This window comes from Vanellus vanellus (genome assembly GCF_965231255.1).
Source record: "Vanellus vanellus genome assembly, chromosome: 2".
NCBI classification, from domain to species: Eukaryota; Metazoa; Chordata; class Aves; order Charadriiformes; family Charadriidae; genus Vanellus; species Vanellus vanellus.
Window position 1 is genome coordinate 156,921,312 of NC_138906.1, and position 72,089 is coordinate 156,993,400.

Here is a 72,089-nt window from a genome sequence, read left to right on the forward strand (position 1 = left end):
AGGTTACAGTGCAAGAATAATAAAGGCAAAATGAATGTGTTGCAGTCATCCATGTACAGTCCTCAGACAGCATTTGGAGTAAAACTTTACTTGGGACTCCCACATCTCAAGAGCCTCAAGACACAAATTTGCTGGTAGCTTTTTGAAATCTCCAGTACTTCTCTGCAGGAACATTTTTGGGCTTTTTCTTTTTCTTTTCTTTTTTTTTTTCTTTTTCTTTTTCTTTTTCTTTTTCTTTTTCTTTTTCTTTTTCTTTTTCTTTTTCTTTTTCTTTTTCTTTTTCTTTTTCTTTTTCTTTTTCTTTTTCTTTTTCTTTTTCTTTTTCTTTTTCTTTTTCTTTTTCAAAAAAACGATTCTGATGACAATTTCCATTAGAAAACGCTCCTTCATTGAAAATTATTCTTCACAAAACCTCCCAGCTTTCATTAACTTACTACAAAAATACATTTCACTGAACCAAAAAGTTTCTTATTTGGAAGACTGTGTTTGTTTTATTCTGAGTTCTATTTTATTATGATGTGGGGGATGTATTTTGTTGTTGCTGTTGAGATATCAACTTTTCATTTCAAATTAGTTTTTATTTTGCTTTCTTTTCTATTTTTATTCTAGTCACATTATTGCTGGCAGCATGTACCTCATGCAGAGAAAATGCTCATCCACTGAAATGTATGTCAAGACTAAAATTTGATGAGTACATTTAGCTTGCAGTTCTCAAAACCAAACTCTGCTCACTTTTTACCACCAAAAATCAACTTTTGTGCTTCCAGCTACCACTAGGAGATGTATGTGTATGAATCTAAGTGTCTTTTATAAAAGTTTCCTTTAGCAATTCAGAAAGCAGCTGTGCATAAAGGGTTCCAGTCATTCTGTATTTAAGTGCCACATTCAGTATGCCTTTACTATGAAGAAGGTAGGTTTACAGCATAAAACATCACCATACAGACTTCCTGCAACACTGGAGGCTGACCCAAGCATCACATTTCAGAGCTGAGGGCTAAAGGATTTCATTCATTCTCAGAAGACCATTGCTCCTTCTAACTGGAGGGCAGCAAAGTTTATATGACTTTCTCAAGTTGAAAGGCACGAGACGTCACAAGTGTCGGTCTGCATCTGACAACTACTGACATAACCAAAAGCCCTCTTGAAAGCAAATCAAACAAATGATGGTTATTTGGAAAAGTGATTTAACTTAATCTTGCTCCACTGTAAAAACTGGATTATGTCCAAGTTGCCGGGGCTATGGTGGGTTCCACAATCCCTCTTTCATGGGGCACAATCAACTTATCAAAAATGATCCTGACTAATTGTTTATAATACTGGTTTTCAGATGGTGTTGGTTTTCCCTGGATTTGAAACCCAGCCAACACCTATATTGCTTCCGTCTACCACCAAGCTTCCTCTGCAGAGGGGATTTCATACACTTTTGAATGGAGGAGGCGAAACAGCTTCTCATGAACTCAGGAAAGGCCAGTGTGTTTTTAGAACATCAGTCTGCTCCACTTTAAACATTTCATCCAAGAAAATTTAAAGTCTGTCATGAAATTTATGATGTCCTGCTGGACAAATGTTTTCCTGTACTTCATAAGGCACCGGCTACTGTAATATAACAAAGTGGAAATTGCTTTCCAGAGAAACATGTAGAGATTTATCAGAGATACCTCATTTAATCACATTCCAGCGAGCCAGGGTCAGTCACTCATCTTTGGTGGAGGGAAGGGTGGGGGTTAAATTGTAACTTAATCCATTATAAAGGCTGTTGTTAAAGACATTTTGACAACGCAGTACCTGCATCATACCACTAACGGGAAATTATGAAAATATTTATATCAGCTCTACGTGTACCTTGTAAACATCAGAGCGATTGAAAAATTCGGTGACAACAAAGTGCTGAACAGGTACAACTCTTTCTGGTTCCCAAGGAGCATGCACAACTGGGAACTGCTGAACTTCAGCTGTAAAAATCTCTTTTTTTTCTGTTACACAAGCAGTCCCATGACCCGACAAATAACCATAGAGATTAAGAAATTCAGGGACCCTGTGTAACCTCAAGCGACAAAGCTCTTCGCTGCAGAGGAGATCCTCGCACTGACTCACCAGGCAGACAGCTGAGGGACAGTACACACTAACTGTCCAGTCTTTGCACGTGCTGGCAGGTTGCAGAATGATCAAATGCTGAGATGTCCATGTTAGCTGAGATAACACTGCCAGGAAGGGCATGGGAGGGAAGGACAGGGGCCATTGCCCTTGAGTGTAAAGGCGGCAGCACTAATTGGGCATGAGGCTGGGAAAAGCAGAGAGGGGAACAGGGTTTTGGTAGGGAAGTAGTCATGCTTGTTATTGAGTTCAAATCTTTAATAGCCCACTAATTCATTTGAGGCTGCAGCCTGCTTTGTAATTGCTTTCGAAATCTCCATGTTCCTCTGCCTATTAGAGCAAGACCAATCTGCCAGAGCCACTCTTCCCAGTGCACAAGCAAGGTCAGCAGTTTCATCACTTCCCTCTGTAACACTGAATTAAAAAAAGAGCGACTGGCTCTGAGGACAAGGAGCAGAGCTCGACTTGCCTCTACAATGGGAAATTCTCCCTTCCAAAAACAGCTCAGCCTCATCCCTTGTTACAGAGAGCATCTGGCTGTGGCGCTGCCTCCACCCTGCCCAGGCGTTGCTTGGATGATGCCACCAGGCACAAGCCAAAGCTCTTCTGGACAGCATGCAGGCAAGCGGAAAGGATGGTCCCATACAGAGCTCAAACACCAGTTTAGGAGAGACACACAGATGTGCCCCCCGGGGGTTCCCAGCATAAGGAATAAGCCTGGGCAGATATTGCTCCACACGTCTGCAGCTAAACTTCTCTCAGCTCCCAGCCAGCCCAGATGTGTCTGCACCAACACAACGAGCAATGCCAGCACCCTTTGGGTGGTACTGAGGGGGCTCGGCACAGCCCGGGACATACGTTAGAGCGTCTGGAGTGCCACCTTCTGGTATGGTGCCCCTGCACATAGCCAGCATGAGCACAAAAGCAGCCAGGACTGGGGTGCAGATGGGGGGCCACCAGCCCCACCAGCATCCCCACCAGGCTCTTGCATCTGTGCCGGCCCTTTCTGGGTTCAAAGTCACTCTCCAGCCCAAAGACACCCTGATGCCTGCATACAGAAATGACATGGAGAACAAACCTCAGATGCATAAAATGCTCCCCTTGTCTGTTCAGGGTCACATCCTTGATGTAAGCATGAAAGCAAGCAACTTTGCAGTAAACTGCAGAAATTTTCCCACAAAAGAAAGTCAAACAGGACTCAAACCTCAAAGGTATTAAAAAGAGAGAACAACCATTCAAAATAGTCGAGCTCTTCCCTGGATTTCATAGAAAAGTGGCACAATTCCATCTCTTTCCCAGTCACCTTAAGTGCAAGGCAATACATGCTCTGTGTGGATAATCCATTTGTGGAAATAAGCCTGTGATACACAGCTTTGTGCTCTGTGTGAACTCCTCAGCCACATATTATGAGGAGCATTGACAGCTACCCACAATATGTAATTATCTCCCTAACAACACTTCATCCAGCTACGTTCCTAGCTATCTATAGTTAATGTAATGTAATGTGAATGGTATGTACCACACACAGCTCCTGAAAGAATGGGAAAAAATGCACCACAGAGAAAGATGAGCAACGGTGAACAAAATGTCCTCATGGACATTTCCTGGAACACTCCCTTCATCTTCCCACCTCTGATCTGGGGAACAAGCCAGGTGCAAAGTGGCATGTACAATTTCAATTGCCTGATCTGAAACAATTTTGTGCCAACACCAAGATCTCTAACATGATAATTTTTTCTCTGCTTGTAGTGTACAAATTGATTATCTTTGTAGTGATGTGTCATTCCCCTCTTTCCCCTTCTCTGAAGCTGTGTGTACAGACTGGACCCTGAGGTCCTGGACTTTCCTGCCACATTCTGGGAGTTCAGATCTGTGGCATAACTTGCTGAGGTTCACAGGAACCTGGTATTGCTGCTTCCTGCTGCAACTGATGTACAGAAAGGATGTCAAACACAGCAGAGGATAGTTGCTGGTTTTGTTCCTAAAGGCATTCAGCTCAGGTCTCAACTCTCCCACAACTGTGTTAAGCTGGGCAAGTCACTGAGGGTGGCATTTGTCTCATCTCTTGTAGATGAGATGATTTGTCTCATCTCTTGTAGTCACATACCTTCCCGGTAGGCTCAGTGCTGAAATGGTGACCCTCATGGTGACCTATTAGGTGGACCTGCCTCTTCTCACCACTGGCTGCTGGGAAGAGCCACACAACAAGGTCATGGTAGACCACCCCACTTGCAGGTATCTACAAAAACATGAAGTGACTATCACCTTAGGTATGCATTTCCCTTCTATTTTGGGGGAAGAATCATCCCTTCTTTTATCTTTTCTAGTTGATTATAAACTTAGTGGCAGCAGGAGGGTCTACAAGCACACACATGGATATAGAGGCATCCACACAGGTAGAGTGGACACCTCCCACTGTCAGAAAACAAATAACCAAGGGCTTATTCTTAACTTGCAAGCTTTACTTGCAGCCTTCATTGCAATTAGTAAGTCTGAGTAAACTTACAAGTGTCATGTAAGATTTTGGGTTTGACAAAGCCTGAGCTTTGTATTTGTTAACTTGTAGAAACTAAACGTCCTCCATTAGTTCACAGGAACTGATAAGAACACCCAGGAACATCTGACAAAGCCTGTAAAATATTGTACATCTTAGCTCTCCTTTTAAGAAAACAAGAACACTGTTATCTCTGCCCTGGCAGACTGTCCTCCTTCCAGACTTCCTCTAGAAAAGGCATGCTTATAAAGATATTCCCTCATCGGGTCCGCATCATATCTTGCCTGTGTGAAAACACAGGAACCTTCACTAAAGGCCCAAACTGGCCAAATGCTGAAAGTATCTCACTGACAGCAGGTCATACTCTGGGAAATGGCTAAAACCACCAGAGACACTGTGAATTACCCCCTGCTGCCTCTTCCTTTGCGTCTTTTCAACACCTGCATCTTTATTCAGCCTTTGCCAACCTTCCATTGCTCCCAGCTCCAGTAACAATCTTATCCATCTCTCCCTCAGGTAAACAATTTTCTACGGGCTGTGTCAACCTTTAGGAGAGAGCCCTTAAAAATTTAATGGGCAGCTACAGATGTGCTTTGGATGGCCTTGTCAGCAAAATGAAGTGTACCCCGGGGGCTTTGTCCAGTTGCATCAGCTGGTCTAGTATCAGATATTGCCTGTCCTTGCAGATGGAGGAGAGAGCTATTCATGTTAAAATAGTATTAACATTAATAATTGGCTCGACAGTGTTACCCCAAATTTCTTACCCAGTAATAAAATCTTACGAGATATTAGCAGCACCTCTATATACCAGCAATGTAAAGAACAGCTTTCTCTTACCAGTTTGAGCCCCTGCCTCTATGTTTTTATGCTGCAAGCAACTATGCAAACACCAGCCCACCCTAGAGAAATTTGGGGAATATTGGAAACCTCAGAGCTTTTCACAGCAGTTCAACACAATGCTATTTCACTCAGCCCTTTCTGTCATTTGATACAGGGTAAATATTCAGTGTTCAGTGGCCTCCACACACACATTTCCACCTGTGTGGCAGGCCGGTGTTCGCCTGCTGGTTTGTAACGTAAAACATGTGGGAATACTGAAAATCTCAAGAGGTCTGTCTTACACTTACTGATCTTTATTTACCTTGCTGTGTTCAGTTTGTTTTTCCATTTATATTTAGCACAGATAAAAGCAGGGCAACTAAGCTCATATGTCTCAGTGAAATAATGGGGAGAGCTGGATACCAAAGCCATCAAAAGGCAGGATGAGGCACCTCCACCCCCCCAAATAAAGGACAAAACTTTAAGCCAGTTTTGAACTGTAATGCATACAATCAAGTGCTTTTTTCCAAGCCTCCATAAGCAGGTGAAAATCTCTCCCGCATTCACTCCTTACAGGTTGAATAGGTTTGTTATTTTTAGTCAAAGTGTCGGGGAACAGCATGATTAGAAGATCGCTTTGATCACACCATGCAAAATCCTGCTCTTGGGGATGGGCAATTACAGGGTCCCCCTTGCAGAGGACACAAGGCAAAGCTACCTGCATGCCCCTCATCGGTTCATTCAGAGCCGGGATCAGGTAGAGCTCCAGTTGGATGTGTCCAAAAGGAGTTTGACGGGACTATTAAAAGGCCTTTGTCTGTGTTTGCCTAATCCGGGTGCTCATTACTTCACAGCTCTATCCACATGTAAAGCCATGCGCCTTCCACCATGCTCTGTCTCCTCCGCCCCACAAACACCAGCCCCAGATGGTGAACAGACTTGGGATGAAAATGCCAGAGGTTTTGAAAAGAAGCACAGCAGAAGGTTGGACCTGTACGTTCAAAAATCGCCTCGAGTTAGCATAGTTCCTGTTACAAGTCAACTGAACACACGCACCAGACTCAGAGACACTTGTAAATATCATAAGTATCTAAAACTCTAAAATATGGAGGGTACAATAGAAAAAAAAAAAAAAAAGCAAACAAAACCAAACCACAACTCAGCTAATTCTTTAGAAAATCTAAAAATACTGGAATGGCATTAAAAAAATAGAGCAAGGGAGTAGAAGGAAAGGCATTTCTCAACTCAAGAATGTAATGGTTAGAGATACCACCTTAATGGTCCCAGCCACTGTCCAAGAAACAAACTAAACAAGACAATGTTTGATTTAATTCCACTGTTGCAACAATGAAGCTTTGGAACCATGTGTTCATCATCCCAAAATAAGCTCAGTGGTCTGGCAGCACTTCAATTCTGCAATCATAAATGTCAATGTAAACACATATTTGTGTAAGGATGATAGATAAGAGACACTTATTCTGGGGACCTAACGTGTGAGTATCCATCAGGAGTTGATACCATCTTTTGATACTGCAGGTCTCTCCCGCGATTATAAATTATCCTGCAACAGCTCAGCCAACCCACCCAGGGGACAAGCAAAACTGGGCTGTCAGTGAGACTGCAGATTGCATCAAAACCTGGGGTTGCCACAAGCCCCTGGTTTATAGTACTCCATCCTAACCATCTCCTGGGTACATGCAGGAGTGGGTGTAATCATGAAGGGGATGGATCCAAGATGTCATCATATGGCAGAGAAACCACAACAGGGGCTGCTGATCGGAAAGGGGGACAGCACCCCCCACAGTGATGTTTACTCTGGTGTACACCATCTTGTGATGTACTTCTACCATAAAAAAAAATCAACTGTACTTTTTTAGAGTGCAGTTTTGTGCATTGGCTACAGGCCATAATCATCTCATGAACAACTTCTTTGTATCTTGTTACTATTTCTTTACATAAAAGCAGGAGTATGAGGCTCCTTAACTAAGAGAGAGGCTTTGTTAGACAAGGCACAGGGTGGACACAGAGTGAAGGACTACCATGACAAACTTATACCCAAACGTGGGACAGTATGGGGTGTGACAAACCCAGGCAGCAACAATGGAGACAAGGAACTACAATGCCCAGAATTAACTATGCACACAGCACAGTGACTTTCCTTCACCTCTCTATCCTTTTCAAAGGAAATGACATAGACAGTGGGATTGAGAGCACCCTCAGCAAGTTTGTAGATGACAGCAAACTGAGTGGTGCAGTTAACACACCTGAGGGATAGGTTGTCATCCAAAGGGACTTGAATAAGCTCAAGAAATAGGCCTGTGTGAACCTCATGAGGTTCAAAAAGGCCAAGTGCAGGGTCCTGCACCTGGGTCAGGGCAACCCCCAGAATCAATAGAGACTGGGGGATGAAGGGGTTGCAAGCAGCCCTGCCAAGAAGGACTTGGGGGTACTGGCAGATGAAAAGCTGGACATGAGCTGCCAATGTGCACTCACAGCACAGAAAGCCAACCATATCCTGGGCTGCATCAAAAGAATTGTGGCCAGCAGGTCGAGGGAGGTGATTCTGCCCCTCTACTCCACTCTAGTGAGACGCCACCTGGAGTACTGTGTCCAGCTCTGGAGTTCCCAACACAAGAAGGACATGGACCTGTTGGAGCAGGTCCAGAGGAGGGCCACAAAGATGATCAGGGGGCTGGAACACATCTCCTATGAAGACAGGCTGAAAGAGTTGGAGTTGTTCAGCCTGGAGAAGAGAAGGCTCCAGGGAGACCTTACTGAAGCCTTTCGATACTTAAAGGGGGCCTATGGGAAAGATGGGGACAAACTTTTTAGCACGGCCTGTTGCAATAGGACAAGGGGTAATGGCTTTAAACTAAAAGAGGGAAGATTTTGATTAGATATAAGGATGAATTTTTTACAATGAGGGTGGTGAAACACTGGCACAGGTTACACAGAGAATTGGTAGATGGCCCGTCCCTGGACACATTCAAGGTCAGGTTGGACGGGGCTCTGAGCAACCTGATCTAGTTGAAGATGTCCCTGCTCATTGCAGGGGAGGTTGGACTATATGACCTTTAAAGGTCCCTTCAAACCCAAACTATTCTATGATTTTATGATTCTATTGCAGTTTCTACCCATTGGGGCCTGTGCATCCATGGGCAGATTTGACCATTAACTTCAGTTTCACTTTGAGCTTTTTTGTCAAGATATTCAGCACTTCTGCTTTTAGTGACAGTCACACCAAAAGACACCACCCACCTATGGTGAGCTGGAAGGTTTTTTGACAGGGTATTTAGTCTGAGGTCATTCCCATTCCTGCTGTCACCAAAAATAGTTTTATGATGTTTCACAAACAGAGTAGAACTGGGATTTTTACAAGGTGAAGTGCAGTCAACAGCTTTCTGTTCTTGATGGGCAGAGACCCTACAGCTCTCAGCTCTATCAGTACTGTTGCCCTCTTCCCTGAGGCACAGTGCACCAAACACTTGCAGCGGCATAGGAAAGCAGGCATTTGGGAGGTTTGATCCCTGCTCCTCTCCTCACCTTCTAAGGGAAGGGGCAACTCAACATGACTCTTCCAGGTCGGCCACATTACTTCTTGCTGTGCCCCAGCAAATATGCAGCAAGCCACCATCAAGTATGGCCATGCAGTAGGAGTCAATAGATGATGTGGTGAGGATTGATAGTGCCTACTGGCAATACATGTGGCAAGATCCGTATATGCAGGGTCTGATTTCTAGGAACAATAGTCTAACTCCAGGAAACCAAGTTCATCTGGCAGCAACCATTGGGCTGGGATAGGATTTCACTCCTGGGCTCCTACGTGTTTGCTATGAGATGGATTCATGATTGCAGAGGTCACCAGAGAAAATGCTTTGTATGTCACCAACAGAAATGTTTTTCAGGAATGTGTTGTCTCCTACCCATCGTGCCCCAGCATGAACACACAGCAATGAGTAATTCTGCTCGTGCTGCGGGTCCCTGCTTGCGAACCAGGGCTGGCACAGTGACTGCTCAGGGGAGCTTCATAAAGTGAAGTGGAGGACGAGGCTGTGGGGATTTGCTTTGAACCCCTGAGTCACGCTACACTTGGCTCAAGTCAATGACTCACTCCAGTGGATGCTAAAGTCATTCATGATTTCTTTTTCTTAAACAATAAAAGTAACATTTTATGTGTCCATAAAGTGTAATAAAAAGGTAATGGACACTCTGTGAGCCTAAATCAAACCCAGTGAAGGCAATAGAAGGAGCTCTGTGGCTTCCACACGCTTTCGATCATGTCTCTCTTACTTCAGTTTTTCTTCAAGGGACCTTTCCATTTAGCAAGGAGGAAAGATCTTTCTTTTTTAGCACTAATCTCCACCTCTCCTTGAAGCAGTCTCATTTGCCACGTTGCTCTTTAGAACAAGAGAAAAAAAAAGATTAATTCCTTCTTTTCCTTTTTATGTAAAATGCAGTAATATCTTAAGTCTGGTCATCAAATACAGGACTGACATCACTAAGGGATTTTAGGAAAAAAATCAGATCTAAACCTGTGGGAAGTAAGGATTACCCTAGGCCTGGAGGGAGGGGGAAAATTCTTTATCTTAAAGTCAAAAGGCTACTCTAATCGGTGATGTTTACATGATATTAAGCATAGGATATTTTTACCTTCTTTTGGGATGCCATATACAAAAAAAAAAAAAAAAACAAAAAAAACCACAGAATTAAGAAAAAAGGAACATGAAAGGCTCATGTGTATAGTCAGGTCTGAATGAGTTATCCAATTAATTGCTATTTATACCCTTTGTTAAGGCTATTAGTAAGCGCTTCGGGCCAAGGTCTGCTCTACTGTAAATAGGAAAGTTCTGCAGTAGTTCGAGATGCCCCTGACTAGAACATATGTGCCAGATATGCCTCAGCCAAGCTTCTTGCATACATGACTATAACATTTTGGCCAACCTATCCATTCAAAAGAAAAAGGGAAATGTCTTTTTATGAAAACCACTCCATATTTAGCTGTTGATGTCTAAAAGAAATAAGGTACGTAAATGTCAAAAAAAAGTACAGCTTTGAGTCTTATGCCCTTCAATTTGGAGTGGAGCTGCTAAATTCATAATTGAGCAGTACTGGAAGTTACCAGCACGCCCCTCTATTCAGTCTCATCTTGCTGCAACCCAGGTATTTTCAAGCAGGGCTGGAATTTCACAGAGACTTCTGCAAGGGTGTGAAGTGGTCATTAATATTTAACAAATTGCAATGAGGGGGAGGGGCATGCAGCCTGCTTCAGAAGAGCTTCTTGGCCAACAGGATAGAGTCAAGGATCCACTTCCAAAATGTGGCTCTGTCAGGACCACGGTCATTTGCACACCCACTGCAGAATTTCTCTTACACACAAGTTGTGCACAAGTTACAGCTTTCCCCTTCAGTTCTGAGAAAACATAGTGTTGGTTAGCTATTTGTAACTTATTAACTACTCTTTGTACTATATTTCTTATTCATCTAGTTCAAGGCAATCTTGGGTTAACAAGTTTATAATTAAAATGTAACATCGGTATCCATAATTAGGATCAACCCAAGCATCTGACCCAGCCTTGAATCCACGACTCTGGCTGGGAGCCTTCGAAAGCATTATTCCCTTTTCTTCAGGAGATCTCTCGTTTTTTTTTCTTTAAAGCTGGGTTTTAGCGGGGCAGCTTTCCCGTCTGTGTGGCTTCCCTTCCAGACCTTTCTCAAAACAGCCCTTTAGTTCCTTGCTCTGTGGTTTCTTTCACATTCGAGACAAGCGCTGTTCTAAAACCCGCATGTTAGAATCTGGGATTAAAAATAGCCACCGCAGACTGGTTAGCATGAAGCAGCCATTCATAGCGCACAATAGCCGCCGCCACAGCCCGTGCCAAGTTCCCAGCCCGCGCCGAGCGGCGCAGCCCCATCGACGGGCACGGTGCTGTGCCGGGGCCTGTCCCAGACAGTCTCAGCCCTTTTGTCTCTCCCTATCCGACAGCCTTGCAAAGCTCACGGAGTACGGCTGCTCTTCCAGAGGAGCGCCAGAGCACTCTCGGAAACCTCACCGAGTCTTGTGTTCAATAACTGCTAGCAAATTTCTAGGTTAAGCTCCTCGAGCCAGCATTAAACGCTGGCTTGCAATAGGCATAATCTGATACCACAGTGTATTTCACAAGATCCCTGTGAAACTCTGCAACATACCATTACATATGAATAGTTCCAGCAAATTTAGAGAAACATTATAATTACTAAGAGCTGATATACAAAAGAACAAAATTCTTTCTTCCAGATTGGCCATAAATATTATTTTGAGGCTGCAAAGCCTTTAACACACCTTAGACCCTTCAATTTTCCTCACAGGATTGTTTCAGAGCAATCACTTCCCTATTTATGCCCCGTGCACATCCTCATCTGTATGCTTCTTACCCCTTGCCCTGGCCAGGGCTCCCCCGCTTCACTTCACTACCTCTTCCACCTTACCCTGCCTTGTCCCTCTACTCCAAAAACCATTAACTCTTCAGTAGACCTCAATCTGAGACTCTGTTGCCATGATTTGTGGAGATTAAAATAGGCATATCACTCTGCCCAACCACAATCAAATAATTTTAGAGTCATTTTACACGTGGGCCAAAGCAACAGCAAGAAGTCCAGTTGAGCTAAAAGGTGAAGCTGGAAAAGCCTCCAATCCTTTGGTTGGTAGGGCCTTACCACTGGCTTCAGTAACTGCAAGATCAAATCCCAGGTTTTAAGTAGGTCACTAATCCACCTTTCCTGTCAAAGCACAGTTATCGATAATGCTAAGCCAGGTGCGCTACGGCTTCAAAATCTCCAAGGACGATGAATCCCGGGGTCTCTGCTCCACTGCTGCACTGCCCTCCTGGTGAGGAAATTTTTGCTCATACCCACTGGAACTTCCCCAAAGGCAGTTTTGGGCATTGCCCACCATTATTCCTTCTGCTGTATTGGAGAGAAGCTTGGGTCTGTCGTCGCTGTAACTCCCTGTTCAGCAGCTGCGGGCTGCTAGCTGGTCACCCTGAAGGCACTTCTTCACCTGAGCAAACAACTCCAGCTCTCACGGGTCCCAGCACCTCCTCAAGGCCTCTGACCACCTTGGGAGCTCTGCTGTAGATCCTCTCCAGTTCTTCCGTAACTGTCTTGAACTGGGGAGCCCACAGCTGGGTGTCCAGTGCTAAACAAAGGGGAGCATAGAATCCCCTTGATCTGCTGGTCACTTTACCTCTGCTGGAGCCCAGTGAGCAGTTTGCCTTGTTTTCTGTAGAAGTCCATTTTTAGCTAATATATTCTGCCTAGTGCCCGTTAGAGCCCCAGGTCCTTTATCACAGGGTGACTTTTTAGCCAGTCAGGTAAGATGGTGCAGGGGGTTATCCTGCTCCATGCGCAGGCCCTCTGTTGAACTTCATGAGGTTTCTGACAAGCCAATCCTCAAAATCCTTCACATTCCTTTTGAATCAAATCTTTTCAATTTAGCACATCAATCCCTCCCTTTACTTTAGTGTTATGTCCATATTTGCTAAGAGTGTGCTCCATCTCCTTATGCAGAGCTGAAAATATGACCAGTGTTGGGGTCAGTATGAGTCCCTAAGCTACTAGTGTCAGCCCCCGAGATACTTGACTTCTTACTCACCAAAAGGACTTTGAGCCGTTGATTAACACCCTTTGAGCCTGATGTTTTTAAGCCATCTGGCAACCCAGTTTTCCAGCTGGAAACAGGTAGACCCTGTTTTCCCTTAGCTTCATTCTCCCTGCAGCTCTTCTTCCAGGCAGAGTGAAAGAGGCTTTTCAGTAACTTGATGCTATGCATTTTAATCAAAATTTCTAGTTCCCATAATCCCAGAATTGAAGAATTTTAAAGATAAGAGCATGGTGAAAACTGATGCTTTTGTCACTACATTAAGTTGCATCCACTGAGGTCGTCTTGGAAGCATTGACTAAAGCTAGGAAACATCTTTTACATCTTACATAAAGGAGGGAGTTGGCAACGCAGAGACTAAGAAGAGCCAATCCTTCTGGCCCCACAAGCTACACAGCAACATGGCTAGGAGCCATCACGCACAAACCACCATACACAGCCCCGCAGAAGTCAAATCTCTGGGAGGAGGTCATAGGCAGGAGGCACCAGGACCCCGTCAGAGACCCACCGCTCCGTTACAGAGCAGAACTGGCTTCCAGCTGGCTCCCAGGGAGAGTTGGCAGCATCCCCCTTCAGTTAAGCAATTTTCTGATTTCGTTGTTGAAATCTTTGTGCCTTATTTTTAACTAATAGCTCCGTTCACTCAGCTTCACTTTTACAATGGGATAATAAACTTCTGGGGGAAAAGCCATGCATTTCAGTCTCTACTGCACTAAACACAAAGATAAAATAACAGTGCGTGACTGTTCTTTAGTGGCTTTTAAATTCTCAGGAAATGAGCTCTCTGCGAGCAGGTAAGGTGGGGGGTTTTGATGACAACTTATGAATCAGACGACACACAAGGGAAGCAAAGGGAAAGAGAGAAAAATATCCTCCTAATCTGTTCTCAAACAGATTGTCAAAATGTGCTCTTGCTGAAGCCAAGTATTTTAAAATTTAAATGACTGGGCACAAATCTGGTTCCAGTGTGAACTGACAGCATGTGAACCCCTGCAAGCTGAAACACAGAGGACAGTACAAGAAATCAGAACCGTATTTCTCGTATTTCTCACAATCACTGTCCAGGTGAGAACAAATGAGTCAGCAGGATGAGTCTTTGTACCTTCTTCTACTCAAACAAACAAGCTTCCAAAAAGCAAATTCCAAAAATGCAGTTAGTCATAGAAGACATTGGTTGCCAAAGAATAAATTATCAAATTCGGGATATTTGTCTTTCTCCGCAGTGAATAGGGACATAGACCGCATGCCATGGTTGGAATGGTGCTCTGAAGGTGGCCTTGACAGACAGTAGATGCTAAAAAGATTATATTAATATCCAGGTATTATAAAAGAATTGGCCAAAATCAAACAACTCATTTAAGGGTCTGTTTGTTAATCCTCCACATGAAAAAGAGAAATTTCCCATGGGCAACACCGCTTCCCACAAGACTTGTGGACCCTGCAAGTGACTTCATTGACCTGGGGTACCAGGGAGGGAGAAAACCTCACCCTTTTGCAGTCAGTGGCTATGGCTCTCCTGAGCTCACGTGGACATGACTCCCAAAGGCAGCAGCTGTGGAGGGGCACAGGCCCATCCCAGGGTGCCTCAAGGCATCTCCGACCCCAATCCTGTGTCTCCCCAAGCATCTTCCACCCCATGCTGGGCGCTCATGAGGTCCACAGGCTTCACCTCCTTGTAAAATAAAACCTGAACCAGTAAATGACACCACAGTAGCTTGTGACCTGCAGGTTGCAGCTCATCCAGGCTGTCTTTATCGGTCAGCACCGCAATGCACTCATCTGTGTAGAGCAGTAGCTCACTGCTGTGAGATGTTAAAACTAAGAAAACATTCTCTGCATGATTTCTCCTCGGATAAAAAACCTAGGTACAACTGAAATGCATTCGGGGCCTGATCCCACACCGGTCTCTCAGACTACCAGAAGTCACTGAGAATTTTCCCTGAATAAAGCTCACAAGGACAGCTTTTTAATTTCCCCCCCTCCTCTGGTATGTAACAACAGTCTGGGTTTTTTGTAAGCGCTCATTCATTTGATTTTCATTCCTGCCCATCTATGAGCACAAAGATGCAGAGAATGGTTCATGAGAAGCCACAAATGCTAAAATCAGACTCAGTTCCTTTGGTGTGGCTTCAGATGTGAAAAGTCAAAGCCTCCCTTTGGGAAATTTTCATGGTGATTATTTTTATAATAAACTATTAAGTGATGGAGTGGTTACTTGATAATTATGGAGACAGAATCCATCTGTCAGATTGCCTGTTAAAGTACTGGACTTTTTTCAAATATTACTATGTCTTCATGGGCACTGAGCTTCTAACATCCCTGAGGTGCAATAACCACATGATTTATGGCAGCACAGAGCTGCTTGCTGGGTAGACTTTGTTAATATTTGAGATCAGCTGTGCAAAGAAAAGTTCTTCTAACATAAACTGAAATTAGTGTTAAAAAGAGCTGCCAAAATTAACAGAATGTACATTTCTTAAAATCCTACCTGGTCTTCCACTGTGTAAATGGAAACTTAATGATTATGACAGAAATTTTCATGAGATAAATAATTCCATTTGTTCTGTAAGTCAGCTTACTTGATTCATAATCCCTCAGACGAGGGACCTCCCAGAGGCAGCGCTGTGCTTTTGTTTGCCCTGCCGTTTGGACCGACAGCCTGGCTGAGAGTTAGTGCTAAAATGGTAACGAGAAGATCTTATTTCCTCTCTAATGGAAAAGTATTTCACCATGTGATAAGAATAAAATAATAGAAATATCATAGACTTCTTAAACCATCTGTAGAAAGGCCTACTTTTAAAAATTATTTTGTAATTCCCTTAAACCCTTCTGCAATCCTGTAGTAGAGATACAATTATCTTTTAATCTTCCCAGGGACTGAAACCCTCCAGAAGAAAATCACAGCCTGTTACACTCAAATCAGCTCTCCTTTTTCCTTACACCATTGACTTGTGTTTGGACATTGTTCTGCTGTTCCCTGAAGAGGAGGGCACCACGAGGACAACATACAGCTGATGATGTTTTTATTGGCGCACTCAGCACAAAATGAAAATCAGAGAGTTTACCCTCTTGATGGTTGATACTGGTATGAAAAATGACTTTTTGCTTTTTCAATTAAATTAATTTGGCATCCGTCATCCAGTGCCAAGTCTGATAATATAGCATGGGAAATAGCCTTCCCCAGCTGCTGCCAACGTGCTGCAGCTCTGCCTGAGAGGTGGCCCGGTCACTCCTGGCTGTTTCTTGTAGTGTCAGTCACGACAAATTTCTCTGGGACTGTGCAAGAAACTATGCAAGACTGAAAGAAATATCACATTGTCACAGCTGAACTAGATCTCCAAAAGGAGCCCAATAGCAATCTTTTCTTCTTTTGGTTTTTATCAGTATTGAAGATAGGCAGGTAATTGGCTTAAACTGCCCAGAAAACATGATGAGATCCACCAGGAAGAGAAGCAGCATCAATTCCTTTTAAGTGACAATTAGAAACACCTTAGATTCAGAATACTGCATCCAGTTGCTGCTGCCTCTGGGCTATTTGCAGCCAGCTTTCGACCTGTATTACCCATATTGTAGCACATGATATCCCACCAGCTGCCTTCCCAAGAGCCACTGGTTATCTCACACAAGAGCCACTTGAGACCACCACCTGTGGTGAGATAAAATAAAGGTTACACCGACTTCAGACCCACATTGCTGCCTGGAAATGCTGTAATAAATGGAGAGGATTAAATCTACTCCAGGGAGTACAGAAGATGCTCCAGGGTTGCTCGTTCACCCTTTTCCTCTAAGTAGTGTTGGCCAAATTCTTCATACAATTGCATTGTGTTTGCCTCTGATGGACACCTGGCTCTTGCCTCTGATGGACACCTGGCTCTTGCCAGCCCCAAGTGAGCTCACCCATTCCCAGTGAAGGGGAGCCAGCAGAACCACTCATATTTCTGGATTGCTGAATATCAGCCAGGTCTCATTTTAGCCTTTAAGCATGAAAAAAACACCTGCCCGGGTCTCACCTAAATTTTCCTTCCAACTATTTGTAAGACTTATTAATTATCCTGAGAGGTCAGTGTTGAAACAAGACATTTTAAAAGCTACACTTTGTTTAAAAGGTAGGGTTTTACTGTGTATTCACCAATAATAACTTCCTTACCTGAATATTTTACAGGGAGGACTAATGACCCCATATTGCTTGAAGCTTTTCCTGGTTTTATGCTGCCGGGTGTTGCATCTCTCACAAGCAGACAGACAGATCTACTGTTGTGAGCTGTGTCAACAGTTTGCAGAAACAATCGCTGCGTGGGCTGTTCACTATTATCTGGTTGCCACAGCAAAGCCATGCAAAGGTCTTCCCAGAGGGAGCTCCGAAAATCATACTGTGTGCAGCATGATTTGGGGCTGTTATTGGGAGTTTCTTAAATTTTTATAACAGAACAAAACCACATTGTGAAACGTGGAGCCTTTCTTACTGAACCCCAACAAAGCCTTCTTTTTGGATCTGCTCCCAAAACTATCTCATCAGATCTAGAAAGCAAAAGAAACAATCATTAAACATAACAATCCAGAACTGCACAGCTCTGAACTCCTTCCTACAAGCTGGATTTTCCAAGCACGTCATGAAACTGCAGGTGGACGTGATGAGACCTTGATGAACTGCTAATCTGGATGCCATTAACACAGGCCATTCTGGGAGCCCCTCTCTGCTGTGGGCTCCGTAAGGTGCCAGCACACCCGGCCATTCTCCATTCACTCCGATCTTAGCCTTTCTGTTACAATTGCCTGCAAAGAAAAAATGGGGACAGAGGTAAAATAATCTTTCCTGGCATAGAAAAATTACTGCAAATTCATTTGGGAGATAAAAATAAGTAAAAATTTATCTGAGAGACTCAGCAACTTGCAGCAAAAGAGAACAGAATGAAGTGTCTGAATTTCAAATAATTTTGTGTGGAAACTCCTATTCCAACAAGAGTTTTTGAGGAGTAGCAGGCAGATTATTAGGATAAAAATATCAGGAAGAAAGCTTATACCACTGAGCTACAGCAAAGAAACCTGAACTGCAAATGACAGACATTTGGCTTTTTTTTTTTCTTTAATGAGGGACCAATATACTAATAGTTTATTCAATTTTGAAGAATTTGGGTATTTTAGACAAATTTTTATTCTCTACTGTTACTGAGGAAAGAATCCTACCTCTAATTTATCATATAACTGTCTCAGATTGAGTTACTCAATTGATGGGACAAAATTGGGTACTGAATCTGAACCCCATCTGACTTAAAAATGCACATGTACTCACACTTTTAGGTGAAAAACAAAATGAATGAAAAAAGTATCGACATGCCTTCAGAAGCAGAAGTTCTTCAGGCAACTGAAATGTTGTTCTGCAGATTTGCTACCTACTTAAACAAGATTTCCCATAATTTGTAGTTTCCAAAAAGTGCTAATCTGTCTGTTACCTGTAGGAACATGACATACCACATCTTCTAAATACTCTGTATAGCCTTAACAAGTGCGATATTCCCTGCTAGTACTTGTACTTCCTTTTCTGACTATGCTTACTGCAAATATTGTGTTCATAATGTCTAGGTCCCTTTAAAGCCAGAGAAAAAGAACACTTTTTTCCCTTCTTTGCCTCCTGTGATGTGATTTGCTTACAGCTTTTCCTTCTCCGCAAGGTTTAACGTGGATTCCTCCCTTTTGAATTGATAGAACACAGCTGGTCATACTGTCCAACCGCAAATATCAATGCATGCCGGCTAATGGGTGAACTTTAAACTGAAAAAGGAAGAAATTCAGAGAAACGTGCATTTCAAAATGTGGATTATACCTGAACGTTCTCGTCATATTCTTGGTTCAGAACCTCAGCTTTTATGTTTTTGTTCATTCCTATCTCCAGTGAGCATAAACACACAGAAATTCTGTCTTTGGGCAGCATATAGAAATACATATGCTTACTATTTCCATTATTACGTTATCTCCTTTGGGGACTATTCTCTTGTGTCTGCTGTTCCTTTCACCTTGTCATATGCTTTCTTCTATGCGTTTTCTCCCACATCTAAGGGAGTTGCGTAACCTTTTCTACTGCTGCCCTGAATCTCTCCTCTTCCCTCTTCTGTCCAGCCATCCTGGCTCTGCTCTTTCTTCAAAACTAAATCTCTTTTCCCTCATGCAAAATCATACTGTACCTGGCTCTTCTTTTGACAATTTGTGTTTTTTCATCATCTGCTCTTGGCCAACGTTATCTCCAGGAATCTGGTCTTCCTAATGGCTCTCTTCTACTCCCCCTTCAAACACTATCTCACAAGCAATCAGGAACCAGAAACGGCTGATCTTGCCATACTCTGTTTGTACCATTTCTTCCTTCATTTTTCTCTCTGGTCCCACTTTTTCTTCCTAACTCTCACCCTGAGACATTCCCTGCATTCTCATCTGTGGTTTCACTAGGACAAAAAATGAGTCATTCAGGGAGCATATTACTGACCGCAAAGATGACGTTATTGACAAAATTAATTGCACTTTCAATGTCTCACCTGACTTCAGAGGTCTAAAAGGTAGCTGTCTTTTCTAAAGTGAGGTGAATCCCACCCTAGCTGTGAAAAAATGTACCAGTAAGAGGAAAATTGTTCACAGCATTATGTTCCTTGCTCTCTTGTACAGGATAGCTATAACTCGGGTCATAAGGTTTATGTCATTTAAAGGTGTATTAATGCACCTCTCCCAGAAAGTCTTGAAAAACTCTCCATGGTCCACAGCAGCTCTTGGTACAACTCAGGAGATGTAATTGTTTAATGGGCTGTCCATACTGTGAAATAAACTCCACAAACACAGAAGACCATCACATCCCTCACCAGACTATACTCCAAGCATAAGATTCCCTGACTTTGCTTTTCTTGTATATAGAAGGAAAACATGCATTTGAAAAACAAACAAAACATTAAAATCTATCAAATTAATTATAAAATTATGTCGCTCCCTTTTGCATTCTTTTTCCGTGAGGAGCAGAACCTAGTAAACAACACTGCAATGGGTGTGTAGCACTCTCATACACTCATGGTGAGGGCACTCTGTAAGAGCCAGAAGCAAAATGAAAAGAAATCCTATGTTGGCAGGGTGTGTACAAGATGACATTTCATGTCAATGAATAATTAAGCATGAGTAGAGATTTATTGCTAGTAATGATGTCCAGCAGCATTGCACCATATCGTGTCTTTTATTTCTGGAAAAAGGAAATGTTATCCATCATTCTTTCCTTGCATCATACAGTTTTAGTTATTAAATACACACTTTTCAACTAAATTAGGCATAACTGTTGACATTGGCTTCAGAAACACCTCGAATTTATGGGAAAAAATACAGGAATTAATTGTATTCACTATCATTCTGATTGATTTGGCAGCTTTCATAGTTATAAAAAGCAGCAAGCGTGTACAAGATGCTCTCATCTTCTCTTATATTTGGATTTTCAACTAACAAATACCTCTGAGTCCTTTAGCAATTCCTTTGCTATTATACGTAGCAGTATCATATAAGCCATTTCAGAAACTTCCAGCTCCATTTTAAAATTTCGTTTTTCAATGATTTTTCAGAGCTAAGCAACACTTGAGTTTAGGAATTTGTTGCCATTTTCCAGGAAAAAAGTACTCATCATATTCACTTGACCCCCATTTACATGCCTTTAACTTTAACAGAAAGTGTGGGGGGGGGGGTTCTCTCTCCTTTACATATCATGAATTGTCCTCTCCCAAGCTTTCAATGTTTTAGACTAAGCAGGACAATTTCTTTTAGCTGTTTTACATAAGAGACCCCTTTTCTCAATTATTTTTAGCAGCCCTCCTCTACAGCTCGTCTCTGAATGTCCATGGCCAGAGGTGACCATAGTATCCCATCTTAGCTCTCTCCAGCGTCTTCTGCTGTGATTCTAATACATAATAAGTCAGTTGGAAATACTTCCTCTAATGCCTTTTAGGAAAGCTTTACCTTTATTTTTTTTCCTTGGATCTGGAAGATTAACAGTACGTGAGCATCCTGTGATTGATATATATGAACCCACACAAGCAGAAAACAATCCCATCTTATAAGCAAAAGTTTTAACTAGTCTGCAAGAACAGAGGTTTGCATTTTGTCCAGTTGAGTTTCGTTTCTTCTGTAACTTTTGTCTGCCAGAGCACCCAGCTCTTCCTGGAAGAGAATGTCATGTCCTCTCAGCTTCAAGCCACTACAAATATCATCAGCACACACTTATTTTCTGCCCTGTGGTCATTAACGTAAACACATTGCACAGTGTCACTGCCCAGACACTGCCTTTTCCATGAGCGCTCCCTCCTGCCTTGCCTGAGCAAGCAAGCTCACCCACCCTGGAAACCCTCTGTTCTTCCTCACATCCTGCAGCAGGAAACGGAGTTTCCCCCACAGTTCAGTAAGAAACCTGAAGCCCGGGACATATTGCATGTCTTTTGTTTTAAATAGGAGCCTGTCTATTTACACAGCCACTACACACCTTCGCCAAACCCATTCTGCATTTTCTCCCATCCTCAATTTATCAGAGCTGTAGCATATTAATAGTAAAACTTCTCTTGTTTTCTTTCCTATCGGCTGTTATGACGTTACCTCATAGTCAGTACCATAGTTGCTACTGAAAACTGAATCCAAGTATTAATTTTATTTTGGTGTCACATTTTATTGTCCTTAACACTTATAAAATTCTCACTGCATAGCAGACTCATTTCTCTTCCTATATGACTTTCTGTTATTTGTTTTAATATCCTTTGCTAGGTCTTCCTCGGCTTGGCATTTGGCAATTTACACTTCATTCCACCCCATTTTGACCTCTATGACTGCTGATGGCCCTTTTTCCACTCTTTGAAATATCTTTGTCTTCTAATCCCCTTCTTAAGGCAGTTATTTATCTTACTGAACCTGGAGAGTTTCTCTGTAAGATTTTCCTCATGGCTGGAATACAGAATTCTGTCACTTCAACAAAGAAATTTGTGACTGCTCACACACTGAAATACCTGGACTCTGCTGTCATCAGTACCACTTGTCCTCCAGCCTACACCAGACAAGTTAGGGTATCTCACAGCACTTAACACAGTCTCCAGTAGTCTGCATTGCCTTAACACTGTCATGGTATCTACCCATACCTGTTGCTATCTCTGACACCCTTCTCTCACCCACTATCCCAAGAATTTATTTGAATTTATTTGGTTGTGATTAGAAGACGTTGTGCATTATTCTGTCCTTATCTTTATTTCTGGTTTTGTTGGACATTTTGTTCTCTTTAATATCAAGCCAGGAATGCTATTCTAATTTAGAATCACAGAGTAGAATCATAGAATCATTTCAGTTGTAAAAGACCCTTAAGGTCATCAAGTCCAACCGTTAACCTAACACTACCAAAACTACCACTAAACCATGTCCCTAAGCACCACATCTACATGTCTTTTAAATACCTCCAGGGATGGCAATTCCACCACTTCCCTGGGCAGCCTGTTCCAATGTTTGACAACCCTTTCTGGGAAGAAATTTTTCCTAATATCCAAACTAAACCTCGCCTGGCATAACTTGAACCCATTTCCTCTTGTCCTATCACTTGTTATTAGCAAGAAGAGACCGACCCCCACCTTTCTACAGCCTCCTTTCAGGTAGCTGTAGAGAGCAATAAGGTGTCCCCTCAGCCTCCTTTTCTCCAGGCTAAACAACCCCGGTTCCTTCAGCTGCTCCTCATAAGACTTGTACTCTAAACCCTTCACCAGCTTCATTGCCCTTCTCTGGACACACTCCAGCACCTCTATGTCTTTCTTGTAGTGAGGGGCCCAAAACTGAACGCAGTACTCGAGGTTGGAACTCACCAGTGCCGAGTACAGGGAACAATCACTTCCCTACTCCTGCTCACCACACTATTCCTGATACAGGCCAGGATGCTATTTGCCACCTTGGCCACCTGGGCACACTGCTGCTAGCAATAAGTGCATCAACTATTCAAGTATTGTGTCTTCAATGTTAATGTCATCCCTTTGCAGCCAATTTCTTTATCAATTGCATAACCTTGTTCACCTGACAATCTTCCTTCTCTTTCTGTATCCTTCCCAGGAAGAGACATCGAAATTACACAAGTGTTCCCTAATCTAGATAGCTTCCACAATCATGGCTGCCTCATTGGTAAAGGGAGGCCATGTCCTGGATACTCAGGTAGACTCCATCCTTTGGAAAAAGTCAGTGACTGCATCTCAGTAGCAGAACAGCCCCATAACTGAACCATAGAAAGGTCCGCATTACTTTGATATGCAAAGGCTTCCTGGGGCTTGGCAGAATTTTGGTAAAGAGCTGTCATTGCTTAAAGCTCCCCACCCGTCTGACTATGGCATCTTAGCTCCTCTCCAGCACAGCCTTGCTGTGTTACTTGTTCCCCCTTCCCTCAGCAGCTTTCTTTTTGTTTTTCCTTTTTTTTCCTGGTCCCCACAGGATCCTTTTTAAACTTGCATCCACATGTTATAGCTTCACTCCAGGCACATACACACCTCTGGATCTGCTGACAGGGTCATTGATTTTTTTGCAGTGAGGCCTTCCCATTCCCATAGTTCTCCCTCTTCCTTGTGTTAGTATGAATTTGAAGGACTCTTTGTTCACTCCTATGTGACCACACCCCCTTTTGTGCTAAGGAAAAGGAAGGTTAGATTAGGTAAAATAGTAGAACTGAACTGGAAATCTGCTTTGTGGTCATAAACAGTCAAAAGAAGCGTATGCTCGAAAAGAGGCTTGGGTACTGATCATCCAGTATCCAGGAGATCGGACTTGATATCCATTTTACCTATGAGATTCCCATTGAAAAATTATGAATTGCTGTTTCGGGGTAAGGCTAATAAGAGATTGCTGTTAATCACAATTGGCATTTAGGAACCCTAAAGGCAAACTCCCTCCAAAGGCAGGATTTGTTCTTTATTTACCTTCACTTCAGCTTAATCACACTTGCTGAAGTGCATCCCTCCTCTGATGCTTTTCTTTTCCTATGCTGTCTATATTTTCTATATTGCCTCTGCTGCTGTGTCAGTTCTTTTCCCTATAGCTTTTCAGGTGCTACTATAGCCTATGAAACTTAATAACATTTAACTTTTCTATAATGCTCAACACACCTATTCACATGTGCAGAATCCTATCAGGAAGCACAGACTTTATTTTAAATGACTGCATGCCGGGTGGTGCCATCATTTTTCCAGTCCATGACATCATCCAAAGAAACAGTAAGACAGTATTTTAATTCTGTAACAAAGCAAACATAAAACATGGTTCTTTCTCTGGGAAAACCAAAAAACCTTGACACTACAGAACACAAGCACAAAACTGATATGAGAAATGCAATTTCTGTAATATACCAACAACTCTTCTCACAAACAAGAAACCCTCCTCCCCTACATGACCTGCCGTCATATTTTTACAAAACTCTCAACAGAGCAGCCTGATTCCAAAGTTATTTCAAATAGTGCTGTCGGAGCAATTTTGATAAGAACAATGGTTTCATTTTTAGTTGCCCTGTAACTGTGACTGAGCAAATAAAGAATAAAAAATTTTAGAATAAAAAGAAAAAAAAAAGAAAACTTTTGAGAATTACATCATATTTTTAAATAGACAGCAATAATCTCAATCATATTCCCTGGATAAAATAACACATAATAAGAATATCCCCTCCTTCTTTCATTTATCTTCACTTGACACCTCCTCAGGATGCTGATTTCACCATCTGGCTGTGATTTTTTTAATCATGTCTTATGTTTACTAAAAAATGCAAAGTAAAAATGTGCAGGGAATGGGAGACACCAGTATAAAGATCTCAAAGGGATTTCTCAAACAACTACACCTTACCTTTTCCTGGGCTTCTTTTGTTTTTCCCTATGGGAAAGATTCCTTATTTATACTTTAATATTTTCCATACCCACACAGCTAACCCAGAAGTTAGAAGCACCTTTTGAAGTGTGCCCATTTCTCCAGAAGCTGCCTGTGCCTACAGACACTGTGGTCTCTGCTGCTGGGCCCCCTCCTACCTCTCACGCAGATTTGTTCAGGCAGGAGTGAACTCCTACACCAACGACATGCAAGCCCTGCCCTTTACATCCCCAAGGAGATGTTTCTCTGGTCAAGAAGTAACAACTCCTCAGCCTGCCTGGGTTTTCCTCCTCTTCCTTGTGTTCCTCTGTAGAGCAAAAGTAAGTGACCTTCATCTCCTCCAAGCCTAGAAGCAATTTTAAGCAAGACCAGAAGGCAAATTCAAAGGAAGTGCATGGAAAGAATAAAGTACGGCTACTTTGATTCCTCTGAAAAGAATGAAAATAGTTGTGAAGGTATTATTCTTACCTCTGGGGTAACAGCTCCAAGAATGGAGCTGGAAAACTGGCGGAAGAGTTGAAAAAACAATCTTCAGACACTTCTTGTGTCCTAACACAGACCTGAGTAAGAGAGAAAGCTCACACAGCTCCCTGTTCCCAGGCAGCTTTGCTTTGCATGAGCACCATGAGCTCAGCCAAAGACTGATTTTTTTTGGCTGGCTTTTCCCAATCAGTGATTCCCAAAACTTTGGACTTCCAGGTGCCTCAGAAAGACCAATGGCCATTTTTCAGGATGGTCTTGAGATCTGAGTAGAGCTTGGTCAAGGCCTGTATGTTTAAGGAATTTAGCAGGACTTACTTACACCTTTACAGGCAGCTATGACACCAGTGCAGAGGTTCACTCCTGTTAGCTCCCTTGCCCTTCTATATATGCTGCAACTGCTCTAACTGCCAAAACCAGCAGGAATAAAAGCAGCCACAATATGTTCCCATTTCTGCAAGCTCTTCTGGTTACAAGCGTCTTACGAAATCAATGAAAACATCTTAAAAAGCATGTAATGAGCATACGAGTTTAAAAAAAAATAAAACAGGAGATGGGTGGAACAAGCCTTTGGTGAATATCATCTAAGCAACACAGGAAACTTGCACCATATAACCATATATCTAATGACAGAAAATGTGTACATAGACTGAGACATCTACCCTGAGAAGGCGCAATTTTGAAGGGGTCCTGGGATCATGCAGGATAGAGTTTCAACTGTTCAGCTCATCAAAGTGATGAATTAATTGGGTTAGTAACTACCTCCGTGGGGAATAAAAGCAACTGATGGAAAGCTCCACAGATATTTAATGAAGTTCTAATAGCTCAAAGTCTAATAGACAAGTTAGAAAATAAATACACAGATTTTTCACCAGAAAGGCGAGTAGTTATTGAAAAACTAAACCCAGAGTTTACAGCCTTTTTTTTTTTTCTGGGAACATTTCCATCATGACTTTTCTTTCCCAAGAGAAAGTTTCAAATGACAATGAATTCAGGGAAGTCCTGCGACATGGATTACGTAGGACATTGGTCTAGATTAGCACTATTGTCCCTTCCAACCTTATAACCTATGAATCTCAAGGAAAAAAGTAAAAAGGAAAAAATAACTCTCAACAGTCACTCTGACGTTCTGACGAACATAATTGTCAACATTTCCAAACAAATAGAGCCAGTTGCTCTTTTCTGTCCTGGAAAAGCTCATAAAGCTGTTATTTGTTTGTGCAATGAATAGCCCTAGTGACCTGAAGAACTAAGTTATTTTGTTTTGCTGCATGGAGGTCCAGTGGAGATATCAGCTGTAGGAATGCCCCTCTTTTACCAATGCCAGAGAAAATAGGATAGGAAAAATACTGAGCTCATATGTTCTCCCAAGGTCCTGGTTAACTTACATCATGGGTGCTGTGTATCAAGGTGACTACAGTGCAGATGTGACAGGGAAAAGATGAGAGAATGAACCTGGTGACCTAACTCCAGAAGTCTCTTCCTCCAAATTTTCTACTTACAAAAACTTTTACAATCTTCCCCTTCCCATTTCAATATCTGCTTTTTATCTGGGACCTATTATGGAGAAATATTTTATGATACTTTCTATATGTGGCGGCACTTTACTACTGACCAAAGTGACAGGGCTGCAACTTAGACAACCTAGGAAGTTACACACACAGAAAAAAAAGGAGATTGATAGAATAAGTTAGGTTGGAAGGGACGTCCAGAGATCATTTAGTCCGAATCCCTGCTCAAGGCAGGCCTAACTTCAAATTTGAACTCAGAGCCCTCTCCAGTCAAGTTCTGAATATCTCCAGAGGATGGAAAACCCACAATCTCTCTAGGCAGCCTACCTCTTCCAAAGCCATCACATATTTGCAGTCACCTCTCCTTCAGGATGTGCACATTTCCATCTGACATACCACTCCTTGAGAATCCCTGTGTTTGGCTCAGCATCGTGCTTGTGATCCTCATTAAAATAGCTCCTCAGCCCTTGACCATTTGGCTCACACAGCTGTCGGAGTTATTGGAAATGAAGAAGAAAAGCTGAAATCAGGAAGAAAATCTGGATCCAGAATGAGTAGTTTCTGCCTTCAGGCAGGAGGTAATCACATGTTACTGGTTGGGCCATAGGTTTTGCAAGTCTTCCATGGAAAACTCATGGCACAGCAGAATGTTGTGGCATCTTAGAATCTCAGCCTTTCTGAATCAATGTTCTAGCTTTCGTCTATCAAATATTTTCTAAGAAAATCTTATTTAAAACATTTTGATACAGTTTCAAAAACTGTACCACATGCATCATATTTGCACAACGCACCATGGCACAACTCCTTCTAGCTATAACAAAACCCCTGTTAGCTCTGTCCATGAAGCAATCGCAGCAGCTCATAAAGTCTTGGGTAGATTTGGGTTGTCTGCTGAGCGGAATAAAACAGGTTTCTTGTTTGTACTGCAGTCAGACTGAATTCTTTTCACCCTGATGAAAACCTGTTACAATAATAGTTACAGGAAAATGCGCAGCACTTGGGCAGCTAAAAGAAGTTATGGAAAACTGAGCAGAAAGCTGGAGCTCTGAAAGCAACAATGATTTCCTGATTTCCTTGTTGGAACAGGACTGGAATGAATCACCTCTAGGCCAAGATTTTAGCACGATCTTAGCATCAGACTCGTGACACTGGCATCGAACCTCCCAACTGGAATGTGACTACCTATTAGACTGTGTGAAATAAAACCCTGTTATGGCCAGGATTTTAAATAAACATTCAGCACAGACCTCTGCCTTCAGATCTATGAGTGTAGGTAAACCAGCCTCTTTTTCTTAAGAACTAGGCCCTCGAAACCATCAACCCCAAACACAGCTGCTGGGAGCCATTCAGCATTTTTTCATACCTATTTATTTATTGGCCTAAATAAAAATGTCAGAGCCTAATATTAATCTCCTGATTATGGAAACTCTTGGCTTGTGCCTGTTTCATTTCATTTCTATCCCAACAAAGAAATAAATCAGTCTGACAATTCAGGTCTTTCTGATTATTTCGTAACTGGGAGACGATCCGACAACAGGGGAAAACAGTTTGAAAGGCAACTCGCACACAGGATGACATGTAGGAGACCCCTGTCATCTCCAGAAGAGGTGAAGTCTGTGGGTGTTCAGGTAGGGGGGAATACAGCAGTGTTTTTATTTTCAAAGTGCGGGCAGTGAGGAATGGGAGACTCCTTCCAAACTTCCACAAAACTTTGAAAAATATTTTGTGTGTTTGCAGGAGTCAGCTGAAGTGCAACTGTTGTCAAAGGGAACCAGCTTTGAAAATCAGTAACGGCTTAATGCCTTACTCATGTGTAACAGAGCTCGAGCAGAGAATCAGACAGGAAAGCGAATGACAACTGGAAGCAGGAACCCATCCAAAACATTGCTGGAATTCATTCACTGATCGTTACAGCCCCGGCACCTCCTCCACACTGCCAAGTGTTCATTGTCTGAAAGACTGCACAAGTCATTAGATGATGTTGGTTTTATAATATCTTCTTGGAAAAATCAGAAGCTCTGTACCAGATGCAGGAAGATATTTATCCTATTATAGAAGAGAAGGTAGCGTATAACACGTGGAAAGGAGAAAATAAAGAGAGAAGAGTTAGTTGTTCTCCTTATTTTATCTTTCCATCATCATTCTACACCTATTTTTAGTAAAAATGGCCTTAAGGTACTTAATTTCACCTACTTATATTTACTGACATGCTAAGGAGCTTACTGCCTGTATTTCCACCCTAAATCTCAACTTCATGTCCTTTTCTTCTGCAACACCTCTTCAGGCAGAAACAGCCTCTGCTGTGGGTGCTCTGAGGCTTCCCAGTCCATACATGCCACTTTGCTACCCGGGTGCAGCCAAGCAGAAAAGACCATGACTGAGCTCTCTCTTGATGCAGATAATATCTGGATCAAATCAGCTCATGGCTTCAAGAATTACAGACACAGACACTGTAATTACACAGCCTTTTCCTCTTTGGAAAGCAAGTTAACAACTGACATGGAAGACTTAAAAAAAAAAAACAAAAACAAACAAACAAACAAACAAACAAAAAAAAACTAAAAATCACCTAAGATCTCAAAAAAGCTTCTGGGATCATCAGACACCTTGTAGCTAACTCCCTCTCTGGAAGAAGAAGACGCAAGGACCTGACATAAAGATGACTGCACACTGGACCTACAAAGATTTGGGTGATTCAGGAAGTTTTCTGTAAGGTGGCCTGGTGTGAGGAGGTTTTGGGATGCTGTACCCAAAAGGCTGCCATAAGAGCCTTAACAGTGATCCCCCGTGAAGAGAAGTGTAGAGTCTCCTTCTTTGAGGTGCCTACAAGGTACTGGTTAGAGGTAGTCCTGCTTAAGTGCTGAACCCTATAAAAAAAACTACTGGCAGCACTGTTCTAGTGGATGGTACATTCACCCCATAAAGCCAGATATACCTGACTGGGAGCATCTACCAGAGTACTTCTCTCTCCATCCCTCCCATGTTTGCAACCGTGCCCCCCTCCAGCAGGGTTTGGCACACGAAAGGCTGAAAGGCCCAAACTCAAATCCTTAAGCGGGGGCCAGAAGGAACAATTTTCTTCCCTTTGCAGGGTTACCCAAGCAGCAAGTAAAACAACCTGGCCCTGTTCCAGTTCCTGCTCTTGGACAGGTCTCCGGGCTCTCTTTTCCTACTCCTTTCATGTGCACACAGTAGCCGGAATTTGTCACCTTGCAGGCATGTAATAGTTACCCATTCTCACAACACCTTCCTGTGAATGTTTTTTATTTGTCCTTCTGCAATCCGATAGATCTATAAAATATGGTCAAAACCAGGGGGTTCTTCAGAGGTTTTCTCTGAAAAATGAAAAAAAAAAATAAATCAAGTGATGAGTTACGGTTATTAAAATAAGATGTAGTGCTGCCTTGCAGACAGTCTCTGGCTTTGTTATTTCAGGCACTCAGCCAATGGAGAGGCAAAGCAATGAGCAAAACTGCAGAGTGCAAAGTCTAATTTGAAGAATAATTATTATCATTATATTGCAAGACCACGTTCCCTCACTGGGACCTGTATGAGAAGTTTCAGTCTCCGACTAACATTTGGCAGCACGTTCGGAAGATAGAGATCTGCAAGACTCTTGCAAAAGTTACTAATTGCAAAAGAGACAGAGCAGTAGGAGGAAGATCTCTGGGTTTCGATAGTGTGTGCAGGACACCAAGGGCCACCCTGTCTCTAAGGAGTGGTCAGCATGAAAAATGAGATCTGCCATGGGAACAGGGCAAAGGTGGAGGGTGTTTACGGAGATCATGATAGTCCATATGCCACCTCCAGGTGAGTCTGGCAAAATCCTCATTAGCATCAGTGTAAACCTGCAGCCTCATCCTGCTAAACCTCCCTCTGCTTTTCTGTTTGTAAAGGGGAAGGTCTTCAAAGCCACTTCTGCACCACTTCTGCAAGGGGTCCTGGGTCCAGGCTGGGCAAATAGCCACATGCCACCACCCTCCATCCTGGGCAACACCACACTGTCAGAGGACAATCCCCAGAGTGATAGCCAAAACCAAGGCTGAGCACTTAGGCAGCTCCTCTGGGGCTGGGGGATATCTAAGCACGTCAAAGGGCACCTTCAGAAGCATGAACACTTAGCAGTGGAGAGAGCTGCCTGAAGTTAACTGATAGGAGGTATTAAGTATAGGGCGATGCGTGAATCCCTCTCTCCCACCCCTGTGAGGAGCAGTTAGGGCCTTAAGCAATGTGGGTCTGATTTCCAAAGCTGTGTTATAAGCAGTAGAAGTCAATTGTGGGGTACATTTGGAAATCCTCTTTGTTGTAGGCACTCTGTTTGAAAATGCAGCCCGGAGTGACGGAGACTTTTAGGTGAGTCTGACGCTTGCAGCCAGAGTGTTTGCAGAGTGCACTGAACCCCCTTGTCCACATCACAGGACATTTACTTTGTATTTACCACCCTCAAAATAGGAATACCAGCCCTTGTGCACAGAGGGCTCCTGACATTTTAAAGTCTGACAAAAGTAACACCTAAAGAAAACAAGAGGGCAACCACACAGCACAATGCAGTATATCTCTGTACTGCGAAAGTAAGCGACTTCTCTGTACCAACAGCTGATAGGAAAAAAAGATAATGTTGGCCATGGACATTTGAAGTTACCTGGAGCCAGAATGAAAGCACAATAATGGCAATCATTAGCTGTTAATAATAATGACTACGATAATACTAATAATAATTTTTAAAATGGTATCTTTTAAATGACAAGAGCCACAGAAAGAGTACAGTAAAAGTCACATTTAAAACCAATCAGAAAAGATCCGTGTTTTAAATAAAAGCACTTCAGCGAGCCTCGTCAGAGCTGCCCCACTGATCCCAACTCAGACACGCCGAAGGGAAGTGCCCGGTGAGTGGGTTGCTTTGGGAAGGCTTGAGCTTTGTAGAAGTGTCCATGAGCTTTGACATATCCTTGACACATGTCTACACATCCTCAAAGCACCTGGGCAGAGACAAACATATGGCTCTGAAATCTCCCCGTGACCTCATTATCCGAGGGTCACTGGCTGGGGCGGCTCTAGCAGCTCCCGTCTACCCAGGGAGGTTTTAACCCATGACTGCTCACGTGGTCCGAAATGTTGAAGACAAAGGATTCCTCTCAGGCGTTTAATTGAAAGCAGTCAAAGGCAGAAGCTTTGAGATTTTCGCTTGTTCTGAATGAAGTAGTATGAATGGGTGAAGCTAAAAGATTTGCAATATAGCTGTTCCACCACAAACGGTGGGAGAGCAAAACTTGCCACACCACTGCCCAAGCAGTAAGCCAGTGGGACTCCTGCTTTTCAGTCCTTATGGACATTTAATCTATGGCCTTAAATAACCCAAAGCCATCCGCTATCAGTGACTAAGAGAGGACAGAGGAGCAGGCTGATGAGAAACCACAAAATACAGCTGGTCCTGGAAAACTGTGTTTTGTGAGGCCAGCTCCCTTCCAAAGTCGAAGAGGCAATGGTTCACCTTGGGGAGCCAACAGCCGATAAGCAGCAGGCGGGGAGGGAGGAGAGAAACCCCCCCATGCCCAACACTTCTGCTGAGAACTGCTGGCAGAGCTCATGGAGAGAGGGACAGAAATAGCTAAGTCCAACTGCAGCAAAAGCTGCAAGACACTGAGGTTTGTGTTAACACATCAGTACAGATGCAGAGAGCATACCGGCACAGCAGGCCAAAGGCAACGTCTGGTGGTCACCGGCAACCTGCTTTAATGGAGAAACCTGTAGAAAGGCTGGATGAAACAAAAACCAAAGCCAGGAGTTGCACTAAATCACATACTTTTGTTCCCCTTGGGTGGTAAAGGCCAGTTCTCACCTTCCTGTGAGCAGCAGAGGAGCCCGCTGGCCAGCTCTAGCTTCCAGCATCCCATGGTCAGTTCCACTTCTTCCCCACGGCAGCCACAGTATTTGATTACTTGCAAAAATAATATGAGGAATATATAAAAATCCAGAAAAAAAAAAAACAACACTGCAATGGTCCTCTTTATGGGCTTACCTAGCCCATCAATTTTAGTAGTTTCCCTACTTTAGAGAGTAAGTCTTTCCTTCTCGAGCACTTCCACATCTGAAATTTCCATGATGTCTTGCGCTTTGATGTTGTTTTCCCCTGAACTTGCTGCCCTCTGTAAACTGAATGACATTGGGATTCATGGCAAGGAAATGCCTGTGGGAGAGGGAGGCTGCTCCAGACCATGTGGAGACGTGGTCCCTGGCAGGTGGGGTAGGACAGCAGTTGGCAGGGAAGGTCCTCCCCCAAAATATGGTTCATCAGTGGATCTGAGCAGTAGGAAGATGTAGTAAGAAGGGTTTACGTGGGGTCAAAAAGACGTGGGAAATCCATCAAATAGAAGTCCATAAGAGCTATTAGCAGCAAATGCACACCTCTGGGTCACAGGCTGCTGGAGGCTAGGAGAGTATTCTGGGGGGAATTTGACATATACTTTTTCTCGTCTTAAAATTTTTCGTACACATTTACCTTGGCTATTGTTTCAAATCAGAGACTGCACTAACTGAACATTTGCTTTGACCCCTCAAAAGCTGTCCTTCGGCTTTGACAGGTTTCTGGAGAAGCAGAACAAACAAGGTTGCGTTAATACAACATTCAAACACTCACCCGTATAATTTCTCTTGCTGAGAAACCCTAAAGAACGGTTGTACAAACCAGGTAGCTCATTTAGAAACAGTGAGAATAACTCTACACAGCGCTATGCCAGGACGGGCCCAAGGAAATAGGCAGAAATAGAGGATGGGCAGGTTCCGGCAGGTAAATAGCTGGAAGAAGCTGTGTTCTGCCTGTGGCCAGTATTATCAGCTCTCCTGACATACAACAACTGCTACCAAAGCCATAATATTTACAAAACATAGTCTCCTTTGAACAGATGCAAGCACAACGCTGACACACTGCATTATGCTGCATAGATTCACCTAAAAGATGTTTCCCCACCGTGGCAGAGTAGCTGCACAGGACCTGAGGACAATAACCTGAGAAGTATTCTAAATAAAAAACAAGGGGTAAAGAAAGAAAAACCCTCAAGCGATCAGTGTACCTAACTGTATTCTGCAAAATTTTCTTCTGTGTTTCTAGAAGAAGGAAGACTATAATGCTGAAGGGAACGGAGAATAGCGCTGCTACCATATTCTTGGCTGACAGTGGCATCCAAGCAAGAGGATATAGTTAAGATCTTCCAAAATTACCCCAGTTATTGTATTTCTGGCATAGCCTACAAGTGAATTACTCTCTAAAGTTGCAGGGAGTTTTGCTATTAACCTCAGCCGGGCCAAGGTTTCTCCCAATATTTTGATTATGAAGCTCTCCTTTATTGCACTCTGAATATAACATTACTTTATCCTGGCTTCTGGGCCCCACAAAATCCCGTTATAATTAATCTTACTTCTACGATAACTCTGGCTCAAAGGATGCTGTCATAATGACCATGAACATAATTGCCTCACCATGCTGCAAGCTGTAGTAAATCATCAGCCACCATAGAAAAGATCAAAGTAGGCTAATTAAACTGTATCCTTAGCTGTCTGCTGCAGACATTTCAAACTGCTTTGGCTCCCAGCTGGAAATCGGTGTTTCACAAGAGCTAAAGCAATTCTGAGCAAAGACCAAGAAAAATATCTACTTGTACTTAAACAGCTGTTTAGTCTGTCAAACTGTAATAAAATGCTGAAAAGACAACTGGTAGATAATGAATAATACAGTCAAAAGCATCTATAAGAATCATCAGACTAGTGAGAAACAGGTGAGAATGTGCATAAGATTTTGAATGTTCTCTTGACTTTCTCATGTAGAAATAGCGCACCTTAATTTTCTTAATTAGAAAAGTATAAAAAGTAGAAGCACTTGGCAAACTCCCCGGGTTATCCACAAATGCCACTAGTTTTCCAGTGAAGGGATGATACTGTTTGCTAAGGGCATTTATGAACTCTAGAACAACCAGAATGGTATTAAGGAGCTGATCCTTGATACCTTCCACCTGGAGTTAGGAGTCAGATTAACCTGAAAGAAACTATCCCTCCCTCCCAAAGACTTCCTAAATCAGCACAAGTTTGCAGTATGAATTAAGAACAGGTAAATTCATGTATAGGTAAATTCATAAAACTAATTCACGAAAAGACTTAGATTTAAAAAGTGAGTGATCTGAGTCACATCATAAAATTTCTTCCATGTCAATGCAAAACATCTGGTGCTTCTGAGGAATTAAGATCGGTCACTAAGATGCTCTTTGGGCTTTTCTGCGTTGAGCTGAAGCCTGGCTGGCCCTCACAAGTCGCGGGGGGTTGGCCCTGGCCTGGTTCCTACTAAGTATTTACGTTTCTGAGTGGTATCAGTGACCGATGCAGATAAAACTGCCTCGGCTGACTCTCACCAGAGTTCGGTATAAACTTCATAGGGCCCATGAGGTTTTAAGAACAGTTGTTATCCTGCATTTCCTCATGGAGAAATGAAGGCAGTTCACCATTTCAGTATCACAGAAAGAATCATTGCTGAGGTGCGATAGGAATAATCTTTTACACAGGCTCCCGCTCAGCCCCAAAAGGGGCTGTGTTGTTTTTCCCGTTACTAAAAGTGTAAGACAAGCCCCCGTCATGAATGATGACCTAAAAATGTAGCCAGGAAAAAAAAGGGAAAAATGCATATGTCTGAGGTAGTAATTAAAAAATTAAATACTTTTGTGAAGAATCAAATATTTTGTTTACAAAAGCAGCCTTGATGCAGCTGAGGCTCCTTGTCCTATGAATTTCTTTTAATACCACATTTTCCTACATGCGCACCAGCCTCCTTCCCTCACAGTGACCCTCTTCCCGCCCTCCCCTCTTCGGATTCAGGGAGGCAATGCCTTACGGGACTCCAGCCTTGCAGGGAGGGGTGAGGAAAGAGAGAGCCCAGCAGGGGAGCTCAGCTCACAAAGAAAGGAAAAACTACACATTTCGGCTACAAACTCTGACAAGGCATCAAAGCAGCATTTCTAAATCAATGTATTTCTTGATTTGGCAATAACCCAAAATACTTTTTTTTTTAAGGAAGCAGAATTTGTGAAAAAAAGTTGTTTTCTACAGAACACTGTTAAAAAACTGTGTCAAAAAATATTTCCATTCCAGAAAGACTGGCAAGAAAATTGTTCCTGAGCTGCACCTAAAAATATTTAGTTGCCAAAAATTCAACATAAACCTCATCTTCTCATCAGGGTTATAATGTATTTACTCTAAAGATTCTGGAGAAATGATTCTTCTGTTTAATTTCATAAGACATCAGCAAAACCAGGTTTTGGCAAGTGGATAATTTTTATTTTACTTATCCCAGCAAAACTTTGCTTTTTGCATTGAAAGTCAGCAGATTCCAAAACATGTCAAGGACTTCTGCTACACTACACCTCTGTTTCCATGTCATAGGCAGAATCAGAAAAGCCAAGGAAAAGTTGCTGTCACCAGCTGAGCTCAACTCTCTCACAAATCCTTCCAGAGCTTCACCCTCATCTCTCAGAGTTGTGCGCTTGTACAGGCTCCTGTGTGACAACATCTACACACATAGTAGGGTCAAAAGGAAGAATCAAGCACATTGCATGCAGCTGGGTTTTGGAGGTGATCTCTGGTCCCCAACATGGTGATCTATAGCAGGAGAAGCAAAAGGAAAAAAAAAAAAAAAAAAAAAAAAACAACAAAAGATGTTACCATTGTAACCACAACTATTTTCCACAGCAGTAGGAAAATTATTGTCTAAAAGCAAGTAACAGGTTGGGATTCTTTTTTTCATTTCGGTTGGGGGATTAAGCCCACACAAACACCTCAGTGTGTGTCAGCTCAAATATTATTTTATTGTTATTAGGAGAAATTAAATTAGAAAAGTGAGCTTTGGATCAAAATGAAAAGTATTTCTTGGTCCAAAATAGAGCATTGTTTCCCAGGAAGGTTATTTCACTCTTTTTTTAGTAACCCTTTTCTACTTATGTTTATTTCAAAATGGAAATTCTGCCTAAAAATGGCAAGTTCAAAAATTAAATTTTCAAAACATGGAAAGGAATCTTGTTGCCATTTTCCATGACAGTTTCCTCTTGCCTCTCCCCACTTTTGACAGAAACTCTTTGCCTTATCCAACCCATGGTGTGGGCTTCAGTCCCTGGGGTAGGGATTTCTCTGGCCAAACTGTAGGCACCCCTGAGACAGACGCCTGCATCTCAGTAAGTCTCAGCACCGCAGAAAAGTGTGAAGTACTTTGGACGAATCACACCCCAGGAGCACCTGTTTCTCCCACTGACTAAAAAGGGCATCTAAGCAACGAGCTCAGGTGGCTTCCTCTTAGATGTCAATGTTTCAAGGTAGATGAGTTAAATACCACTCCTTTAACCTGCCCTTTCTGGAGACTTCGCTCTTCAGCAGCAACAGGAGTTACCCATCTGCACCGCAGCACCTCCAAGCGGTGGCTGGCATGTGTGCTCTTTGTGGTTTGGGTTATTTCAGATTTATTTCCACTCCAACCAAATAGACCTCTTTAGTTCAGCTCTAGTTATTCCAGTTTTGGCTATGAAACAAGAGTGTCCCTTAAATGGCTTTTTGCTCTTTACACAGCATTAGTATAAGAGCTGTGCTTATTAACTATGTGGAAGAAATATTCAAGGCTGAGATACTCAAGGCTGAGTCCAATATTCAAGGCTGTTAGGTAGGAAGCACTTTCCCCATTCAACAGAAAATAATACCTTTGTAACAACATCTAGATGTTTCTCCCAACAGAGTATCCTTATAGAGCATCCTAGGAATAAAAGACAAAAAAGTGCGCAGTATGTATACTTTCATACGGTCTGTCCATCTTTTCTCACCTTTCTGTCCTCATGTCCCAGTCTCTAAATTTTCAGGGTGACACGTACAGTGCAGTTGGACCTGGGAGGGTGAGGAGGAGCCGAAGCAGCGCCCAGAGCCAGGTAGAAACAGAGGAGTAATATCTGGGGCCATGGACAGTATCAGAGTACAAGAGATGTCCTTCTGGGTCCAGTGCTTTGCTTGCAGCGACAGTGGCAGAGGATGCTGTTAGGAAAAGAACTGGCCACTTTCTGCAGGCCACTGGCCTTGTACCCTGCCAGTGTCCAGGGTCAGTGTATTAGGGACTGTGGGAGATACAACCCTGTCCGTTCCCTGTAAGATCCGTTTTGTCCATGAACTCATCTAAGTCTTTCTTGTGCTTGCAGACACTAGCTGCCCTCCAACGGCAGCGTGTTCCAGAGGTTCATTACCTGCTATTTAAAATTTGCTTCCTTATATTGGTTCCAGGTGGTAGATCAGATTCATCAGACACCAGAAATACTGCTTTCTCTCCACTGACACGAAAGGGCACTCATGCATATCCTTCAGATGATTAAGTAAGGTCAGTGTCCATTTCTTAAAGAGACTGCTTAAGCTTGTGATGGCATATGATAACATTTTTAATTGTTCCTCTTTGATTACTAGTTATAATTTAAAAGCCAAAAATCCTAAATGTGTATGTATAGACATATGCAGGGAGACAGTGTTACATAGACCTGAGCTGATATTGCATTGGGCTGGCTCTGGCAGAGTGGTTCTGCTTTCCCAGCCTGGCTGTAAGCTCCTGCCTATCCTCTTCCATGGTCCTTCCCTAGCACCGTACCAACCACAGGATGAGTCCAGCCAGCTGGCTGATCAACCGTAAAGCTGTCTGGGGCCCCAGAGTGAGCTGTCAGCGCTGGGAGCAGTGGGAGCTCACCACCAGAGTGAGGAGAGTGGAGCAGAGCTGCAGCTCCCAGCAGCATCTCGCCTTTGGTGTCACTTCACGGCAACAAAACACCCACCCCCAGGATGATTCTAGGAGGCAGTCAGTCACTCCTGCAGTAGAAGATGAAGCTCTCAAAGTATCCAAAGCAACACACCTCGATTTCTACAGCCTGTAGTGTTCATAAGCGTTCATAAGTGCTCATAAGAACTGCAAGACTAATAGGAGCTGCTATAGGAAAGCAGATAAACAGGCTGCAGAAGAGTACTCCAGAGAACAGGAAGAATAGACATAAATGGAATACAGGAGTGAAGCAATTAGACCACCATCTTTACACACTGTTTTGCTTCATCTAATTTGTTGGCTTCCTTTTATGCAAATAGGTTGCAGTGAGAGCAGTTTGGAGGACTGCTCTCCAAGAGGACCAGGAGGCTCCTTTGGACTGCCAGGAAATGAACCATCCAGATCCAATGTTCACTATTACAAATATTTCTGCTCATTGTCAGATGTCATAAAAATTTAAATGAACAGGTGCTTTAAATTACAAGATGGTGGATACTCCAAAGTATCCAGCTGTCAGTTGGTGACAGTCAGCATGGCTTCACTAATCGCAAATTGTGCCTGACAAATTTGGTGGCCTTCTACAACGGCATTACAGCGTTAGTGGATAAGGGGAGAGCAACAACTGTCCATCTACCTGGACTTATGCAAAGCATTTGACACCATTCCACATGATGTCCTGGTCTCTAAATTGGAGAGACATGGATTTGACTGATGGACCACTTGGTGGATAAGGAACTGGCTGGATGGTCACAGTCAAAGAGTTGCAGTCAACGGCTCCATGTCCAAGTGGCGAGCAATGACAAGTGGTGTTCCTCAGGGGTCTGTACTGGGACTGGTACTATTTCACATCTTTGTTGGTGACATGGATGTTGGGATTGAACGTACCCTCAGCAAGTTTGCCGATGACACCAAGCTGTGTGAAGTGGTCGACATGCTGGAGGGAAGGGATGCCATCTGGAGGGACCTGGACAGGCTTGAGAGGTGGGCCTGTGCAAACTTCAGGAAGTTCAACAAGGCCAAGTGCAAGGTCCTGCACATGGGCTGGAGCAATCCCATGCGCAAATACAGGCTGGGAGAAGAATGGATTGAGAGCAGCCCTGAGGAGAAGGACTTGGGGTGTTGGTGGATGAGAAGCTCAGCATGAGCCAGCAATGTGTGCTCGCAGCCCAGAAGGCCAAATGTATCCTGGGCTACAGAAGTGTGGCCAGCAGGTCAAGGAAGGTGATTCTGCCCCTCTGATGGGGTCTGGTGAGGCCACACTTGGAGTACTGTGTCCAACTTGCAGCCCCCAACATAACAAGGACATGGACCTGTTGGAGTGGGTCCAGAGGAGGGCCACAAAGATGATCAGAGGGCTGAAGCACCCCTCCTGTGAAGACAAGCTGAGAGAGCTGGGGTTGTTCAGCCTGGAGGAGACGCCAGGGAGACCTTATAGCAGCTTTCCAGTATCTGAAGGGCACCTACAAGAAAGCTGAAGAGGGACTTCTTACAAGGGCATGTAGTGATAGGATGAGGGGTAATGGCTTCAAACTGGAGGAGGGTAGATTTAGAATGGATATTAGGAAGAAATTTTTCATTCTGGAACAAATTGTCCAGGGAAGTTGTGGATGCCTCATCCCTGGAGATGTTCAAGGCCAGGTTGATGGGTTTTGAGCAACCTGGTCTAGTGGGAGGTGTCCCTGCCTATGGCAGGGGGGGTGGAACTAGATGGTCTTCAAGGTCCTTTCCAACCTAAACCATTCTATGACTCTACAGGGAGTTTAATGAGCTAATTTCACTACCCAGGACCTTGTGTTAGACTTTGCTATGAACTGCTGATACTTTACCCTTTTATGACACACAAGGGAAGAAAAAAAGTCATATTAGATAGGAACAAAGTGCCACCCTAACTGTGACTAACTACAACCCCGGAGTCCAGGTGGCTTGTACTTGGTGTGTGCCTTTGGTAAGATGTTGTGTCCAAAGCAACAGGGTTTCTCTGAAGCGGTGGAGACAAGGTACAGTCACCTCCACATGGAACCATTATAGATGACATCAGGCTCTTGTAGAGTCACTGATTTTCCCTTCAGCTGTTGGGAGGGTGCATAAGCAGTCATACCTGCAGAAATCCTTCATGAGGAAGCAAATTTGAGCACTGCCATATTCTCCCCTCTTCCTAATCCACGAGAGATGATGCTGTAAGTGGACAAAGGGCCCGTGGCACACATGGTAAATGCACTCTTCACAGCAGCTGCAGAGGGACCCACCTTCAGCCATGAGGAGCTTCTCTGGAGATATCATTACCAGCTCTGAGGTCCAGGACAGTCTCCCTCTGAAGTGATACATCCATGAGAAAAACAACACATGCTGCCTCTGTCCTTGACACATGACATATGCAGGACTCAGCTTAATTCCTAGCTGGTGCTGTCTGAGTCACTGTGTCATGAGTATTTACGGACTTTCTGCATTGCAGTATACAGGTTTCCCAGTGAAAATGATGCATGTGACAACTTCTCAGCTTTATTACCCCTCTGACCAGTAAACGTTCCCTCCCCCTTTATTCTGTGACATATCTCCTCAAAAACAAGCTCGTGCGGACTGTTCAAGACTTTCATGCCAATTCGTGGTCCAGATCTTGCCGATTTTCTATACTTTCACTTTTAAACATGTGAGATTTATCCTACACATTTTTCCTCTTTGTGTTTCTACCAGTGCTTACACAAGACAGGGGATACACATCTCTCTTCCTGCAACATCAAGGACATTCACAAAAATCAGGTGCAGCTCTAAGAATCTCTGTGTCCAGAAGACTTTTTACATATGACACTTTAATCCAACCTAATCGTTCACTTCTCCAGGTCCACAAATCTCAATTAACTTTCCAGAACTTCTTATAGAGGTTGCTAGCACTAACCTCAGAGAGTTGTATGGGTGCCTGTGGTGGTTTAACCTGGGCTGCCTGCCAGGTGCCCACCCAGCCGCTCTCTTACTCCCCCTCCTCAGCAGGGCAGGGAGAGATGTTAAGATTAAAAAGCTCATGGGTTGAGATAAGGACAGGGAGATCACTTACCAATTACTGTCACAGGAAAAAGAGACTTAATTTGGGGAAAAATATTTCAATTCATTGCCATTTAAAAAATACAGTAGGATAGTGAGAAACAAAAGCACAACTAAAAACACCTTTCCCCTCATTCCCCTTCTTCCAGGCTCAACTTCGCTCCTCTGTTCCCAACTCTTCTGGTTCCTCCTAAAAAGGGCTCTACCAGCAGTCTTAGAAAGCATTTAACTGCATTTCAGTTCATGTTTTTCGCATTTCAAATCCATAAATCTCATGTATTCCACTTCAAGACAATTCTTGACACTTTCACTCATGATGAGTGGTACTTTCTGTCAGCTACATTAATGAGCCCGCTTGTGTAAGCTCTTTATGAGTGGTGAGAAGAGTGAGAGGAGACCTTCTGGCTTTTAAACTTAGGCTTCAAGTTGGAGAAAAGCAGTAAATACAGATTTGAACTGTCCCACTCTTCTCCCCACCTCCAATAAATAAAACTCCAGCAGAAAAGAAAGCAGATTCCTCCAATTTGAAGAGGAGATTCCCTTTAACCTCTTAATGGACTGCATCCTGGGGTCTGTCAGTAGCATCACACACACATCCCCATTATCCACCATGAAAGATCAAGCAGAGAACAGGAGGGAAAATTGATTTCCTGTTTGTGGAGCAGCAGCTCCAGCGTAAGTCAATGTTATCTGGAGCACTAAAGTGGAGCAGGGCACTTTAGGATGAAGGCTTAATGCTTTATCTGCTCACATAAATACTTTCAGATAAAAGAAATTGGATTTAAATAGCATTCCAGCTGTGACACCAACTGACAGAAGTCAGGGAGTACCCAAGATAAGGCCACATCCTTCACCCACTGAAAAAAAAAAAAAAAGTAAAGGAAAGAGAGAAAAGGCCTTGTTCAAGTTAAGCTTGATATATGTCAGCTTCATCTGTGAGTTATTTATCACCCCGTGAGCCTTGGGTCCAGATCCACATGAAAATGTGAAGGCAGGAGGCAGATTCACAGAGAGTGTCATGTTTCAACACTGTAGCACTTTGTTGAACATCAGCTCTTCCTTCAAAGGCATTGACTTAGTTACCAGATCAGCAAGATAGTCTAGACTATCTTCAGATAGTCTGCTGGGTGCAGACTTCGTAAAACCATGCTCATCACCTCTGAGTTTTGACTAGGGGACGGGCTATTCTTCAGGTTTGTCCCTTCGGTAGCCTCTCTGGCAGCATGGCTGCTTATCTTTGTCCTTTGCCCATTTCACTCGGTCATCTCTGTGTGGGTCCAGCGCCTGTTGGCAAAATTCCCAGCTGGCTTTCCTTGAGGTTTTTTTTCTCTTAAAAAGAAGGAACAGATCCTCAGTTCTTATCCCTGCATCATCTGGCAAATGTCAAACTTGCTGAGAATTTGCACAAGGGAAGATTTTATTAAGTTGAAATGATAAAAAGGAAGAACACATCAATTTGTTCCCAAAACTTACCATGGATATTGGCTGAATGTTGTGAAATTCTGCCATCCTTGACCTCACAGAACAAGAAAGGAAACCTCAGAAGATGTAGCAAGTAGGAGTAACTTTAAAAACATGAGGGCAGAGAGGAGTCCACTTGTTTGAATGTGCTTTTATGAACAAATACCAAGGATGCAGACAGCCAGAGGTAGGATGTAGTACCTTATATAGTGTAGTACATAACTACCAAAATAATTCAGTACAAATAAGGTTCTGACTTAGATGTGATCATAAGTCATTTTCAGTAGTTCCCATAAGTTGTCAAGACAGGTCTCCAAGCAAAGACTGAGAACATCTGAACACATGCATAACTCTTAGCAGGTGTCTGGTCCTATTTAAATGTATTTGACTAAATTGCTTTAATGAATTGGAACCTCAGCAGCTGTGTGAAGTAAATGGGGAAGACTCATAACCAGCGAGCACTACAGAAAATAAACCCTGAAACTACCCAGACGATTTGTCAGACTTCTCTTATTCTTGAAAGGCAACATTAAAGGCATAAACCTTATCACTGTAAGATAAATGCTGCATTTCTAAGACTACATCCTGATCCTGTCAAAGTCAACATGAAAAATGGGCGCAGACAAAAATTAAAACAGGAGTGACTTGGTACAAATTGTGATTGTATAGTATCTCAACTCAGTACTTAGTGACTCAAAGTTACCACTATTTCACAACATTAACAAAGGTTCCACTCAAATATTTTTGAAATAAAAGCATTCATGTTTTTTCTTTTTATCAATGGGAAAAAATTAAGCCTAATCACAACGATAACATTCCTTTTAAATGTTAACTTTTTCCTGGAGAAAAAAAAAATAGCAAAATATTGCACAACAGACGTATTATGGCCAGTCCAGCTTTTTATAGTGCCTAGCACCCTAAGTCCATGACCTTCTAAAGATCAGAAGATATGCCTGAAACATAAATTTTAAATACTAATATAAATAATATCAACACACATGACTGTTAAGGTGTCAGCTGACTACAGTGTGTTGTAAAATGGCTTTCAGCCACTTCGGTATAGACCAAAATAAGTAAACTGAAGTTCAGAAAGGGATTAGACAAACTTATAGAACACAGGTCCATAAAGTGATATAAAAGGACTGGCCAGGATACTAAAACAACTAGACTTACACGCTTTCCCAATAAACCATCTTCTCTGCCACTGCTGGAGGTGAAATACTAGACTAGAATGACCATTGGTCTAAAAAGTATGGTGTTTCTTAGTTTATCATTTATAACTATTCATGGTTAATTGATCCTAGCAAAACAATTCCATGCAGACAAAACCTCTGTCTTCAAAAGTTAATATATTCCCTGGTAGGGAAAGGCAGCAGCATGCTTACACACACACACACACTGGGATGTCTAAAATTTCGATACATGTTTTGTAGACATTTCAATATGTGGAGCCCTGCTGAATCTCCAGTGTTGATGCAGACCCTTTCAAAGTTCCACATACCTACACAGCTTTCTGGCATACATATACCTGTTTTGCTAAGTCACCTTTCGCAGACCTCTCAGGACCAATCTATAGATTCCCAGGTGTCCATGTGCTTCAGTTTGAAAAATAGCTTATCTTGGGAGAATGAGGCTCAAAATCTGACCCTCTGGGCAGGTTGCAGTTCAAGAGTAAGACACCAGATGTCTGAATACAGATACCTATTTGTGAGCCAGCAATCCCAGCATAGTCACTGGATATCCAGTAATCAATTCTGTTGCTTACACGTTGGGTTTTGCTATGATCAAAAATGTCTATATTTGGGCTCATGTGGGCTTGGAGAGTCAACACAAAGTTTATGGGAGACCCATGCCCACTTTGAGCAACAGAGGGAGGCCAGACAAAGGCAGGATGCCTGAGGGCATCTCAAACAATACTTAATGCCTAAAACAACTGAGTGACACTTCTAGTCAATTTAGACAATAGTTTAGCTTGTCATGAAAGAGACAGCTGCTGGCTTGATAGCTGAATGAAGCCCTAAATTTTAATGACAGTTGAGTCAGTTGGTGATGCAGTTGCCTAAGCAAAAGTGTGTGGTGCCATTGGAGATGTCCCAGGGTGTCTGAGACGTGCACACAGGGCTGGTGGACAGATCTGTGTCTATCCAGAGTACCAGCCATACACCAAGGGTACCCTGGACATCTCAGGTATGTTAAACCCTATGAAGAAACAATTGACTTCTGCCCTCAGTCTCCTACAACAGGAGTTGGACACTTCACTTATAAATACACACCAAAGTCTACATACTTTCATGTTGAGTAGAAACCTGCCCAGAAGGTCCTTCTTTGGTGGTGAATGTCCTTCCAAAGAAACATTGTAACTGTGACCCACAGGTCTTTGATAATGAGTTCACCTCTGATGTTCCTAAATGTCACCTGTGTCTCCACAATATATTTTAAGTGTGCTGATTACAGACAATAAAGCACTGTCTCCATCTCACAAAGGCACGTTACATTGGCAGCATCGAATGGTAAATGAGACGGGGCACTGGGAGAGGAATATGGGAGGGAGATAACACCTACATGGAAGCAGATTTTCCATACTTATAGAAGAGTGGATGCATATTTATCAATAGCATCTAATCAGTCTGGTTGATTGCACTTAGTTAGAGTACCACGTCTTTTAAGCTGTGCTGCCACTATGGCAGTAAACTGCCACTGCACAGCAGTTTCTATTTCAATTTAAACACAATTTAATTAAAGCCAAATATTTCAGGATGATTTCAGTAGAAGATTTAGTGCTGAATTCTATCATAGGAGATCCAGGCTAAATCCAAAATATATAATCCAAGGCTCAGCCTTTACCCTTTTCAGAGGGTTGTGGTTAGTGGTGCAGTCTAGTTGGAGGTCAATAACGAGTGTCGTCCCTCAGGGGTCAGTACTGGGTCCAGTCCTGTTCAATATATTTATCAATGACATGGATGAAGGGATAGAGTGTACCATCAGCAAGTTTGCTGATGACACAAAACTGGGAGGAGTGGCTGGCACACCAGAAGGCTGTGCCGCCGTACAGCGTGACCTGGACAGGCTGGAGAGTTGGGCAGAGAGAAACCTTATGAAATTCAACAAGGGCAAGTGTAGGGTGCTGCACCTGGGGAGGAATAACCCCATGTAGCAGTACAGGTTGGGGGCTGACCTGCTGGAGAGCAGCTCTGTAGAAAGGGACCTGGGAATCCTGGTGGACAACAGGATGACCTTGAGCCAGCAATGTGCCCTGGTGGCCAAGAAGGCCAATGGAATCCTGGGCTGCATCAAGAACAGTGTGGCCAGCAGGTTGAGGGAGGTCATTCTCCCCCTCTACTCTGCCCTGGTGAGGCCACATCTGGAGTGCTGTGTCCAGTTCTGGGCTCCCCAGTTCAAGAAAGACAGGGGTCTGCTGGAGAGGGTCCAGCAAAGGGCTACAAAGATGATGGGGGGATTAGAACATCTCTCCTATGAGGAAAGACTGAGGGACTTGGGTCTTTTTCTGAGGGACTTGGGTCTTTTTAGTCTAGAGAAAAGAATATTGAGGGGGGATCTTATTAATGCTTACAAATACTTAAAGGGTTGCCAGGGGGATGGGAACAGTCTTTTCAGTGGTGCCCAGTGACAGCACAAGAGATAACAGGCACAAACTTGAACATAGGAAGTTCCATCTTAACATGAGAAAGAACTTCTTTCCTTTGAGGGTGGCAGAGCACTGGCACAGGCTGCCCAGAGATGTTGTGGAGTCTCCCACTCTGGGGAGATTCAAAACACGCCTGGATGCCGTCCTGTGCAACTTGCTGTAGGTGGCCCTGCTCTGGTGGGGGGGGTTGGACTAGATGATCTCCAGAGGTCCCTTCCAACCCTGACCATTCTGTGATTCTGTGATTCTGTATGAAGTATTGTTCAGATTATGATCAGTTTAGTAAAGATTGTCACTCTTGAGGTCCTTGTCATCTTCCGTTGACTTCATTGACTGTGGCTGCATAGCTGAAGGCTCAAATGTCCTGATTTGCTTCCACACTTCTCTGCTTCCTGATTAGCTGCAGTAGCCGACGAGCTGCTTCTCTACAGAGAGGTAACTTAGCATACCACAGCAATAGTTTTTGCTTTGTGTCCGTTTTCAGCTGTAGAAACATTGCCTACAGAATACCAAAGAGAATTTTCTGTCAAAGAGGATGAGCATTACACACTATGTTCCAGCATCTTAAAAATAGGTCAGAATTTCTGACGGTCTCCGTCTCTCCTCCTTCATGGCATTGTTCCATGGGAAGAGAAACAGAGGGAAGATTGATCTTGCGAGGCTCCAAATGCAAGAGTGTTTGTAGAAAAGGAGCAGTTGCTTATTATGACTTTCCTGATCTGTCGGAGAAGAGCACATGGTCAGAACAAGGGAAGCCTAGCCAGGCACTAAATATGGAGTGAAAAAATACATTAACACACTCACTTACCACACACAATGTCACATAAATCATGTGGAATACCATTCTCTCTGGCTGAACTGTAACTGAGTGTGGCGAGTTTAGCTTTCCAGTCGTTAAGACTGTTTGCATGTCTAAGAGCCTTTTAAGAGCTGAGATGTGAGGTTGACCTCTTTTCTATACAGATCTCTGCTGAGGGCAGCAACAGCCATATTTTAACCCAGTGCTGGGCAGAGGGTTGCAGATGAGACACACGTAAAGGCTGAGATCTCATTTGCACATCATTCCATTTTTTTTCTAGATCAGTTTCTTCCTAGACAATAATTTATGTAGGTTGAAAATAAGTATTTATTATTCTGTATATGGAAACTCAGCATCAAGACTCTGCAAACACTGCTTCTTTCTGACCTCAGAAGGAAGTAAGAGCCAGTGGGGTTAAGAAGGTGAGAAAGGTTCTCTTGCTAGTGCTTGATAACGACTGCAGCCACAGAGAAACATTGTGTACACTCAGATGTCTATTCGGCAGTTTTATGGCATTATCCTCTGACTTGCCTTCTGATTATGGCTCCAGCCAGAATCTTTATTTCATCCACAATTCAATTATTTTCTGTTTCAAATTCTCCTTCCTTTTTTTTTCACTAAGCAAGTCAGCCCTTCTGTTCATTCATTCTTTGAACATAGAAAAGAAGGGTTGAAGCTTCCTTTTTCCTGACCTCTCTACTACAGCTATATACCTTCTCTGTAAAACACACCCTTGTGGTGCATCGACACTTTCCACCTTATAGAGGAAAGCACGCTTAAAAACTAAAATTAGAAAACTCTGCCTGCTAATTTGAAATGAGCCGTGAGATCACTCTCAGAAGTATATCAGTGATATACGTGGATGTCACAAATGAAAGTAATGCCCTGCTTGTTCTAAGAATATTAACCTTCCCTCCACTGTGGCTAAATGCCACTAAGCCACCAACACCATCTGCCACATACAGTTTTGCTTCTGACTTCTCAAAGGGGAAATATGCCCCCATTTGGAAAAAGCCACCTGGAATTAAATAAGTTCTTTATTATATTCAGTGCAAGTATAAAAGCCAAAGAGAAGCAATGGAACTATGAGTAAGATAAGATTAAATTTGGTTTAGTGACCTCTTTGCCCAGGGTGAAGCGAAGTTGAGAGGAAAAGGAACTCTGGCAATTTATTTTGCCTTGCACCCTGCTATATACTCTGAAAGCCCATATTTATACATAACCTGAATTTCTGGGGGGCTACAGAAGTGTGCTGTTCAGCAAAGATACATTCAGAATAAAATGTGTAGGCCACCGTTTCCCATTAAGAGTCATGCAGCCTCTGCTTTCCGCTGTTCTGCATTTCCAACCTGCATCGAAGCAATTCCGCTTTGCATTTCCAGAGCATAATCCTACTCTTTTTACACACAAGTTATGCAGGGGTGAGTTATTATTACACAAATGAAAGAGGCTTCCAGGAATATGTCATAAAAAAATCATAGTAACAATATTATGGTACATATATAATACCATGCTATTTACTGATAGACCATAATCCTCATTCTGAATCATTATGGTCTATCATATCAATAGAGCTTTTAAAGCCCTGGGAACAAAGAGACCACAGCGGTTTCCCTGGAGCCAGTCTGTAGTACTGCAAAATACAACTGCTGCATGGGGAAAACTTCAGCCCAGATATTTATAATTGCTGAAAATTTTTTTAGAAGGAAACCACTGAAAAAATATAGTAAACACCCTTGTGAAAGAATAACTGCCATATTTTTATATAAACATGCAACTGTATTAGTCTACCTCATACAATAATGGGATTTCAGACTCATAAAATCCAAGGGATATCTTACTGTGATTTTTTTGCATAGGTTTTCAAAATAACTTGAATGCACTTTTATGAAGTCAAAAATTGGGGTGCCAATTTTGATGTTTGGCAAGATTTTGTAGAATAACTTTACTAAGTGCTTTCTTATCCTAAAATATTAAGATAGCCTTAAATTTGCAAGGCGAACCTGCCCTAGCATGCAATCATTGTAAAAGTGAGTTTGGCAATTTACGTGTCACCTACACCGTAAAAGCACAAATGTGCTGATTAAATGTGATCATAGAATAACAGAATCACTCAGGTTGGAGAAGACGGTTAAAATTGTCGAGTACAACCATAAATGTGAAAAAACATGATGACTGATCATTCTTCCCAGATGTTTGGGACTGTAAAATTGAATTATAAAAGTAATACTTTTTTGTCACAGAAGTAATGACAATGGTACCTCATTGCCACAATCTAGTAAAGAGTAGCCTACAATTTTTTAGCTTGTGCACAAAGCTACACATGTGTTAATATTTGCGAGCCTGAAGTCTTAGGGCTCAGATCCACTATGATCATTGATCCATCAGTAACAGAACACAGAATTTAAGACTTCTTTTTCTCTAGGAAAGTCGTTGTTATACTTTGACTGCTTATTAACCAAATGTTGTACACCACTCCATCCTAGCGCTTCAGGTTCCTGCTGTGTCCCAATGATTTGTCAATATTCCTGGTGACTGCTGGCCTTGTGGTTTTGCTAGGTGAGGCACTCTGGCTAGGCTTTGTTTTGCAAAGAATTTTATTTCCTCATTTTACAGCCTTATACATCATTCTTCATTTTACAGGCAGGGCGGAGACCCCCACGAAGATGAGATGGGCATCTCAGGAGGCTCTCCAGATGAGAAGTGTTTGCAAATAAATAAATCACCCTGGAGCTCAGAGTTTGGCTTTACAGATAAATGTGCACACACACAGGCTCACAGTTCCTCCTTCTATCTAAGGCTTTCTTTGTTCCCCACCATTTCTCAGCAGATGCAGTATATCCGTCCAGTTCCTACCCCGGCTCTCCCCTCTAGTAAATCACGGGAAGTTGTTTTCTCTTGACCTTTGGGTGCCTCACAAAAAGTGACTCCTTCCGTTTTTTACTTAGTAGGTTTAGCGGATGTTTTTTACTGTTCACAACCAAAGACAAGAGGGTATGGCAACAAAATAGAAATCCAAGAAAGGCAACATCCACCATTTAAAAACTCAGCTTTTAGTGTCATTACATAACAAAGCCTGTGAGTATGCTCCTATTCAAAGTGCTAGTTTAAGCTCATTTTCCTAAACTTGGCTCTTCCACATCTACATACTCTACCTACTAAATGGCAACAACCTTCCAAGTTCCCCGAAGGAAAGCCCCACACACACCTAGTGGTTTCTCTCCACATGGTCTGCATAACTTAGGCGCTGGCAGGACAGAGCCCATCACAGCCCCATCCCCTGGCAGATATACTGAGCCTGTCTCTTCCCAAGCACGACAGAGGTGCTGGAGTCTGAGCTAGGGCTTGACTGATATTGGACAAGACTGTGAATAACGGTCTATAATGAGGTACTTAATGCCGTCTTTGCCTCAGTCGTCAGCAGTAGGACCAGTTGTTCCCTGAGTACCCAGACCCCTGAGCTGGAAGACAAGGATGGGGAGCAGAGTGAAGCCCCCACGGGGGTGAAATGGTGAGGGACCTGCTTCAGCACCTGGAGGTACACAAATCTATGGGACCAGATAGGATCCACCCAAGGGTACTGAGGGAGCTGACAGAGGAGCTCACCAGGCCACTTTGCATCATCTAAGAACAGTCCTGGTTAACTGGGCAGGTCCCAGCTCACCGGAGGTTGGCAAAAGTGACACCCATCCACAAGAAGGGCCGGAAGGAGGATCCAGGGAACTATAAGCCTGTCAGTCTGACCTCAGTGCCTGGGAAGGTTATGGAACAGATCATCCTCAGTGCCATTACACAGAACATGCAGGAGAACAGGGTGGTCAGGCTCAGTCAGCATGGGTTTGTGAAAGGCAGGTCATGCCTGACAAACCTGATCTCCTTCTATGATCAGGTGACCCGCTTAGTGGATGAGGGAAAAGCTGTGGATGTTATCTACCTGGACTTTAGCAAACCTTTTTACACCATTTCCCACAGCATTCTTCTGGAGAAACTGGCTGCACATGGCCTGGACAGGTGTACTTTTCGCTGGGTAAAAAACTGGCTGGATGGCTGTGCCCAGAGAGTGGTGGTGAATGGAGTTAAATCCAGTTGGTGTCCCATCACAAGCGGTGTCCCCCAGGGATCGGTGCTGGGGCCCGTTCTCTTTAATATCTTTATCAATGACCTGGAGGAGGGGATCAAATGCACCCTCAGTAAGTTCGCAGGTGACACTAAGCTAGGCGGACATGTTGATCTGCTTGAGGGTAGGATGGCTCTGCAGAGGGATCTGGACAGGCTGGACCAATGGGCTGAGGCCAATGGTATGAGGTTCAACAAGGCCAAGTGCTGGGTCCTGCACCTAGGTCACAACAACCCCATGCAGTGTTACAGACTGGGGGCGGAGTGGCTCAAAAGCTGCCCAGCAGAAAAGGACCTGGGGGTGTTGGTGGACGGACGGCTGAATATGAGCTGGCAGTGTGCCCAGGTGGCCAAGAAGGCCAACAGCATCCTGGCCTGTATCAGGAATAGTGTGGTAAGCAGGACCAGGGAAGTGATCGTTCCCTGTACTCGGCATTGGTGAGGCCCCACCTCGAGTACTGCATTCAGTTTTGGGCCCCTCACTACAAGAAGGGCATTGAGGTGTTGGAGCGTGTCCAGAGAAGGGCTACAAAGCTGGTGAGGGGTCTGGAGCACAAGTCTTATGAGGAGCAGCTGAGGGAACTGGGGTTGTTTAGCCTGGAGAAAAGGAGGCTGAGGGGAGACTTTACCTCTCTCTACAGCTACCTGAAAGGAGGTAGTAGGGAGGTGGGGGCTGTCCTCTTTTCCCTGATGACAAGTGATAGGACAAGAGGAAATGGGTTCAAGTTATGCCAGGTGAGGTTTAGATTGGATATTAGGAAAATTTTTTTCACTGAAAGAGTTATTAAACATTGGAATAGGCTGCCCAGGGAGGTGGTGGATTCGCCATCCCTGGAGGTGTTTAAAAAAAGAGTGGACGTGGTACTTGGGGGCATGGTTTAGAAGTGATTTTTGTCAGGGTAGGTTAATGGTTGGACTTGATGATCTTCAAGGTCCCTTCCAACCTCAACAATTCTATGATTCTATGATTCTATGATAGCCAAAAGGAAGTAAATACTGTTTATTTCTCCTAATGCAATTGCTTCAGGGTGCCTGAGGAAGCCAGCAAGCACCAGATCTAAAACAAACCTGAAGAAAGCACTTTTTACCTGGTGCACAAGCACAACGTGGGATTCCTTCCAAAGAGCGCTGTGGAGCCTAAAAGCATTAACTGGCTTCTCAAAACCCTTCAAACCTCCTGGAGCTATTCATAACTGCTAAAAATCATCCTTTTTAGGATGTGGGAAGCCTCGGACTGCTGGCCATGAGAAGCAGGGAGGATAAACTATGGAAAGAATCACATAAAAGAGTAGTCAGGGACTTAATTTTCTCCAGGGCAGCAGCTGCTTCTGCCATCAAAGGGTGGTGGGAGATACATGCTCCCCATTATTTTAAATCCTTTCACTACTATCGAAACCCCAAAACTTTAAACTCAAGTTATGGTTGGTGAGTGGAGGTAAAGTTTCAGTTACTTAGCTTTTAAGTCCTTTAACAGAATATATTCTACCTATGTTGTGAAATCTCTGAAAAAAAAAAACAATAGTCATCTTCAATAGAACAATTTATTATATCGACATAGTTATAAGAATTTTGTTAATATATGCATATGTTTTTCTTCCAAAGATTTTAGAAACAAAATGTTCCTTTACTTAGTTATTTTTACTAAAAAGTAATAGCTAATATTTTATTATATTTATTAGACTAATAATTTATAAAGAGCTCTGAGAAAAAAAATAGTATCACCAAGAACAAAATAGTATCACCAAGAACAAAAAATATTTCATTGGGAATCTTTTTCGTCCTGATTGTGTTTCTTGGTCCAATAAAGGTTTTCACACTGGCTAATGTACCATAATTCTTGTCTTCATTTTCATGCTTTGGTTTATTTAGTTATCATGTGCTTCCCATTTTCTGAAATATGATTAATGGGAGAAAAGTATTCCTTCATAGTACAGCATACATCATTTGAACCACAAAAATATAAAAATACGCTGACCAAGATCTCAGACAGATTCTCCAGCTAATCAGCCTCTCCCTGCCCTGGAGGTGGGCCCAAACCAAAATCACAGCTCCAGACAACATGAGACTTTTGGAAACTTGCAATGCAGAGTAAAACATCAGCATTTAAACTCACCTCTAATTATAACAACCTGGACTTATAATGCAAATGTAGTGTCTATCTTGTATCTACGCTGTATACAGTCAATGGCAAAACTCTTACTGGCTCCAGCAGGACCCAGTATCATCTTCAGGGTGGAATCAACAGAAATAATTAGAAAAAAAATTAAATACAGAAATTAATCAATGATATTTTTTTTGAGTAAAAGACAACATTTTCTGTGCCTATTTTTGTTTAAGTGAAAACCTGCTCTCCCTTAAAAAAAAAAAAAAAAAAAGATGTGAATGTTTCAACCAGTCTTACCCCTCACCATGCTGGGGAAAAAAAAAAAAAAGGCATTGCAAATCCTTTATTTGTTTTCTTGCAGAGTAAGAGATTTTTAATACATAGTCAATCCTGTAGTTCTTAATCCGCAATTAGTGGCAATGTTAATAACCATCAGCTTCCTTTTACCTCAATACCCTTTCCCTTCTATGTTTCAATTCCTGCATGAGGCTTCTTTCACCACTACTGAGCTCTTGAAGATCCCTTGGCGTTTGCTATCACTGTATTTATGTATAGATGCTTAAAATGCCCCATAACAAGCTGCGTGGGTATATACATGCTTATAGGAATACTGTCATCCCCACATTGATTTTGTTAGTCTGCTGTAGCTACCTGGCTGTAGGGAAAGCAGAGAGTCTTCTGCACTCGGGCAAAGCCTCAGATGCACCTAGCTGTTAGCTCTCGGTGCCCAGACTTATTGCAGTTCATATCCCAGCATCTGGGGTATGAGTTGATCGCCCCATTGAATTCCTATTCTCTTTCCTGGCTTCTCGGTCTTTATGTTATCCCCAAAATAAGTAGATTTTACCCGTTATTCTAAGAAGCCTGCAGTGTATATGGAAAATATACATCATTTTCCAGTATGAAAATGTCCCAGCACACAAGCCAAGAAATGTACATCTTGAACCCTTATAGGATTAAATCTGTTTTGGCAGTTACTGTAAATACACAGGAATTCCACAAAATTTATAACCAGAGTACAGTTTAACGAGCATTCAGGTTAATATCAGGTTCCCTCCCTTCAGTTCAGACTGTGTGATCCTTTCAGGAGGGATAAATGATTTGCAAAAATTCTGTAGAAAAAATAAGATTGTTCACAAACCAAGTGATAACCATTGTATTACTAACCATCTGTACTGCACCTTTAGTGTACCTAAGTGCACTTGTGCCTTCTCACACTTCCAAAGGCAGAGGCTTTGTAAAGTGACAAAACTGCTCCTTTGCAGCAACAAATACGCTGCATGGGCAGAGAAAGATCCAGATCCATGAACACTGAGTTCATAGATGGCTGCTGGAAACGGCGTTGGAGGGTTTTTAGAATGTCAATAGAAAGTTTTTTGTACTTGAGACTTAAAAGTCTTCATGTAATTGCATCGATTTTGCTAATAATTTTCACACTCTAGATGTTGAGGTCAGGGAGAATATATCTGACCTAAAGGTCACAGTTATGAATTCTGTAAGAAACTGCGGAAGGATGAGGAGGTCATGCCCACAAACACCGCACGGAAAGTAGATAGAATTGAGTAGAATCATAATGGTATCTTCTAGTATATCAGAGCTTTACAATCTTGAATAGGGAAATAACATCACCCCGTTGGGGAAACTGGAGTTCCGTAAAGGTGGAACACCTCCTGACACCTGTGACTTAAAACTCACCTCCTGTAAACGCACCATGCATCCAGTGTTATACCAGTAATGGTACTGGAATAGCTCAAAGTCAAAGACACTCTAAGTGACAGAAAAATGAGACTTAGCACTGACCAGACCAAATTAGTGGTTGATACTCCATAGGGAAAATCCATTTTGACATGGGCTGTTGGAATAGGCAGTCATTTCAACAGTGGATTTGTGGCAAATTTTAAAGACATCTAATATATTTGCCAACTATTGCAACACAGGGTTTTCCAGCTAAATTCAAGATTTCATTTTCTGGCAAAAAAAAATTGTAAAAATTTCTCAATAATTACAACTGTTTCTTTTTGCATTTTCTAATTGACCTTTTTTAACACATTGTGGAATACAGTTTTAATTCCATCAATAGCCTGAATTTTTTTCACAGGTTTTTGAAAGAAGAAAAAAACAGGAGTAAAAAATTTGTCATACTACATATATATATTTAAAAAAAACAAAACTAAAAGGAGGCAGGCACAGCAATGAGAATAGAAAAAATAATTGCTTTTCAGAATCACCAGTCAAAATTCAGTCATTCACACATTTCATTCAATAGCAAGTTTATCACTTAGGGACTCTGTTCAGCCAGACTCGGGTGTCAGTGCCTAACCAGAAGTATACCTGCGGTCCTAAGGAATTTTAAGTGAGATAACTGTTCCCTTAGCATTATACACACTGTCAAGCAATTTGCTTTAAAAGAAAAAAAAATTAGAAATTAAAATTAGGTTTAGGAAATTGAGTTCCTTTGGTATTTAAAAGTATTGATAGAATCATCTATTGATGTTAGCAAAGGTACAATCAAGCTTAATCAGTACAGGTTGGAAATATTCCACTCCTTCCAGGTATACCACACAAGAGGAAAAAAAGAAAAACAAAAGGCCTCAGGCATTACTTCGAATTGGAAGGAAAAGGGGAAACATTGCAAAGTCAGGAAATTGTGAGCTTTCAAGTTGAAAGCACAGCTTTAAATTTGCCTCCTGTTGCCTAGATCTCATAAAATAGCTTTTGGTTTTAGATCATTCTAAGTTCAACATCATGCAGGATAGAATTGCTTTAAAAACTTTGCATACTGCACTTCTGAAAGGAACTAAGATGATTGACAGTATTGTAATTTGTTAATTTATTTTCAAAAACATTAACAGATGACAATAACAATTTCTAATTCAACTTAAAAGGTCAGAATAGCTGATTTTTAATTATTTTTTTTACCATGTCAGTCAATAATTTCCCCAGGATGATGCGGATTGCCCTGTTGAAGTCAATGGACTTGATCACCGTAAGCAAAGGCTCCCTGATTCCCTGAGATTTGGCCAGGTTTTGTGAATAGCTCAGATATTATATTTCTGGGAGGAACACACAAGAAAATGTTATTTGAGCATGACAGGCACATTTTAAAACAGGTTGAAGCCATTCATTGTAATGCTCCAAAAATGGTATTGTTTGGCTGACCTTCGGCGTGTAAACCTACCGAGACATCTCCAAAAAGGCACAAACTACTCAGGGTAGAATATGCCCTTGCCAGGATCGCTGCAAGGAAATAAATGGTGTCTTACTTTCCTTGATTGTCTTTCTGGGCACCTGAACTTGTGGAGAAGAACAGAAAGGGCAATGATTTTGGGGCACAGTATCAGCTCTCTATCTTTTCACCATTGGGGCCTCAAAGCTGCAGAGGCATCCCTGGACCTTAACTCTCCTTTCAAACAATGTTTTTAACTACATATTTTGTACTCACTAATCTAATGCCTGTAACAAAACCTGCTCTTCTGCATCCTGTGGTTTATACCTGTTTGGGGGCAATAGGAAGGGAAATTTACACCTCAGCCCTATGTTCCCTCTCTTTTCCCTCTTTTTCCAGGTCCTGCTTGTTGCTTCCATTGTTCTCCCCTGGCCCTGAGATGCCCTGTTTCTCCCATCTGTGATTTTGTGCAGCAGCTCTGGAGGCATGGAGGTTATCTGAAGGTTATCTGTGGGTGCAGGTTATTTGATGACTTCGTTTCAATCATAGTCCCTTTAGAAGAGGGTGGATTATCTGAGGGCCAGGTCATCTGCAGTGTCTGATCTACACTCTGGTGAAGTCAAGGAGCTTTGATTTCCTATCTGATGGCAGCAGCCCTCCAAAATACTTTTATCTGCCTCCTATTCGTTCAGTTGTTAGCTCATGCCAGCGCTGCATCTTTGCTGCCTGTACAGTGACTGTCTCCAGATTGGAAAACAGGGGAGGGGGGAATTAAAGCCATGAGTGTGCAAGGGAGATGAGCATAGGGAAAAAAAAAATATGGCCCCTGCTCCACCTGCTTCCTCTCTTCCTTTTTACAGCTGATGAATCTACACGGCCCGATAGTCAGAGCAATGGTGGAGCAGGCGGCATCCGTTTGGTACAGCCCTGCACGCCCAGCCCAGTGAGCTGAAATTAAAAGGAGGCTCAAAAACCTATACTGAGCTATTTGGCATCTGCCAAGGGCTACATGAGCAACTTTGGTCAGAGTTTGAGAAACAGTAGTCTCCCTATTCCAGTGTCCTAATTTAGCCTCTGGTTACTTTTAAAGTCACGAGAAGAGAAGGAGGAGTATCCTTCTTGGAGGGAAGCACTGCAGATACCGTAACTAAACAACCTCTAAAATAATGTTGTTTCTTCTTTCTTCTAATGGCCAACTCAGACGCCTGGTTGAGGTCTCTTGCCTTTAGCTTGGATTTCTAAAGAAAACACGGCATTTCCCTTTGAAGCAAGGGGGGAAGGATCAATACGGTTGTCATTTAATCAGTACCACTGGAGAGAAGCATTTCAACCATAGTTTAGATGCATAAAGAACTAGAAAGAGAGATAGAGAGAGAAAGAATAACCATGTTGGTTGGTTCTGCTGATAGTGCCATCCTAGTCCCATCCTTGCCAACTGTCTCCACCACCCTAGAGATGAGGGTGCTTCACATGAAATTGCTGCACAATCCCGCAGAGAGCTTTCTCACACATGTACAGCACGCTTGTCAGCCGTCTGACAAACCATTTGCAGGAGACCTCTCCCTCCCTTCACATGCACGCCCCGGGGACCTCCTGCTGAGCTGGAGCAACCCATCACTGGTCACCTCTATGCATTGTCTGAAGGCCTCTCGCCATCTGGACCACCTAGGAGAAAATGTTTTCTTAAAGAGGGGAAGATTAAGGAACAGGGATTTACACCTCAGTCCCCAAGGTAATTACCAGATGGCAAATGGCTTGTTTTCACTTGATGAATCAGAGCAACTAAATAAGGCCTACTGAAGCGGCTTGGATTTCGTTTCCAACCAACCTTTTTGCTTTACAAGCTGAAGAGTTCATTTCCCACCCTTTAGATAATGATTTTAAAGTAAAGTTAACATTAAAGCAGAAGTCTGGCATTAGGCGGGTGGATTTCAGTGTGCCGGGACCCCAGCCATACCATTTCTCACACCGTCTTAACTCTTTGCTGACCACTGGTGGGTCTTGCCAAGAGCTCGTGGCAAGAGTTTACTCACCTGACTAAGCAAACCAAAATGAGGCCATCTCTCCCAGGGCTTAGGAAAGAGACTATAAACCTGAGGACTGTCATCAGTCTTTCATTTTAAACTTTCTACTACGGTAAGAAACACGAAATTAAAGCAGTTGCCTTTTGAGGAATTAAATCTTTCCTTTTTGTTTTTTTTTTTTTTTCTTTTTCAAAAACAGCAGTAGAAAGAAGCAGTATTTGGAGTGAGTATTAACAGTACAAAAAGTAACAGAACAAACATTTTCAATCGAAATTTATAGTCAGTGCTCTGTTTTGTTTCCTTTAAAAAATAGAGAGCAAGAGATTTAATTAACCTAAAACAAATGCTCTATTTAGGGCCTTTTTGTAAATATAGGCTCCCAGCCCTAAATTAAAGTAATGTGACATTCAAATGTCATCTTCCAAAATGCTAAAGCCAACCAAACTACAAATTTAATGTCTAACTTAGCATTCATAACGTTCCTAAATCTTCCGCTGACTTTCTATATATTAGCTGGAATAAACAGCAGGATTTGTTTGGTTTGTTTCTTAATTTCTATTCAAAGAGTTTTCTGAAATGAATAACAAATGCAGGCAATCAGCAAAGGGAATGCCAAGTAGGAACCCTCTCTAGTTTCACTTTGCAGAGTTTCATTATGAGCTTGCGACAGCAATTACCATAGCAGTTTGCCCAATTGTCTTATGGCCCTTTCTCATTCACTATCCTGCCTCATAGCTATGGAAAAATGGGATTATGTTAGAGGTTTCTTCCTTTACTCTGCCTTACAGGGCTCATTTTCTCTCTTTGATGTGTTTTGTTTCTATCATGTTTCTGTTTTAATTCCAAGATTTCAGATTCACTACTTCCATGTGCTGGAAGGTTCCTATCATCCTATCTTCTCCCCTGGAAGCTTATGCCCTGCTCAGAAAAAGTACTTTATGCTGAATGAAAATACCGCCTTTTCTTTAATACCCACTTCAAAGCACAGCTCAGCCTATGGAATGATGATTGTTAATCAAATGTAGTCTCTACATCTAAAATCTAATTGAGAAAATCCCTTTCTATTCTGGCCTTGAAACAAGCTTTTATTTCTATCATATGGGCTACCACCCCACAGCTGTTTGTATCAGAATAGAAGGCATGGGTCACCTTTAACAAGAAAATGCCAGTGGTCTGGCAGGCCAGGTAGCACCCAGCAAACTGTAAGTAAGTCCTTTGCTTGTAAAAGGTTTAGGGTTAGGTGGATCAGAAAAAGGACCTGGTCCACCTAACCCTAAGCCATGCAAGACTACCAGGAAGAAATGATGATTCACTGTAATGAGTGACTCCCTGCTGGGGGAGACAGAAGCACCCATTTGTTGACCTGACCAGTCATCTGAAGAGGTCTACTGCCTGCCGAGAGCCAGGATCTGGGATGCTGTGGAGGCACTGCAGGAGCTCATCTATCTCAATGACTACTAACCCCTGCTGCTGTTGCATGTGGACACAAATGGTACTGCCAGGGGAAACCCGAACAGTGTCAAAAGTGACTACAGAGCTCTGGTGGCAGTAATGAAGGGCATGAAGGCCCAGGTGGTATTCTCCTCAATCCTGAGGGTGAGGGGCAAGGGTGCAAGAAGGACAACGCTAATAGGACAAGCCAGTAATTGGCTGCAGAACTGGTGTTGGTGACAGGGGTTTGGGTTCTATGACCACAGGATCCTATTTTCAGACCAGCATCTGCTCGAAGGAGATGGGATCTACCTCACTCAGCAGAGCAAAGCTGTTTTCACCAATAGAATGGATGACCTTGTAAGTAGGCCTTTAAACTAGAAATGATGGGGGAGGGAGAGTAACCAGCAGTCCTGTGAGGGAATGACAGGATCGCTGAACAAAGGGCATGGGGTGATGTGACAGGAAGTGGTCACAAAATCAACAAAATGGGGCTTAAGCAGGGTGACCTAGAGCACTTGTATGTAAGCAAGGAAGTGCCTACAATTCACCGTTATGGAGAAATACCCTAAACCTTCTCCAGGAACTCAGTATGCTGGTGCGCCTCTCTAAAGTGCATGCTAATGCATGTAGTATGGGGAATAACCATGATGAGTTTATGAGATGAATAAACATGATGAGATCTGTGTACAGTTGTAAGGCTATGATCCTGTTGGGAACAGAGGTGTGATGGCATGGCTCCTATGGCAGGAGTGTCACAATGGAGGGATACAGGCTCTTTAGGAAGGACAGGATGGGGAGATGATGTGGGGGAGTTGCTCTTTATGTGAGAGAGAAGCTGGAGTGCATGGAGCTCTGGCTGAGGATGAATGAGGAGCCGAGTGAGAGCTTATGGGTCAGGATTAAAGAGAGGACAGATAAAGATGATATTATAGAGGGCGTCTGCTATAAGCCACCTGACCTGAAAGATCAAACCCTCTACAGACAGATAGGAGCAGCCTCACATTCGCGGTCCTCATGTGGGACTTCAACCACCCCAATATCTGTTGGAGGAACGTAACAGGACATAAGCAATCCTGGAGGCTTCTGGAGCACATTGATAACAATTTCCTCCTCCAAGTGATAGAAGAGCTAACAAAAAGAGGTGCTCTACTGGACGTCATACTAACCAAAAATTTGGAGACTGTTGGGAATGTGAAGGCCAAAGGCAGCCTTGGTTGCAGTGACCATGAGATGATGGAGTTCAGGATCCTGAGGGTAGTAAGGAGGGTGACAAGCAAGTTCACAGCCCTGGACTTCAGGAGAGCAGACTTTGGCCTCTTCAAAGATCTGCTTGGAACAGTCCCATGGGATAAGGCCCTGGAGGCAAAAGGGCCCTTGAAAGCTGCTTAATATTCAAGAATCACCTTCTCCAAGCTCAAGAGAGTTCTGCCCCAATGAGCAGAAAGTCAGGCAAAAATGACAAAAGACCTGTGAGAGTGAACAAGGAGATCCTGGCCAAACTCAAACACAAAATGGATGCATAAAGAGGGTGGAAGAAAGGACAAGTTAGAGAAGAGGTCTTAACTGGAGTGGCTGAGGCAACTGGGGTTGTTTAGCCTGGAGAAAAGGAGGCTGAGGGGAGACCTTATCACTCTCTACAACTACCTGAATGGAGGTTGTAGAGGTGTGGGTCGGTCTCTTTTCCCAAGTAACAGGTGATAGGACAAAACAAAATGGCCTCAAATTGCACCAGGGTTATCAAGCATTGGAACAGGCTTCCGAGGGAAGTGGTTGAATCACCATCCCTGGAGGTATTTGAAAGACGTGTAGATGTAGTGCTGAGGGACATGGTTTAGTGGTAACTTGGCAGTTCTAAGTTAACAATTGGACTTGATGATCTTAAAGGTCTCTTTCAACCAAAACAATTCTGTGATTCTATAATTCTACGATTATAAGCAACCTCAAGGGAATGCTCAAAAAGTGTCCAAGCAGCCAGAAATGAAGTTAGGAAAGCTAAAGCCCAAATGGAATTGAATTTGGCAAAGGACATTAAAGACAACTAGTAGTACATAGGTGACAAAAGGAAAACTAGGGAAAAAGTGACCCCATTGCTTAACAAGACGGTGGACCTGGTTACACAAGACATGGAACAGGTGGAAGTACTGAATGTCTTCTTTGCTTCCATCTTTACTAGCAAGAATCCCAGGTCCCAGAAACTGGGGGGAAAGGCTGGAGCAAGGAGGATGTACCCTTGGTGAAAGACAGGGAACACTTAAGCAAACTGGACATACATAACACCATGGCCCTGATAGGATGCACCCACGAGTGCTGAGGGACGTGACAGACATCATTTGAGGTCACTCTCGGTAATATTTGAACAATCACGGTGACCGGGAGTGCCGAAATACTGGAGGAAAGCAAATGTCACTCCTATCGTCATGAAGGGCAAGAAGGAGGACCCAGGTAACTACAGGCTAGTCAGCCTCACCTCCATACCTGGGAAGGTGATGAAGTAACCATTTCCAGGCACATTAAGGACAAGAAAATCCTCAAGAGTAGTCAGCATGGCTTCACCAAGGGGAAGTCATGATTGACAACTTGATAAACTCCTACAATGAAATTACTGGCCTGGTAGATGAGGGGAGAGCAGTGGATATTGTCTACCTGGGCTTCTGTAAGATCTTTGACACTGTCTCCCATGAGATCCTCACAGAGAAGCTGTTGATGTATGGGCTGGATTATCACACAGTGAGGTGAATTGAAAGCTAGCTGAATGGCCAGGCCCAGAGCATGGTGATCAGCAGCACAAAGTCTAGTCAGGGGCCAGCAACTAGAGGTATACTCCAGGGGTCAATACTGGGTCCAGTTCTGTTTAAAATTGTTATTAATGTATGGATGACGAGGCAGAGTGTAGCCTAGCAAGTTTGCTGATGACACAAAACTGGGAGGAGTGGCTGATACACTAGAGGGTCATGCTGTCATCTGGAGAGACTTTGACGAGCTGGAGAAATGGGCTGATAGAAACCTCATGAAGATTCAAAGAAATTCAAAACTATGCAAACCAAGGCATATTTTTATTAATCATTTTGGTGTGTCCTTGACTCAGCTCTACTGAAACAAATTCTTGAGCTGTGAGAGAGTAAGTGAAAGCCATGCAAGATAAGTAGAAACAAAGATGGAAAAGAAATATCCGGGCTTGTGACAGTTAGAAATTCAACAGAAATTTGCTGAAGAAAAAGGTATAAAGCACTGAGAAAAAAGCAAAGAGTTGCATGAGAAATGATGCCTGGATAACAGCAACGCATAGAGCTGGTACCAGGGCAGAGAACTGGGCTCAGCATAGCATGATACATTCCTCCTCTCCCCGATGCCACACTGAGCATGGCTTGAGTCAGCCTCTAGAGATGCCTCCTGGACTAGAAAGTTGGACTGAGCACCTACCATTTAGGTGACCAAATTTTCACATGGTTAATCTTACCACGTATGCAGATGTACTGGAAATTATAGATACAGCCAACATCTTTATTATGTTGTGCCTTTTTACACTTACCAGTCAAATGTTGGATTGATGGAAATCTGCCTAATTCTCCTATTCCGTTTACACCTTCAGGAGACCAATGTAAAAGGGTATTATGATACAGTGATAGTTTAATCTTAACCATCACAACTTAAGTGTGCAGCACTACTGATTACGTTGATCCGTTGACAAAACATAGACCATATGCTATTATTGATGGAGTTCTACTTTAGGTACAAGTTTGATTACATCAGGCTGCTCATTGCATGTGGGAGTCTCTTGACAATAGAACTTGCTCCAGGTTTGTTTGATGAAAAATGTGATATTCCACCCAGTTTCAGTTAGTACCACATTACACTGTGATTAAGGAAGTCAAAAAAGAGCCTGGCCCATGCTCCATGGACTGCAACTGTCTGCTTCTTAGGCATCAAAAGCTACATCTGTCCAAGTTAAAACAATGGACAAGGGTTGTTTTCTGGCATTGCATGCAGCAGCACAACACAGTTTGCATCCATACAGCTACACAATTTTTCCCTTAAAAAAAAAAAAGAGATACATTAATCTGAATTTCCCATTAGAAACAGTCCTTGACCTGTTCCTGAACCATTCCAGGGCTCTGTCTGGGAGAATATTAGCTGGCATGGGCAAACACCATGCCAACAAGCATGCCAACAATTACACAACATAGGCTATTGTAGGACAGTGCCCACCCTATGCCCCAGTCTTGTTTAGTTTAGTTACTAGTATAGACATAGCCAAAATAGCCAGAATATAAGGCAATGCTTTTCGCTGAAATCAAAAGCTGAAAAATTCAAATCAGCCTCTGTTTATAGACCACATTATGTGCAGGATCTTTAACGTCCCCTAGCAACAGACACTAGAAAGGCTGGTTGAAACTTAGAAATAATAGGAGCAGCACATGCTGGCAGGGAGAAAGCAGCCAGTGCTAAAGCATGTGTTTCCATCCTGGTCCTACTTGCCCAAAGTAGCCTAGCCCTGGAGCCTAACGAAAAAGCCCTCCATAGCATGAGCTCTGGGCAGGCACATCAGGCTTGTCAGTCACTGAAGAGCTCCCCTGGGGCTCCTCAGAGCCCACACAAAAGAGTGGGATTTTTTCTTTTTTTTAATTATGTCCTTGTCAAACAAACATGCCCTTGCATATGGGCCAATACTGTGTAGCCAAGACCATGCAGGACACTGCACAGCTATATCTCATAATGTGGAAACGCGCCCAATACTGAATGATGCTAATGGGAAAATCACAGTCAAAAAGTACCAGTGGGACATCTCCACAGATAATAGAAAGCTCCTCAATTAGGCAGAAAAAGATATGACATGACCCGATGCTCAGCAGCCAATGGGACAAAATCAGGACTAGTAGATATGATGGTAATACACACAATGATAATGTAAAGAACACATCAGTCCCTCCCTTTTTTTCCATGCTTTTAAGGAGAAGGATGAGATGATAATATCTAATATACCTTTAATAGTTTCTGTGCATTTTATGAATGCCTGTTATTATCCATACATTATTTATTTAGGTATGAAAATTAACTCCCCCAAGCCCACTGAATCAAGGAAGCAGACCATGAAAGAAACTGCAGCCCTGAAGGCATCATCTTCATTTGACAATGGAAAACAGCAATATTCACTCTGCATTTGAAGAAGGACCTCTAATGAGCATTATGTTTGCTAATGGTAAATGCTTTAGAGGGTTTCAAGAGTCAGGGATTGCTCTGCTATCCAAAACAAATAATGGTAAACCACATTTTTTTAAAACAAAACTGGTATAATAAACATAAGGGAGTAATTTATCAAGTGCTGGACACATGGATAGTTCCCTTCCTCCAGCTCAGAGGAAAGCTGAAATTCAGACTTGAAGGTTATCTTCTTGCTGCAAATCTCTCAGCTATCTACATTTGTGCCACAGTTTTTATTGGAAATGAAACCTTCACAAACCAGCTAACAGTGCGTTGCAACTTTGTTCATTGTATTTCATCTAATTTAGCCAATGATTGTTTTAGACTGATTTATGCTATGCTATCACCATCTATACTTCCTAATAACTTTTGAGCCTAACAGCAAAGTTGTACAGAAGGAAATAAATCTCAAAACTGTTACATTCCTACAACATTCATATGACTAGACATCCAGGTCTATTGAAACAATTAATCTCCCACTGTAGAAATGTTGTCATTATGTGCTCCAGCCATACTAAACAGCAGAGGATCTACTACTGCACTTACCCTCAAAATACAAATCCTTAGGAAACATAGCTACCGTGCTCCTGCCATTCACGGCATTACGGTGCAGATTAGCGGATCCAGGCAGGTCCAGTTCAAAGGAAAAGACTTACCCCCGACTAGGTGAGGCAGTCATTTAGTAAAGCAGATACCCGCATGGAGCACCCACAACAGTGTCACTTGACCCACTACTATCAGATAGTCACAGAGAGCAGCCCGCACTTCAAATTACTGTGTCAGGTGGCATTAACAGTAGTTTGACTGTGGAGTTTAGAGCAGAAGACGAGTATGGGAGTTGGTTTTTTTTATAGTCCATTGCATTCAGGCTGTGTCCCCCATCCTATGAACTCTCTTTGACCACGTAGTCATCTCTTTAAAGAATCCCCCTTGGTTTTTATTAGACCTCAGCCTTCTTCGTGTGGTAGATGGGCGACTAACTGGGTAAAAACACAAAGGCAGGTGAACAAGATCTGCTTGATTCCCCGGCAGTCTAGAGCTCTGTTGAGATGCTTCATGATCCTTTCACAGCTGGATTTGCTTTCTTCCAAATCCATAAGGACAAAACTGTTCTTTATTGCCTACCTTCTTCCTTTTTGAAAAATAACTTGATCGGGTTTTTGCCTTTTTATAAAAAAAAAAATCCAAGATAAAAGTTCTAGTCATATTCTAGACATTCCTGTCCCAGATAGGACTTCTGTATTTAGGGACCTTATTTGTGGCTTAAGGATAGTACTCTGTTTTAAGCAGTTCCTCTGTTCAGACAGAAGATTGCTGCTGATAGTTGCATCTAGCAACATCTGAAGGTGGCAAAGATCCTCCAAGTATGAAGACTTTGGGCAATGGTTCACCTCCATTAAAGAAAGAACAGGCTGCCCAGGACACTGAGGTGCTGCTGCATCTTATGGTCACTGGAGCTTTTTCAGACTGTGGAAATTACTTCCTGGAGATAGAATAAATTGCCACACTCAGTACTGAAAATAATGAGATTTCCTATTGATTTTGACGGGCATTCACGGTTGTTCACGAATCTAAAATAATCTTGCATTTCTGGAGTAAAATTTCCACACACATCACTATCAGTAGGGCACAGTAGCAAAACAGCATTACTAAAGGCAGGAGTTCAGGCCTTGTTGCAGACACCACTGCCCCCGGCAAGTAACACTTCATGACTGGGATGACGAAGTCAAAGGCAGAGATGTATTTCAAGCTTTATTCCTGAAGGTATTACTTACAGCACCCGACCTGTCTGGACCAATAATAGACCAAAGGTCTTGGGTAGACTTTGACTTTAAGCTTCATTACGAAACTCAGAACAGCAGGAGAGACTTTGAATTCACATAGGACTCAATCCATGAGGAATCTAGCTATATATAATATACTTAAGCACTCTGTATACACAGGGAAAGCTGAAGCCAGCCTCAAGACTATTTTTGTTTGTGTTATAAAAACACAGTGCAGCTTAAACCCTAATATACAATTCACAGTGCAGTTTCCATGACCTGCGTTTTGGTTATCTGAAACATCTTTTTTCCCAGAACTGGATCGTGTTCTCCATCGTCTATGAGTTACTTTGAAAGTATCTCAGCTGTTTTAAAATATGTAATTGTCCGAATTCATATCAGCTTCTCTTAGAGATTTGGTTAGTATGAATTGCAGCGCAAACTAGTTATTGTCAGTTTGTATAGTGAAAACGCAGGGCAAGCTAATGATGATAATGAATCTAAGGGAAGTTTTGTGTTTGCTGTTTCTTCTCCCCAGATGGCTCACCCAGCTCTAAACCTTACAAATACATAATACCATTCCTTAGAGTAAACATATTGTAACTCGATTTTCTTCCCCCAAGCAAGCAACCAGATGAATGGCCTTGGTGGATTACTCTGTAACAGAAACACTCATAAGGGGTCTGTGATAAGCAAGCCAATGGAAATGGAGTAGTGCACTGTTTAAAATCATCTAAACATTTTCTCTTAACATGAAACATTTGAAAATGTGTAGCTCAGTGTTTGATGAAACACAGTACCCTGTTGTCTGTAGCCCAGTTCTAGCCCCTTCTTTAAATGTAATCTTTTATCAAAGTCACATGTGTTTTCAATAAATTCACATGTGGATGCAGTTACACCAGGAAAACTGATTTACAAGTACTTTAGAGGCTCCTCTATCTTTAAGGCCCACCTAAAGTTTCTTTCCATTTTTTTAAATATTTTTTTAGTAAGCATACGAAGGGAAATAATCAGTTTTGCTTGCTTACAACACAACCGCCCTGGTCTGAATCATAAGTACAGCATTGTTCAAAGGAACAGCTGGTACCAACTCCAAAAGTTTAAGCATTCCCCTCCAAACAAAAAACTCTGTTGAGTCTGTTAGTCATCATCTCCCACAGGTACTGATTCAAGGCTACAGTTCTGCTTATTTCTGCCATGGCTAAAAAGATTAGTTGCAAGATTTTCGGAAAGGAGCATTTTCACGCGCAAGCAAACATACAACTATTTCTTTCTTGTCTGCTAATCTCCATGATTATTGTACCTTTTTGAAACTTTTTTAACCACGTACAGGGCAATCACACTTTAATAACAACAATGGAGCACTAAGAAGTTGTTTCTGCAGAAGTGGATTTACAAAGATAGTTTGCCCTCAGGAGCTTAAACTACATCAACACACAACTTTGCTGTAAATCCGACTCAATTCTGCCAGCTTTTTCTACCCGGAAACACAAATTTAGCGGTAGGATCTGTAGAAAATATATTCTCAGGAACTGAACTCCTATTGCACCAGACTTTCAAAGCAAGCTTAATACAAGTCACCTCCTCATTTCCAGGAGCCTAATTTTATTGCTCCCTCCAAGCCATGCCAGAGATGAGAGCTCTAAAAAGCACTTTAACCGCTTTTGGGACCGTGCTTAAATTGTGCTTTCAAACATTTTCTGCGAATGACCACATGGTAAGCTTTGAACTTCTTTCGCAGTTTTCTAGGACATCTCCTTGACAGTCAGTTTTCAAATACAATTTGCATTCAGTTATGGTTCATACTGCCTTCGTTCATATCAGACCCTGTCTTGTTCTGGCATATGTGGATATTTCCCAAGACTCCTTTCAAGCAAAGCAGCTTAAGAACACATCCCTCCGTAGCCGGTGGACTGGCAGTTTGAGCCTAGGTATCAAAGCAATCTAACTCCTTCAATTAAGCATGGGCATCTCCAACACTAGAGAGAAATCGAGCAGAAAATGGGGATTTAGACAGCAGGCTTATATGTCCTGGATCCGGTGTGAGCAGAATACTTCATCTGTAGCTGAAAACCAGAAGCTGTAACAGACAGGGAGCTTTAGGAAAAGATTTTGAGTTCCAGCCACCTTGCTGCAAACAGGATATTTTCTAGAGAAAGTGGAAGGAGAGTTATTGCTGGTAGATACAGGAAAGTTGGGGGTGCCCAAATCTTCTCAGTCAGAGAGCTGTATTTGCAAACTCTGTCTGGCCTTGAGAAAAAGTATTCTTAAGTCATCGTCTGGCCATCCTACTATAAAATAACAGACAAATAAATGGAAAGAGGTTTCAAACGTGCATTTGTCACATGTCAGTCTCAGGATCATCCAGACCTTTTCTCCGCAGTGAGGAGAATGCTCCTTCATAACGATGAGATCCAATGCCAAGTCAAGTGCTGCCTCTTAGGCACTGTGGAGAGAGGAGATTTACTGTCCAGCAGTGCCGCTGGGCAGCTCTGGGGGTAACAGCAGAACACCAGGTCGTTCAACACCACAGCACCACGACACAGCTGCAGAAAGCTCAGCCCTGACCACTGCATTTTTCTGACTCTTCAGCAACGTGCAAAACCCACGTGTGGTCTCAAACACCACGCTGATCAGTGTGGTGCAGGTGGAGGAATAAAGTGTGACTGTCCTTCCAGGGGACTGAGTTTCCAAAGCCCACGTCATCCTCACTGACCTCTCCTCTGAGGGATTCATACCAGAGGCTGAGGATCATCCCCGCTTAAGCTGTACCAGCTATGAGCACGGTGATTCACCGGTGATGATAGAAAATGGGTTCAGACTTTGAAAGTCTGAGCATTCTGGGCCTGATCCAGGAAAATGCTTACATACATGTTTACATTTTATTCATGTGGAAACAATGGCACAAAAAAATGTTGTGTAGGTTAAAGCATGTACCTCCTCAAGGGCCAAGTGTCTGTGCCTTGGAGAATCAGATTTTGCATAGCAAGCCTTGCTTCCAAGGTTACAGATGTACCTTACAGTAAGAAACAGCAAACACAGCATGATGGCCAGGTCAGGGTCGTAAGTTGGGGACAATCCCTCCAGAATAAGATCAAGGGACACGGAAACCATGCTGCTCCCACAGGGTTGGGGCCAGAGATGGCTGTCAGCGCATCGTCTTCACCAGAAATAGTTTATGGTGTCTTCTGAAAACACAACCACTGCCATGACTCCAGGAACTCACTTTCCTAAAATTACACGCAAAGGACAAGGATGCCTCAGAACACGCTTGGTACTAATAGACACTAGCAATTAAAGCAAATGTAAAATTACCACAAACTTATATACCTGACTCTACTACGTACGAAAATTAGACCTTGAATGTTTATTGCATTGTCCAAGGCTTTCTTCTGATTATTGAGAAAATTATAACCTTTTGAAACATAAGTGTTACCTCAAAATATGCCTAAACGAATTCATCTGAATCTGACATTAGCTGAGGGCATTTATAAGAAAAATGAATGGGGAACAGTTTTATAAAATTAATCAGCAGATAACTGCAGTTCCTCTGGAGGACAATTTTGTTGGACATTTCAGGGAGGTTTAACCATTTGATCCAGATAATTTGATCTTCTGAGGAATGACAGTGCTAGAAACTCTCTTCATGTCCTCGTCTATAGTTACGTGTAACTTCTGCTTCCTCTTTCTCCAAGAAGGCCCCACTCCATTCAAAGGTAAAGTTTCTATACAGTCGTATCTATGACATGAAATTCAGAAGACACAATTTTAGTCTGCCTATTACAGTCAAAGAATAATAAGCAAAATCTACCGAAAGGTAATCCTGAGATCTGTTTGAAACCAACTTCCAAAGCTTGTGCCTTCAAACACCATCATCAGAATATAAATCCATTTTACCTGAAATTTAAAAGATTTATAACCTCTGCTGTTATTTGGCACAGTAAATCTTCACAATAAATTTGTTTACAGCTATATTAAACGTACTAGTTATTCCAGTGCAAATCCAGAATACTTCCAGGGAATCACAAATTTCATACATGTGAATGGAGATAAAAAACAGTAGGGTTTCAGTGGAAGTGCTGGGGTCTTATACCAAAATAACAAAGCAGAATCTGATCTGGAGAACACAATTCCCATGGAAATCTTTAAGATAAATTCAGAAGGGGTATAGGTTACATGTTAAGTATAGGTTGATCAGAAATGGTATAAGTGCTGAAGTAGTGGTAAGCAGGATCTTGGACTAATTTATCCCCCAGTGACTGCAAAAATGGGGTAATGTACGTGTTGAGGAACACAAAGTAGAAGCTATAATGAGAAATGAAGAGAAAGCAAACCATTCTGCTCACTTGGCTGAATTCCCTCTTATTCTTCAGATGAGGAGCTATTGACTTCATTACAGAGACTGAGCCTTTTCTCATTCCATGCTGTTCAGCAGCGATGGTGGTATATGAATGGAAACTGCTGCCTAATACAGAGTAAAAACAGCTTCACCATCTCACTGTTCTATTACTCTCCAGGTACTAGAAGCAGTCAGAGGGTAGGACTTTCTGGCAGGGATTTCAGCTGCAAGAACTCATCCTCTGGGGAGAAAAAGAAAAGAATCTTATGTAAACCTTTATCAAGG